Source organism: Neofelis nebulosa, chromosome 6 (genome assembly GCF_028018385.1).
Source record: "Neofelis nebulosa isolate mNeoNeb1 chromosome 6, mNeoNeb1.pri, whole genome shotgun sequence".
In the NCBI taxonomy this organism is placed as follows: domain Eukaryota; kingdom Metazoa; phylum Chordata; class Mammalia; order Carnivora; family Felidae; genus Neofelis; species Neofelis nebulosa.
The window spans coordinates 109,123,851-109,195,939 of NC_080787.1; the positions used below are offsets into that span (position 1 = coordinate 109,123,851).

Genomic DNA, 72,089 nt, shown 5'->3' on the forward strand with positions numbered 1-72,089 from the left:
AGGCATTCAATGAGCTTGGTTTGTTTCCTTTGATTAATTCAGCTGGATAATTGCCAGATATTCATTTAGTGTCTGTAACACACACACACACACACACACACACACACACACACACACTTAGCCTGGATATTAAGTGGTCTGTATTTTTAAAAATTCAAAAAGAATTCCCAGTAATTTTCCTGAATATTTTCTTTTCTGATTATGTGATATAAATAGCAGTCTTTTTGCATACACATAGTTAATCTATGTCTGAAAGTGTCTCTATAAAGGGGGAACATTCTAAACTGTAGTATTGTAGAGCTAAGCTCCAGGCACTGAGAAAGTTCTTTGGCTTTTTAAGGCCTAGGTAGAGGAAACTGATATGCAAAGTTGTCCCTTGGTTGGGAGGTATAGCCTCCCAGGTTTGGGTGCATGAATGGGTGGGTGGCTCCAGCCTGGACCCAGCTGCTGGTGGTACCCGGTAGGGAGAAATCCTTCAACAGAAAAGTGATGCCTTTCCCAACAAGTGGTGCTAAAAACAGGGAACGTTTCAAATATATCCATAATCTTGGGTGCTTAAGCAGGTTAATGCTCTTAGATCATATTATTCCTCTCTATAATTCACCCTTCAGCCATGGGACCTTGAGTCCCATTTTGGTTTTTCTAAGTTAAATTTTGATGTAATGTAGTTCAATATTAAATTCGGGTTAAGGGGTGATTTCTCTTTCGAATGCTCCACAAGAAGATGACAGGTTGTTGGCTGTGGCGAGGCAGTGTGAACCAAAACAGCTTACTTGCTTTTTCTGGGGAGCACTAGGCATAGAGTAAGCACAGCACATATTTGTCGCAAGAAGAGAAATGGAAAGAATGGAAGATTCTGTGGCAGTCAGGCAACACACACCCCCAACTCTCTCCTGACTTCTTAAAGAGAGCACAAGTTACCTTTTCTTCCACCCCACATGACTCTCTTGCCATTTTAGATTGGAAATGAAATGTGGCGGCTTCATTTTTCATCACAGCAACGTCCACTGCACTACCCGTAGGTACAATAGGTGAGGAATTGTCAGGGATGCTTTTAAGTCACAAAATATTGCAGGGAACAATTGAATCGTTTCCTCCATGCTGAAGGTTAGATCCTCGAAAGAGGCGAGGCTTGGGATCAGAACCCTCGAGGGTGCACCCTCCAGCAGGGAAGTCTGGACACGTGTGTGATGCGATGGCGTCCGTCCCCGTCACTGGGAAGAGAGCCTTCCCCAACCCCTGAGATTAATCCGAGAATCAATAAACCCGGCCCAGGTTGTGCAAAGACTGAGTGGTGCTCTGGCCTCGCAGATTCAAGGCTGCGGGGCCAGTGCGTCCTTTAAGTCTGACGAGCGAGTTAGGGATGGAGACAGTTGCAGTAGCTCTTCCCTCGGGAAGAGAGTGGGGTTTTCTCAGATCTTTCCGGGAGCTCCGGGTGTGAATGTGCAAAGTGCCCTCGGGCCCAGCGCCAGACGTGAGCAAGGGCGGAGAGAAGGGGGGAGATGTGGGGAATGGGACTCGGGGGAGAGAGGCGCAGGTGAGGAAGGGAGTCCGAGCTGAGCGTCTGCCGGAACCGCGGACAGGTGGAGAAAGGCAGTCCCGCCTCGGTCCGCGCAGTCCCTGCGCAAGGCCTGCCTTCGCCGCGACGCCGCGGGGCTCGGGAGCCTGCCGTCTCCGCCCCCGCCCCCGCGGCCGCAGGTCCCCAGCCCCGCCCCGCCCCGCCCTGGGCTCTGGGCTCCGCGGGCCGCCGGCCGTGCGGCTGGTGCCCAGGTCTCCCGCGGCCAGAGGATGGCCAAGGTCCCGGAGCTGGACGACACCTTCCTGCAGGCGCAGGCGCAGCCTTCGCCCCAAGTTTCCCCTGAGGCCCAGGAGGAGTGCTGTGGGCCGCTCCTGGGCAAGGGCTTGCTCATTTACCCCGAGGAAAGGGTGTACCTGGCGGCGGCGGCGGCGGCGGCGCAACCCGCGGGCGCGCTGGGCAGCGCGGAGAGAGGGGAAGACCCGGAGCTGCCGGCGGGAGTTAAATCGGGTGAGTGCTCTGCCCCCTCGGGGGATGTGGCTGGGAAGGGGATGAACTCTAAGAAGGGCACCCCACAGGAAAAGTAAACACACCGCAGACATAACATACGGAGAATGTTCCGTCCTGATCTTTGTATTTTCCCCAGGAAAACGCTGGTCACCTAGAAATGAACTCTAAGGGATTTGGCTTAGTTCCCGTCTCAACCCCCTGCCCACCCCCTTGGGCTACCCAGTTTGGCACCAGTTTGGTACTTTTAGAGGCTCCTTCACTGATTTTGCATTCTGATTGTCTTTACCACCCTTTCAACTTGCAATCAGAAATGCGTTTGAGCAATGGTAACGTTTCCTCGGAAGAAGAGGATGCAGACAGTCACGACAGCAAAACCAAAGCAGCCGATCTACACCTCTCTCAGAAGAAAACCGTCACGCAGATGATGAAGGATAAAAAGAAGCAGACTCAGCTCACCCTGCAGTGGTAAGTCTCCCACGGGGGATACTTTTCAGCACCCGTTGAGTTTTGAAAGTCACTATCTTCAGAATCTGCTTTTCCCAATTTGCCTCTGCCTCAAACTTTGGGGGCAAGTTTAAGATACCAAAAGAAAATGAATCTTTTTTTTTTTTTTTTTTTTTTAATGAATGTTTGGTTTGGAGACATAGTCTAGTCTAGTGTTGATGAAAAATGATCTGCAATACAAAAACCCATCACTTTATTCACTATTGACATAAACTATAATTTCATCAAATGTCAGCAATAATGAATGCTTTTTATGACTTATTTGCTTAACATGCAATCAGTTCGGTCCTTATATACTTGTTATTTGATCGTCTTTTTGTTTATAAAACATGATTCTTCAAACCACCTTAAAAGGAGGAAGGATCTTAAATATTGCCTTTATCCATATGAGGGCAAATTAACAGTTGTATACTGGTCATTAGGTGAAATGCATTTGAACTAGAAGATATTGAAAATTCAGTTAAAATATCTCTATTAAATAAATGTTCAACTATTTTTATAGCACCTGTCATATATGATTTATTATGATGAAATATCATGAATTGGATTTTATGGAAACTCTTTTCAAACCAAGAGTTTATCAGTAGGCTTTCTACATATGAAGAGCATTTTGTAATATTGATCAAAAAGGAAGAGGGATCTAAAGTAAAAACTCTAAGCTTCCCCACATAGTGTGAATAAGAGTATATATTTCCTTCCAAGTTACAAGTAACAAGCAAATAACTTAAAAGATTTATTTACTGATTAGTTGTATAATCTGTATGTATGTAAGGTATGAACTAAACCTTAGAAAAATACAATAGAAAAAAATAATGTCTAAAAATCTAGCAAAAAAAAAGAAAAAACCCTAACTTTTTTTCAGCTATTTAAACCCTGAATTACAGTTTGCATATACTAAATTTTTGTGATTATATACTTACACCTTTTCAAATATTTGAAATCTAAACCAAATATTCTTCTAAAGTTGTGGCTTAACTATTGAAGTTGATGTCACACTGACTGGTTAAAAATACACTGGGGCAGTAAATATTTGAGTTAATTATCTGGAATATTTTAGATACAGCTATTTTATTAGTATAATTGGGACAGAAGTATTGCTTAAAGATATATTGTGGAGAACTGCTGAATTATCACTTTCAGTTTTTCCCTCAAATGAGTGGATGGGAACAAACTTGTTTTTTTGTTTTATAAATATGAGTGATTGCATCATAATTAAAGAAAAACAGGTTATACCCCAAATTAGCCATATTCATGGCTGGGATTATCCAGTATTTTGAAGATAAAGACAACGCCTGCAACAACATTAAAACAGCCACATGAACAGTTGACATTTTATGCATGCCATTAAAATATAATTTTTAAATAGTTGAATGTTTTCTTAGTGATTTTCATTTTTTGAAATTTAAAATGCTATACTTTTGTTTGAACTTTCCACCCCTTTCCTATAAAAGAGTGTTACATAGAGTTTTCTAGAAACTAAGTGACTTATTTGTACTTCGAGAATTTTCCCTCATGGTTATATAGATTATTGGGGATTAAAAATTGGAGCTGAAAAGTAAAATGAAAAATCTAAGTAACTCCAGTTTTCAACTGTCAGCTAGGTTTAGTTTTGTGGATGCAAATCTGACTGGGTTTTGTTTTGTTCCTCTTCAAAGAAGTATGAACATCTGATGCTTTAAAGTCTGATGAACATCTCCTTTAGCTTTTATCTCATGCATTTAGGGAATATGCTAAATCGGAGATGTGACTAGTTTCACTCAATTTTAATCTGAACGCATGCTCAATATTGAGTTGTTCCTATATAGTAATAATTACAATTTTACTATACAGAAAATGGGTGTACATAAATTTTAGTCAATATCACCTACTGAATTGTTAGGAAAATTGGGAATACAATCTACAAGTTCTGATTTCTCGATTGCTGTTTAGATATTTATAACACTTGAGTATACATTATTACATTTATATAAATTATGTTTAATTGCAATGTAGACATTCAAATAGAATTGTGTCTAAGTTTTCAAAATTTATACAATTGTATTTGTAACAGAGTTGAATTTGTATGTCACATTTGGAGACATCTATAGAGAAGTACATTATGTTTCAAGTGCGTGGTACGTTTCAGGCAATTATGGTACTTGATCACAGCAAAAGGCATAGGGTAGAAGTAGATCAGTACCATTTCAGACTTTAGTGAAGTGAGTTTACTCTTAGCTGTTTTGCAAATAAATGCGTCATCATGCTTCCCTAACCATTTAGGGCTCAGGACTGGTTTTGGGAATGAAAGTAAGATGTTGTAGGCATTTGCCAGCCTGAAACCTGGCAGCCCATTAGGGTTGAGAATAGTCTTTTAAAAAACCATCTCCCTCACTTTTACCATTCATACATATTTGCATCGCACAGAGCAAAGCATAATGAATAGTGAGGATTTCCACAGAAATAAGACCTATTCTTTGAGATACAGACCAGAAAGGAGTGGTTTTACATTGACCAGGGTATTTTGACTCCACTAGCAGGTATTCACTGGGGTTCTTGTTCTTCTAACATTAATTCTTGTGATCTGACTTTTAATAATATGCGGAATAAAGAAGGTCTACTCATGTCTGCTCATGAACTCATTTGTATAGCGTCTGTATTCAAAACAGTCATTAAATCAATGTGAAAGGGGAAAGGAAAGGAGAAATAAAGAAAAGGTTTGACCTAATTTTCTGCCTTTTTTTTTTGTTTAGGCTTGAAGAGAATTACATTGTGTGTGAGGGAGTTTGCTTACCACGGTGCATCCTTTATGCGCACTATTTAGATTTCTGCAGGAAAGAGAAATTGGAGCCAGCCTGTGCAGCCACCTTTGGAAAGGTAAATGACACATATTGGCCATACTACTTTGCCGCTAAAGTCACGTCTGGAAGACAGTATAGAAACAAATGCATCTAAGTACATTTTTTTACAGAATATTAAGAAATTTGTTTCACAAGCATTTTATCTTGATTTTACCTACTATAGGTTTTACCTGGAACTACTATATGTTTTGAATATTAGAACCTTAGCTATCAGATGATTTAATGTGATATTAAAGGAAGCTCCATTTGGGGCGCCTGGGTGGCTCAGTCGGTTGAGCATCTGACTTCGGCTCAGGTCATGATCTCGCGGTTCGTGAGTTCGAGCCCCGCGTCGGGCTCTGTGCTGACAGCTCAGAGCCTGGAGCCTGCTTCTGATTCTGTGTCCCCCTTTCTCTACCCCCCACCCCTGCTTGTGCTCTGTCTCTCTCTGTCTTTCAAAAATGAGTAGACATTTAAAAAAAATTTAAAAAAATAATAAAGGAAGCTCCATTTGAGCAGTGACATTTCCCTTCAAAGAGGGATGCATTAAAGAGTATGGTATAGCCTGTATTGAGAAGTAAAATTAAGTGGTGGTGACAAGTATCTTGTTAATGGAACTGGTGATTGTGTTTATTATTTAGCTAGTTCAAGTATATGAGTTTTTAATAATTTTTACTTTATTTCATGAAATAGTACCCTTGATTCTCCATTTCACTCTGAGTATGTTTATACCCCAAACTCTAAAATGTTGTGACAGAATTGGTGAAGCATCGCGTATTTAAAAACATTCCTTTCTACCCAACTGTATGGTTAGGATGGGAATCTGTAGAATTGTCATTATCATATTTATGTATGTTGATGTTATTTTGAAAATCAAGATAGGATATCAATCTCTTGGGAGAGGTTTCTCCTTCGACATTCTTTTCATGCTCTGCTAAGAACTTAGGATATTCTAGAGAAACTATAGGAAGCTTAAGGCTCAAACATTGCATCCCATATAAACTGAAATCTAAATTCTAACCTGTAGAGGGACTCATTGTCCAGAAAATAATGAATACTATAGTCGAGCTTCTCAGTTTTTGAAAATCAAATAATTTATAAATTTATTTTGAAACCTCTCTGCTTATGGGAGTTAGTGTGATTTGGTGCATGGTAATCTCATTATTCAGGTTCTGGCCTAGACAGTGACAAATTTGTTGTGAAGCCTTTTGAAAAGCACTTAATTTTTTCAAAACTCCGTTCACTTATTCCCTAAAATGGGCAAGTTGCATAAGACAACTGCTAACGTCCATTTTTGCAGTGTTTTGTTCCACCTTATGGCAGTAATCTTAACTGTTTGGGGAGTGATGAAATATCTTGAGAATCTGATTAAAACTACAAAATTGGTCCCCAAGAAACTGACATATACAAAAAGTTTGCCATGGAGCCCCTTAGGAGATCATACAATTCCTGTTATATGTAGAACAGATTTTGTTCTTTAACTGGATGCTAATTTTTAGCAAATTTTAGAGAAAGGGACATAGAAAAGAAACAATTTAAAACACTGCTGTGGAGATCTGGAAGGAAGGAGAAAGTTTCCTGTGTTTTTTCAGAGTTGGAGATTGATACTTAATTTTGATAAATCTCTGGATAAAATTATTGTAAAAACACTCAAGTCTTTCCTCTAGGTACATAAGGTAGTAAGCAACATGAAGCAAAAGCAGATACTGGTATGATTCGCTTTGGAAATTGAGACGGGCAGTAAAACAATCTTATTAAAATACTATGTGGCAATGAGAAAGAATGAAATATGGCCCTTTGTAACAACATGGATGGAACTGGAGAGTGTTATGCTAAGTGAAATAAGCCATACAGAGAAAGCCAGATACCATATGGTTTTACTCTTATGTGGATCCTGAGAAACTTAACAGAAACCCATGGGGGAGGGGAAGGGAAAAAAAAAAAAAAAAGAGGTTAGAGTGGAAGAGAGCCAAAGCATAAGAGACTCTTAAAAACTGAGAACAGGGGCGCCTGGGTGGCGCAGTCGGTTAAGCGTCCGACTTCAGCCAGGTCACGATCTTGCGGTCTGTGAGTTTGAGCCCCGCGTCAGGCTCTGGGCTGATGGCTCGGAGCCTGGAGCCTGTTTCCGATTCTGTGTCTCCCTCTCTCTCTGCCCCTCCCCCATTCATGCTCTGTCTCTCTCTGTCCCAAAAATAAATAAAAAACGTTAAAAAAAAAACAAACAAACAAAAAAAAAAACAAACTGAGAACAAACTGAGGGTTGATGGGGGGTGGGAGGGAGGGGAGGGTGGGTGATGGGTATTGAGGAGGGCACCTGTTGGGATGAGCTCTGGGTGTTGTATGGAAACCAATTTGACAATAAATATCATATTAAAAAAAAAAACTACCTCCCTGCCTCTGCTGGTGTATTATTGCTTATCAATTGCTTGTCAGTATATGTAGAATATTACTTCTTCCAGACTAAATTTTACCCAAAGTTCAACATTTACTTTCTTGAATTAACTGGCCACAAGTTGCTTGCAACAGAACCACACGTTTCCTAAAAACTAAAGTAATTGATTTTCTTTTTAGACAATTCGCCAGAAATTCCCCCTCTTAACGACCCGGCGACTTGGAACAAGAGGCCATTCAAAGTAAGATATGTTAATGAGCATAGATATCAGATCTGTACATATGATACCCCGTATAGGAGGATTGACACGTGTAAAATGAGTATTGTTTTTATCAGTGAATGGAATCACGTGTTCTCTTCTTGATGAAGCAGATTTTTTACCAACTGTAAGAACTAAAAAGAAAAAAAGTAGATTTTGGAATAATGTTTAAAAAGCAAAATTTATACTGAAAAATCATAATATCTTATTTCTTCTGATAAAAAAAATCATTTTTACAATCTTAAATCCACTACTGAAGGCACTGGTGTCATGAAAGGGTAGTATCTATGGCTAAATAAGTGGCCAGATGGAACCACAGCACTCCCAAAGAGCAAGGCCAAAGTCAGGAGTTGAAGCATGATTCAGGTTCTTCCTTTGGTTTTCTTTCCCAGATAATAATTTCAATATCCTCTTCTTTTCCCTTCAAGACAAATGACCTCCACAAATGACTTCTTTGGTCATCTCTTAATGTAAACATAAAGTTAGTTCTCTTGATAATTTTAGCTTTTCTCTTGTGGCAATCTCTGTAGAGTTACATGTTACACATTCTTACTCGTCCATTATTTCCTCTGTCCACTGTGTTTTCAGTTTTTCCTTTCCTTCTGCCTGCAAACAGATTCAGATCTCTTTTATGTTGATAAAAACAGATGCATCTCAGACCTGCTGTACTCTTCACAATTGCTCTATTATTTTCCTTCTCATTGCTATTCCTCGAAAGAGTAGCTGTGCTCACTTATCTTACCATTGTTCACATGGTAACAGTCCACTTCTTTACGTAGACAAAAACCCTATGGCTCAATTTTACTGTTACTCATCCTCCTTGGCACCTGTCTAGCATGTGAACCTGCTGACAGTGCCCTCTTAAAATAAATCAATATGTAAAACTTCTCCTATGGTTTCTCTGTCACAGAACTGCCAGGCCCCCTTCCCTCTTCTCCCATTCATTTTCTAGCTCATCCAATGTCTTCTTCTGTCCCAACATCTAGTTCAGCATTGCCCAATGAAATATAATGCAGCCACATATTTAATTCAAAAATTTCTAGTAGCCACATTAAAAAAGTAAAAAGGGACAGGTGTTATTTAATTTTAGTATGTTTTATTTAGTCCAATGTATCATTTCACCATGTAATCAAAATTAAAATTATTGAGATATTTTTCATTCTTTTTCCCTACTAAGTGTTTGTGTGTTTTATTCCTACAGCACATCTCAATTCTGATTAGTCATATTTCAAGTGGTCACTACCTACATGTGGCTAGGAGCAACCTTATTGGCTAGCTCAGCTTTAGTCACTTGCCAAAAAAGAAATCTTACTTTATGAATTCTCTTGAATCAGTCTCTCTCCATTCTCACTTTCATAATCTGGCTTTCACTGTATCTTTCCAATCCTTTCAATACAGTTTTTCCAAATTGGCCTTCTAAAAGTTTTAATTCAATTGTATCTCTGTCATGCTCAAACTTTTCTCACTTTGACATTCAGGGTCCATTATGATTTAGTCCCAAATCATTTTCCTACCTTATCATCTACTCACCTCTCAGCATGGAGCCTATGCTCCCACCAAATTAGTGCCCAGCACCCTTTGTTTCACCTCCAAATGTCATTCTTTCATCTGTGCTGTCTTCTTCCCTGGAAAATGCCTTTTCCCTACAGGTATTTTGAAAGGTTATCCATTGAAAAGAAAAGAATGTTTCATAAACTTCCTCTTCTTTTGAAATTTTTCTTATTTCTTGATTTCTTATAGGCTCTTTCTTCATAGCCTCACAGTAGTTCATTGGTTCATTCTTAGTGTGTAATTACCTTATCTCTTCCCCTCAAAAGATAATATTTTGAGGATAGAGACTTTGTCTCGTTCATTTTTATATCCTTTCTGTTGTTGGCTACATAATTGATTACCAATTAATATTTCTTTAATTGACTCCTATTGGTGTTAACAGTATGTGGTGTGAGAAGGAGGAATGAAATGCCAGATTGAAAAAGAGTGAATTGGCTCTTCCCTTCTAACTTGTTTATCAGACTTGAATCACTTTAACTGGCTGATTTCTACTGAATTTGATTCCTACTGAATTGTGTGGGTAGAAGAAAGATGAGATAATGTTGGAAGTAGATAAATAGTAGAAAAAGAGGCAAAGCAATGCAGAGAAATCCCCTTCACAGGATCTACAAGAAGGCAGGCAGGCAGGCTGCTGGGAAAGTCAATTAATCCTAAAAGGAGCCTTCAGGATTAGGGATGAATCATTAACCCTGTCCATTGTGACTCTGTGAGGCTCAAGTGTTTAGGTTTATGGACCAACATGTGGTAATTTCAGGAAATTTGTTTGATATCTAAAAGCAGATGTGCCCAAGAGCAAATTATTAAAATTTGAATTTTTTTCCTTCTTTCCCAGTATGACATTTGCTTTTTATAACTTGCTTGTTATATTTTTTGATATTTTGATATCCTGGGGAAAAAATTTTCCATACATAAACAAGTATGTTGAAAGATAGGGCAAGATGGAGAGTTTGTGAATCTTGCAGTTGGCAATGGTTTGATGTAATTATTCTTTTGTTGTTGTTGTTATTTATTTATTTATTTATTTATTTATTTATTTATTGGGGGGGGAGAGAGAGAGAGAGAGAGAGAGCGCAGGTGAGGGGCAGAGAGAGAGGGAGAGAGAACCCCAATCAGGCTCCTTGCTGGCTGTCAGCGCAGAACACTATGCGGGGCTCGAACCCACGAACCATGAGATTGTGGCCTGAGCCGAAATCGAGTTGGAGGCTTAACCAACTGATCCACCTAGGCGCCCTTTAATTTTTGTCCCAAGCATTTCTTTATCTTGGTATATTATCTTCACATCCATCATTTTTAATGGCTATTTAATATTTTAAAAATGTACATGTCTATGAAAAATATTTTATGTCTATAGAAATATGAACAATCTGTGAAACAGAAAGATAAATGAAGAAAGTTAGCATATTTTGGAGAAAGAGAAATTTATAATTTCTCCAAATTTTACTATTAATTTTGCAAAACTTGTTGGAGTAGTGTTTATTCTAGTGCCTTAAACATACTATCACTAAATGTTTATTGAATTATTTGAAAAATTTAAACTAAGTATTAATTTCTTTTAAGTTCTGTGGATCATTTATTAAAATATATTGACATTATATAACTGTTTAGTGATGGTTATCTAAAAACATAAGCTCTCAATTGCTGCCAAATTCTCATAGAATAGCTAGAGTATATCCAGTCATTTCATTTGAGTCTTTCAGACAGAATTGATTTTGATCCTGATTAACTCAAAAAGTTCTTATGTATTCTGGACACAAGATAGCACCACTATTTCTAAAACCGTCCCTGGCAGCCTTTAGGGTTCATGGAACAATGTTACTTTTCGAATTTTATTCCATGTAGGAAATCCAAAAGTTTGGGAAACACTGATCTTTGTGACAAAGAGGTGATTGGTAGGATCTAAAAAAGAAGAGTGAATTTTGTGTCTATTTTCAAGGTTTTTCTCCCTAAGTTCTGTCATAACTGGTATTAAAATGATCAGTTCTCACAACTCACCTTTATGCAGGTGTTACTTTCAAGGACCTCACGAACATGAAAGATGAAAACGTGTAACTAAATAAAATGAGGCAAAATTTATTCAGCCAAAAGGAAGAGATAAAATATTTAAAACAGATATGTTAAAAGCAAAACAAAACAAAAATCCAAATGGACAGACTACCTAGGTAGATATCACAGATCACCAGATATCATGCACTGTCAAACTTAGAAACAATTAAAAATTGAAACATTTGTTTCCAGGGGCAGGTCTGACGTTCTACATAAGAAGCCAGTAGTGCCAAGAGTTCTGGAAAAAAGTCTTTAAAGGTTAACTCTTGGGGTCACAAAGCCTCATCCTAGAACACCTAACCTGAGTGTGCCCTGGGGACAAAGCCAATCAGTTTACAGGGGCATTAGCAGCTCAGCTTTCTGTCCCTTCCTTCACTGTCACCCTCCCCTCCCTGCCAAGAAGCCCCAGTGACAGATTCTGTACATTCTCAACACCCAGATAAAACTGTGTTGTCTTTGAGTTTTTTTTTTTTAATTTTTCTTCTTTTGATTTACTACCAATGCCAAAATATACACCTGTTTTTGTTTGTTTGTTTGTTTGTTTTTTCTGGGCAGTATTTTTAAATTTGGATTTTGAAAAAGTAAAAATGAAACAAAATCATATAGGCACGAAAGAGTAATGCAAAGCAATTTTTGTCTATTTTATGTTATAAATGTGTTATATCAATAATCAATCCATTCATATTTATATCAATGTACAGAGCATGGTGGTAAAGAGGTTTTAAGATGCAAATAGCAGGATAGGATATACGCTATCAAAAAACTTTCACTATTAAGCTTCATTTATTTAATAAGCATTTTACTGAGTGTGCTGGTACTTACTAGGCCCTAGGGATACAGTGATTAAGAAAAAGAGCCTGTGTCCCACCACTGCTCAGGATAGCTGATCGTTGAGACCACCAAGTAGATTTCATGTACGCAGTAGACTGTTTGATTTGAAGTTACATTTTAATTTCGTGTAGACTTTGATCAGTCAAATCTTGCTTTTCAGACATGATGGACAAAAGCTATTATCTTATTTATTAGTAGTGATTTAGTGGGTTAATAAAACTGATATGGCAGCTGCTCTTATCACAGTAAGTTATTGCAAGTCCCTGAACAGCTTAATCCCATCATTTCCTTATCGGTCATCATTCGTGTAGTGTAAACTAACATCAGGGCTACCAGCTCAGTAGGAACATATGTTTCAGGAATTCTATATAATGATTGAAATAGGAAAGAAGAACTATAGGTGCAGGTAGAAATTTATCAGCAAGTGAAGAAAAGTATTAGATGCAACGTAAATATTTTAGCAGCAAGAGTAGCAATAATTTCATTTGTCCTATTAAAAATATTTTCTATTTTATAACATGTTCACTTTAAAATGTGGACATAAAAATTAATAAATCTTCTTTATTCCTAAAATGTAAATGATCTATTATTTGATATAAGACTAAGGAACACTTGACACTAGTGAATGAACACAATTTGCTGGATAATCACAAAACTACTTATATTATGCTAACGTTTTCTTAGAGAAATGAGCTGGTCATACCCAAGATTTTAAAGCAGTTTTCACATATCATTTTTAAGCAAAATGGGTAAAAATCATACAGAGAGAAAGAACTGTGCAATGTTTGGGAATCTATTCAGAGTAACCTACAGAATAAGCATTGGGTAGTGGTATACAAATTAAAATAACTAATTAAAACTAGTTATCCCACACTTATGTAGACAGTGCTTTTTATTCAGCATGCACCAACATAGGTCTTTGTAATACTGGAGTATTTCTGGCAAATATTTTGCAGCAAACTTATTTTATGGGAATATATTAACAGTGAAATAATGCTATAAAATGTAAGGATTGAGATGAAAAATCCATGTATATTTTACATGAAATTACTCTTCCTAGTTTTATGAGGTTTACCTTTAGGAGGACAGAGCTACTCATTTATTATCTCTTCTCTGTTCTCAAAGGCATGAAATCATCACTCAAATGATAACATGTATCTGGAAGATTAAGGGGTAAAGATTTATTTTATTAGTTCCAGAAGAAACTAGATAGGAGATGTGCTAAAGCATTACAATGATCATTGGAAAATATTAAGATTTATATTCCTAGCAATCGTCTTTCTACTTAAGTATGCTAATTTCATGCCCTTTGTATATATTGTTTAGCTATACAAATTTTATTCAACCCCAATATTTTACTGGTAACCTGGGAATAAACAGTGCTACAAAGAAGTTATTGAAACTATTGGCTTTAAGAGAATTTGTGTTTTATCAGTGTCTAAATTTCTAGCAGGATACATTGATTCATCCAATAAATGAAGATTGTTCTATACAGTAATTTCTAAGGAGGAAATCAATGAAGGAAAAGATACAATTCCCTTCCTCTAAGTCTAAAGTTTAGTAGGAGAGGTAAGCCACGTATACACTCACCAATGGTATGAGATATAAACTACATGGGATAAATGACCAAGAGAGGAGTTCAAAGGGCATAGAGGCCTTAGATTCCTGAGAAACCAGGCAAGCTTCATGCATTAAAATTACAATGCCTGAGCTATGAGTAAGAAATGAGGACATGAAGGAATAAGGGCATTCCCCATGAAGAACTCAACAAAGAGCACCAAGGTGAGAAAACACGTTATTTATGAGAACAAGTAATTGTGACAGTGATAGATAAGTTCAGACTGTGTTTGTGGTAGGGTTAAAGGAGTTAGTATATTTCCTTATATCATGTTAGACAAGAAATCCTTTCATCTCTACCAAATTTAAAATTGTGCTGATATATTTAAGTATATGATACTATACGTATGCCCTTAACTGAAAAAATCCTGTTTCTAAAGTGTTCTTTATGACATATTATTATTTCTAACTTTTTCCATGTTATTTATTTATTCAACAAACGTTTACTGATTTCCTATTATAGGGAGCTTACATTCTAGAAGTCCTTGTTTACATATGGATCATCAAATAAGAAAAATCCAGATCAATGGTATAGGTCTTAATGATTCTTTTTAGTTATCAATGCTTGCTTAATATGATTTGTGCTGAGCTAGAAGAGGAAGTGTTTATACTGAGTGCAAACATATTCAAAATATTTTCACTTAAGAATTTCTAAACACAAATAAAATTGAGATACAAAATTATAAAAAAGATTTTGCTTCTCAAGTACAGAGGCAACATGACCCATTGAAACAAAGAGTGCTCAGTGCATGTCTGGGTTGATAGCAGCATTTACATCTAGCCTACTAATAAAATACATTATTTTAAAAGGATTTTCTTTTGCTGGGGGTGGGGTGGGGCCATAAGATGTAAACTCTTGACTCTAAATGTAGTTGGAAATATTATACACTTCCATTTTGAAAGATGCTTCTGCCTATTATTGGAAAGAAGAGGGCAAAATAATACAGCCATTTTAGAAAATAAGGAACAAATGAATTGTGTAATCAGAATACCCTTTCCTTAAAAGTCATAAGTAAGAAAAAATTACAAATTCATATTAGTCAGGATTCTTGAGTGCTAAAGGATGGTGCAGTTTTTACAGAACCTGATCATCAGGTGATTTTTAAAAATGAAAGTAAAATGTGCCTCAGTATTGGTCAGTGTGGTCACTGTTCCATGACTGGCAAGTGGTCGGGCTCAGGAAGCCATGAACAAGGGTATAATTTCCTGCCCTGATTTCCCATGTCTGTTTTTTCATCGTATTGACATCTAGCATAGTTGTCAGGACACAGTATGTCTTCTAATATTTGTTGAACTCCTGGTCATCCCTTTGACTTGCCCAGTGACTTTTGTCCACCACCGGGCAATGTGATTTCTTCTCAAATCTGCATGACAAACCACTTTACCATGGTATAATATTATCTACATATTGAAAAAAGATGATAGATGAGAAACAAAAGATCAACGTTCTAATAAAGGAAAATTATCAACTTTTAAAGCAATGTTTAACATATATTGCTTCAGCAAGTGGATAAAATATAGTTATTTAAACTATAGCCTCTAGAGAATAAACAGAAAACTTTGCAAGAGAAAATGAAATTACAATATATTTACATTGTAATAGATCTGCTTGTTCTCAAACATCTTTTGCTATATTTCTTCTAATAGAAAGAAATTCCCTTTGATATCTTAGTTCTATATCTTGATTAAAAATATTAATATTTATTTCAGACTCTTAGGTTCATTAACTTTTTATAATAATTATTAATTATAATACACTTGCCAAATATCCTCTAAATCTGCTCATTGTTTTCATGGGTTTTAGGTCTTTTCCTTATCTATTTCTGTTAATATAAATGCTTCTGGTAAGGTCTTTACGACTTAAATAAGCTTCCTTCTTTTAGTTTCTCACTGGAGACTTAGTCATTTCCGTATTTTGGGGTTTCCATCACTTTTGGATTTCCTCCATTTCCCCCTCTGTTTCATTATACCTTATGGGTTTTTTATTCTTCTTCTACTATAGGGTTATTTTCTGTATTGTAAAACTTGAGCAATTATAAACCTCCTCTGTTTGGGGCACCTGGGAGGCTCAGTCCACTAGGCTTCCAGCTTCAGCTCAGGTCACGATCTCACAGTTCATGAGTTCGAGACCCGCATCAGGCTCTGCGCTGACAGTGTGGAGCCTGCTTCAGGTCCTCTGTCTTCCTCTCTCTGTGTCTCCCCTTACCCCCCACCGCCTCAAAAAAACAAAACAAAACAAAAAAAACAACCCACCTCTTCTGTTTCAGGTTAACAGGCTACTTATTGCCCTTGTATTGAAAACTTATTCCCAGTGTGCAGCAATCATAAAATATCACCATTCACCTTGATCACCCCCCCATTACTGTTTCTCAAATATAATAGCTCTTTCTGAAAACATTTGTATAATATGTGTAATTTTTTGTTTTCATATTTAAAAACTCTTTTCTCTCTATCTCAAATAGCCCAGCGTCATCAGAGGTGACTTCTTTGCCCTTAGAACTTAATGGGAGAGAACCCATCTCTGGGCCTCACAGTTTAGGGGGCTCTATTCTGGCCCTCCTCCAGCTTTCCTCTTCCCCAGGAGCCTGAATAAATGTGTCCATCGAGAGACCACATCCTCCTTCCAGCCCACATTTCAGGTCCCCAGAACCCCAGAATTCTTTGTCCAAAGAGCCAAGACTTGCCTTCTCCCTCTTATGTGGGGCTCTTTCCCCCCATCCATCCTGAGAAGGGTGCTATGTTCCACCAGTATACATAGACTTGAGCCACCAGAAGGTAGCTCTTTGGCGGTGGTGGTTGGAAGGTTGGATTGATCTTGGACATGGAGGCTGTGTGTTCACAAGAGGCTCCTCACAGTGAAGAAAAGAGCAGGGGCTGTGAAGACAAGGGCTAAGGGTGGCTCTTCTCCCACCGCCATGTTCACACATGGAAGAATTGTAGATTCAAACCCACCTACCAGATCAGTATGGAGGAAAACTGTCAAGCTAGGAGGACAAGGTTATTTTATGTAGTAGTTTTTTAGCTTGATTTAGATTTGAATATTTAAGTATATGGTATGTGGGCTTTCATTTGTACTCTTGTTCTGGGCCTTGGGAATGTTTAGGGGTGGACTTGTTCTGCCAAGTCTTTTTTTTTTTAATTTTTTTTTTTTTTATTGCTAAGGTCAGAAAAGGGGCCTTGAAACTTAGATCTGCACTGTCTTGTCCACTTTAAACTCAGATGATGATGCTAAGTTATGAAATTCTAAATACGGTTACAGTGGAGTCCCCTGGCAACCCCTTTATTCACTTTTATTTCATTCCTTGCTTGATTTTAGATGAATGCAAATTGAAACAATAGGTAACCAAGTAAATGGTGCTGCTGCATGTGCTGGGCTGGGAAGGAAAGGGAAGGCAGAAGTTAGGCTTCAGCCAGCCTTACTGAATTCCCACTATTTGATTAGCTTTTGTGTAATATTATAGTGTTTGTGCCTGGGTGTGTAATAAGTCAGGAGTCTGCAGCTTAAGAGAATGAGCTACAACTTGAGAACTGATGAAATGCTATACTTGTGAGTGGCTCAGGATGCATAGACACATTTATAATAAAGTATTTGTGACGCTGTTACATTCCCTGTTTCATATTTCCATTGATTCATGGTACAGTTTTTTTTCCCCTCATTGTTGCACAAAAGTTTGAAGTGAAAATGACAGTGAATTGGGCTTCTCATTCCTCATGAGGAAAATAACGTTTGAAAGATCACATGCTTCATATATATTCCTATGCACGACATTAATATCTTCCTCCATACAATGTCATACTTTTTACTCCATCCAATAGATATACTATAAAGGAAACCTATCATTTTCTTTTTCAATTGACTAAATCAAATTGAACCGGTAATTAGCAGAATGACACTTGATATACTTGGAGCCAGTGCTGACATTTACAAGTTTAAGTGGTTACATTTAAATGTCTACATTTATAAATTTTTTTGGTTTTTGAAGCCTATATTTTAGAGGTTAGAAGGGGATTGGCTGTTCTCCTTTTTTAATCCTAGAGCCAGAAATATGACCATAAGTAGGACTAATGACCATCAAAGCGATTTAGCACATAAGATGCTACTTGAAAAAAAATCAGGCAAGGAAGGTGATCAGAGGGTTGCAGTTCTTAGCTGTTCTTTCCCTCAGCTGTACTTTTATCTCCTTCTCCCCTTCCAAAAACTCCTTCATTAACACAGAGCTGGTTCCTGTCCTTGCTCTAGGTATCATTATTATGGGATTGGCATCAAAGAGAGCAGTGCATATTACCACTCCGTTTATTCTGGAAAGGGCCTGACAAGGTAGAGTTCTACTTTCTTCAAGACAAATTCTTTGCATTTCCTGAAATATGCATAATAGCAATTGAATAAAAGACTTTCTCATTTTGCTTATTGAAATGTTTTCTTTTAGGCATCAGACCTTAATTTCAACTTTGTATGGACATTTGCAATGATATGGTCTGGATTATTGGTAATTTATGTAATTTTCAATCATTAATGAGAAATTAATAGTGAACAAGGTATACCAGAGAGATGAAAAGGAAAAATCAAGGAAGCAGAATTGTTTTTAAATTAGTATTTACTCACAAGGCTGAGTCTGTTTTCAGGCTGGAATCAGTAAAATAAGGGCAGAAAATGTATGTTTTTCTCCCAAGGAATAACCTGTTTTAAAAATCTCTGTCTTTGGGGCACCTGGCTGACTCAGTTGGTAGAGCATGAGACTCTTAGTCTCGGGGTCATGAGTTTGAGACCCACGTTGGTTATAAAGCCTCTAAAAATAATATAAAATAACATAAAAATCTCTGTGCTTCATCAGTACCTTACAAAGATGAAAAGTTTATGATAACTCATCACTAATAATACATGCTTTGAATACCAGCTTACCTTAAGTGAGATAAAGTTACTGCCCTGTTTGAGTCTCTGTGAAAGGGAATACACAAATGATCATAACACATTTCTCTAACCTGCCATTAACCATCAGGAGGAGGTCATTATTGGGGTGATATCCAATAAAACCAGTGATAATATACAATTACTATTTTTCATATACTGGAGCTCTTAGTAATTAAATCTACATCTGAGATTGCCTTATAGTATGATTTACCAAGAACTCCTCTTAGCTCTCAAAAGAATACATTTTTTTGAAAAGTAAAGTGGCATGTGTAAAAAAATAATTTTATTCACCTGAGTCATACTAAGATGAACTCAGACATGGTGAAGAACATAACGGCAGCTTATTGGCTACAACTAACTGCAACATGAAAATACAGGCTAGAATACAAATGAATTATTTAATATCAAATGTTCTTTGCAGATCCTATCAGATTTCCTTAAATATGCTTCATTTACTTTTCCTTAATAGGTTTATTTTTTAAGTAAGTTGATAAGAATGCTTGGGTCTCTTTGAAAATCAAGCAGATTTCTCCAGGTTTCTTTTGCTAATCATGATCCAAAGTTACCACTATTGTGGGTCCTCTGCATTTCCTTGATTGCTATAACTGTATATTTATATGTTAACTAATGGAGAATATACTGATTTTTAAGGTTTTCTGGAAGCAAGCTGAAGAATGAGGTAAGAATTACTTTCATTTCTATTTTATCTGCTATAATATGTACTACAAACTAAATAATACATGCTAACTGTCCTCACTGGCAAATATAGAAATAAAAGTTAATTTATTAGGAGCCCATTAAATGATTGAGAACTTCAGAGAGAGCTGTTAGATTTGGGGCTACTGATTATTCTTTACATGGACCTACTGAACAATTTCCAATTAACGTAAGAAGGGTAATTTTTCAGTTATTCTCACCTAATATCAGATACTTAAGAGATTGCAAAAAAAAAAAAAAAAAAAAAAAAAAAAAAGACCTTTACAGATCTAAGACATTTCCAGTTGAATATAAACAAAAAGTCTAAAGCTGAGGATATGGAAGGAATTGGTATTCGGAATATAGCCATTTAGACAAAACCTTTAAGAGTTATCAAGAAACCCAAATGTTATGCTGTGGTTTGTTTTAACCACTTTGTGTGAGTGTATGTGTATGTATAGTCAGTTTGCTGACCTCTTCTGCAGTGTGGAGACAGGGTGGATGGTGGAGGTGGGAGCTAGGGAGAAAGGGTACATCTCTCTAACATACACACACTCACACACTTTCTCCCTAGACACCCCTTCCACTCCCCACCCCCAACCAAAGAACAGATCAGCAAACTGACTTTATCTAAATGAGTTAGACTACCATTAGGGACTGCATGGCTAATTAGGCACACGATAAGGCCTTCATTATCCTCAAGTTATCTAATCATTAAAAAGAGGTGCCACAGAACTAAGGGCACATGACAATGTGTTGTGTGGTAAATCTGGACCTGAGGTTGTAACTCCATTAGTTTGGTGAAATGATGCAAGTATATTATCTTAAGAAATAATAGAAAGCCCCCAACCCTTTGAAATGACCAATTTCTTCCCACCAGTGCTTTTAATACAGTTAATGGCTAATTACATAATAAAATCCTCTAGATTGCTCTTTTTATCAATGAAATAATAGCTTTTTATTAGATAAACAATTGTGAAAGTGCAAAAATATTGACTTAGAAATACACTTCAGTTGACTGAAGTTTATGTCAATAGGGAATTTAAGTAATTTCTCTCAGGTGTTCTTTCTACCACTTTGATGAGGTTGGTGGTACTTAGTGAGCCATCAGCTATTACGGCATGTGTGTGGCAAGGCTCATTTTACAGAATGAAAGAAAAAATGTTTCTCCAGTGTACTGTTTCCTCCTTAGAAGAGTGCACTACAAATTCGGGTGTAGATCTTGTTAACAAATTTAAACTAAAATATTTTTGTTAGGCTGTCATCTAGCTGATATTTCCAAAGACTGCAACAACAATAAAGCATCATTATTATGATGATTATAGAAATTAGCACAAGGGCTTTCTAAAGGCTCGGAACTACTCTAAACACTTAAAAAATAATGGAATTTTGTTTAACAAAGCTGAAAGTTTATTTATTTTTTTTATTTAAAAACATCTTTTTTTAGTTTATTTACTTATTTTGAGAGAGTGAGAGAGAGAGCACAGCAGGGGAGGGGCAGAGAGAAGGAGAGACAGAATCCCAAGCAGGCTCCATGCTGTTAGCACAGAGCCTGATGCGGGGCTTGAACTCACGAACCTTGAGATCATGACCTGAGCTGAGATCAAGAGTCGGACACTTAACTGACTGAGCCACCCAGGCCCCCCTCAAAGCTGAAATTAAAAAAAAAATTATTTGGTACCTGAGTGATCAACCATCATAGTTTGCTCAGGACGTGAGACTTTCAGTGTCAACTTGCATATATTACAGTTCATTTGAACGCTACTAACTGTGAGGTAGGGAAAACTGGTGTTAGCATTACTAACTTACAGCTAAGAAAACTGAGGCTGAGAGATGTGTTTGCTTTTTTCAAATTCTGAATTAAGTTCTACTTTTTAAAACTCATGCTCAAGACATTAATCGATAGATGGAGTTACAGATACTAAGGAACAAAATAGTGAATGGATAGAATTTCTCTTTTACAGTGTAGCAGGAAAACGTATCTTTTAAAGTAATTATATGCAATTATAAGGAGTGTCATGGGTATCAACCTAGTTTAAGTGGTTAGGGACATTTTCCATGGGAAGTGACATTCAAGGAAAGAACTGAGAATAAGTGGGAATTTGGAGTGGAGTCAGGAAAAAGAGTAACAGTGATGGAATCGATGTAACATTATAGGTTAGGGTTTCTCAAACTTGGTATTACTCATGTTTTGGGCTATATAATTCTATGTTGTGAGGGATGTCCTGTGCACTGCAAGATGTTTAGCAACATCATGGTATCTCTGGCTTCTACTCACCAGATTCCACACCCTCCTCTTGTGACCAGCAGAAATGTCTCTGATGTTACCAAATGTCAACCACTGACATATGGGAAGGCAAACAAGGAGCATCATGTTATAGATTTGGGGATAAGTCTGGATGAAAGAATATCTGGACAAGGATGATAGCTCCAGAGATGGAGAGAAGCGCCTGATTTTAGCTGGGAAACATTGGTAGTGGATTGTAAGATAGTTCTATTTTTAATTTTTTGAGGAACCTCCATATTGTTTTCCACAGTGGCTGCACCAGTTTGCATTCCTACCAACAGTGCAAGAGGGTTTTTTTTTTCTTTTCTCTACATCCTCACCAATTCTGGTTGTTTCTTGTGCTTTTGATTTTTGCCATTCTGACAGGTGTGAGGTGATATCTCACCGTAGTTTTGATTTGCAGTTCCCTGAAGATGAGAAATGTTCAGAATCTTTTCATGTGTCTGTTGGTGTCTGTTCATGTCTTCTGTCCATTTTTTCATTGGATTGTTTGTTTTTTGGGTATTGAGTCGTATCAGTTGTTTATAAATTTTGGATTCTAACCCTTTATCAGATATGTTATTTGCAAATATCTTCTCCCACTCAGTAAGCTCCTTTTTAGTTTTTTTTTCATGTTTATTTTTGAGAGAGAGAGAGAGAGAGAGAGAGAGAGAGAGAGAGAACACGAGTGGGGGAGGGGCAGAGAGAGAGAGGGAGACACAGAATCCGAAGCAGGCTCTAGGCTCGGAGCTGTCAGCACAGAGCCCGATGCGGGGCTCGAACTCACAAACAGTGAGATCATGACCTGAGCTGAAGTCGGATGCTCAACCGACTGAGCCACCCAGGCGCCCCGCTTTTTAGTTTTGTTGTTTCCTTTGCTGTGCAGAAGCTTTTTATTTAAATGAAAATTTTAAATGAAAAGACATACCACATAAGTGGCTAGGTATGTTAGATATTATAAATGGGCCAATTCTTCCTAAATTAATTTAGACATTTAATACTCTAATAAAAATTTGAGTGGGTAATTGATTTTTGGAAATGATTAAAATGACTATACACTTGATGTAGAAGGATATACAGAAAGTAATAGTTAAGGAAAATGTAAATAAGAATAGTGAAAAGGGACTTGTTTGGCAGATATCAAAATATTATGACACTATGATATAAGCTCAACTAGGTAGAATAAATCCATAACAGAGATTAGATACCTGAAAAAAAGACCCTAGTATAAATAAGGATTTAATGTATGGTCAAAGAGACATTACAACCAATGAAGGAAAAAAATTTTTTTCAGTGAATTGTCTTAATTGTTTTTTGGAGGAGGATGTAGTGTCAAATAAATAAATAAAATTCTTCATAGCATGATGTTAGAAAAATTGACCATTTTGGAAAAAAATTATGCCTCATGAATTTCATATAAATTATTAAATATAAAAACAGTACTTAGAAGGGAACATTTTTATCTACTTCATTTCTGGATAAGGAATGATTTTCCCTTTTTTTGGTGCAAAAAAAGGTGATTTTATTAAAGCATGGGGACAGAACCTGTGGGCAGAAAGAGCTGCTGGGAATGATTTTCTAAGATGAAAACAATTTAAGAAGTCAAAGGAAAAATATAAAGTGGAGAAATTGAAAACTATTTTTGTATCAAAAGCATGATATATAAAATTTGAAGTCGAAAGAAAGACTGGAGAAAATATTTTCAGCAAGTATGACAATGGGATAATATTTCTATTAAGTGAAGAAATCCTATCAATTTATAGAAAACTATGAAGATGAAAATAAACAGTAAAAGACATGAATAGAAAATACACATAAGGAAGAAAAAGGCAATAAATGCATGAAAAATGGACTGCCAAATAAATAAAAAATAAATAAAATTTTGAATTCTGTAATTATCAAATATTTAGAAATTAATGTGATGATGTTGGTGAAATTCTGGTGAGATAAGCTGTTTCGTATCCCTCTGGTGAATACTGACCAAACTCCCTGGAAAAAAAGTTGTAAGATCTGTATCAAGTCTTCAAAGTGTTCATGCTTTTTCTCCCGCAGTTTCACTTTTGCATGAATCTCATATACAGAAATAACAGAAAATGCTTACAAAATATTATGCAAAAATTGTAATCGACAACTATGAAAAACTGTGTAACCTAAATTACTACCAATAAAGAAATGGTGACATCATTTTTTTAAACAATATTTTTATTTATTTTTGAGACAGAGAGAGACAGACCACAAGCAGGGGAGGGGCAGAGAGAGAGGGAGGCACAGAATCCGAAGCAGGCCCCAGGCTCTGAGAGCCTGACGCGGGGCTCGAACTCACAGACTGTGAGATCATGACCTGAGCTGAAGTCGGATGCTCAACTGACTGAGCCACCCAGGTGCCCCATGGTGACATCATTTATAGGACATTTGTGGGACTAAATATTATGCCATTTATTAAAAATCTCTTTTAATGACATGGAAAAATGTTAATTAGGAAGAAAAGAGGACACAAAAGCAAATATATGTATATGTGGCTTCAAATGTAAATAAAACTGGATATTTACATGTCATATATGAGTGACAGGATTAATATATATAGCTGTGCTGTACAATATAGTAGCTATTGGCCACATATGGCTATTAATTACCTACAATTTTGTTTCTCTGTCACACTAGCTACATTTCAGGTCGATAATAATCATATAGAGTATTGCAGTGTAGACAGAACATTTTCAGCATCACAGAAAGTTCTGTTGGGCAGCACTATTTTAGAACATGTAAAATACTCAACTCCACGATAAAAAGACAACCCAGTAGAAATATAACATGGCATATGAGCATGCAATTCATACAAGATGAAAAATAATAACTGCAAATAGTATTGGTATTCATGGCACCCCTCCTGACTGACCATAACATGGGGTCAACAAATATTTTGGATACCATTCCTGCCAAGAAACATGTGAAAAGGGCTCAACTTAATCAGAGAAGTTTTCATCGGGGAAATGCAAATTAAAACCATAACAAATGGTCATGTCACTATTTTTTGAATAACAATAGTCAAAAGTCTGAAAATAAGCGTCGTCAGACATGTGGAGCAAAGGAACGCTCGTGAACAAGAGAAGGGACAATCACGAGTAAAGCTGAAGGTGCACACGCCGTATGACTGTATTCCTAGAGAAACCTTCACACGGTGCGCAAGCAGGCACACTGCGGTATTGTTTGCAATCTCAGAATGCTGGAAAACAAATGGCCATTATGATACAGTGAGAGAATAAATGTTAATATATTTATACAAGGTAATACTATACCGCTTTGGAAGTGAATGAACTATAGCTACAAGAATTAAATTAGATTCATCTCAAAAACCTAAAGTTGAGTGAGGAAAACGTATTGAATGTAGAAGGATATATACCGTATTATACGAGTTTTAAAGCAATAGTATATGTTGCTTAAGAGTATTACATATGAGATAAATTTTTAGAGGTTTAAATAGGAATGATATAAACTAAATGAAGAGCATTATTTCTTGTGGGGAGGAAGGTAATAAGATTAGGAAAGGCTACAGAGACTGTTTTAATATTTCAAATTTGTAATGTCTCAATCTGGTTGGTTAGTACATGGATACTTATTATTCTTTATCCACCCCCTTTTTGAGCTTTAAATAGTTCATACTAGACAAGGAAACAAAATGAAAATAAGAAAAGTAAAACAAAAGGACAGGAAGAGGATGGTAAGAGTAATTATCAGCTTGTGGTATGAATTTTGATTATTTTACATTTTGATTCATAAATGTAGTGATTCAAATTTTAGAAATGTCTTAGAGAATGTTTCAGAATCCTTTCATCCTCTGGAATAAAACTAACAAAACCTACTCTCAATGCTTTGTCCTGATCAAAGAAAGCCTTTCTTTTCCTGTGAATCTTCTAGTGCGCACCAAATTTTGTTTTAACTAGCTCTAGTAATGAAGTTGCCATTATTTCTTAGGGAGCCAGCCCCTTTGATTTTATACATTTCAACCAGGAAGTCTCTCTGAGCCTGAATTTCCTTCTCCTTAACATCGACCATTCATGGCCATTTAACAACTTTGTACCAAGATAAATAACAAATCCTCCCTCCTTGGTATATGCTTTGCAAATATTTACAGACTGTTATCATGCTCTCTTTTGGTCATCACTTAGCCAAACTGTGCTGCTTAAATCCTTTAATCTTTCCTCATAAATCAGACCCTCTTGCCTTCTAATCATATGGTTTCTTTTCTGCAGGTTTCTTCTTGTTTTCTTTTGGAAATAAGACTTCATAGTTTACCCAAGAGTACTGAAGTCATTGGTTGAGGGGAACACCCCCCCCCCCACACACACACACACACACCTCCCAGACCTCTGTAACTGGCCTATGACGGGCACCAGTTTTGGTGCAATTAAAATAGCAAACATATTAGTGTAATTAAAATGATCGTGTTTTACTTTTTTCCCCAGATTATCAATTGTTGCTTTCTTTTTGTGCTGCATGTTTTGGACTGCACATTATTATTTGATTTATACCAACTTTGCACACAATTGTTAACATATCCAACAAATTTAATTTTTAAACTTTTTCCTTCGGCACTTTTGCCTCCTGTTGATTCCAAATGTTGCTGGCGTCTATTACACAAAACTACTATTTATCAAGATGAGAGTTTTAAATAAGTATTTAAATATAATAGATATACTTTGTTCCTTAATATGTGTTTCCTTAGCACTCTAACATTTAAAACAATTTTTTTTTGATGGTTATTTATTTTTGAGACAGTGAGAGAGCATGAACGGGGGAGGGTCAGAGAGAGAGGGAGACACAGAATCCAAAGCAGGCTCCAGGCTTTGAGCTGTCAGCACAGAGCCCGACGCGGGGCTCGAACTCATGGACCGTGAGATCATGACCTGAGTTGAAGTCAGACGCCCAACCGACTGAGCCACCCAGGCGCCCTTCTAACATTCTTTTTATTTGGAAATGTATTGTTCATAACACACACATACACATTTTATTTTATTTTTTTATTAAATTTTTTTTTAATGTTTATTTATCATTGAGAGAGACAGAGTGCAAGTTGGGGAGGGGTAGAGAGAGAGGGAGACACAGAATCTGAAGCAGGCTCCAGGCTCTGAGCTGTCAGCACAAGCCCAACGTGAGTCTCGAAATCATGAACTGCGAGATCATGATCAGAGCCAAAGTCGGATGCTCAATGAACTGAACCACCCAGGTGCACCCATGCATTTAAAAAATAACCTAAGATAAAAATTCAAGATCTACCCCACAGCTTAATGGAGAGAAGTCCTCTCTGTGCCCCTATCCCAATCACCTACCAAAAGATACTGCTATCCAAAATTTGGTGTTAATCACTACTGTGTTTTTCCTTAAAGTTGATCACTTATGAATATATATCTAAACAATGTGGTTATGGCTACACAACAATATGAATATACTTAATACCACTGAACCATATACTTCAAAATGATGAATCATTCTATGTATTGTTTTATTACCCCATTTATTATTGCCAGTGTATTGTTCATTATGTGCCCTACATAGAATGGATTCATTTTTTTGTAGACCTTCTGGTTTCATCCAGCATTAGATTTTGTGATTGATCAATGTTGATGTATAGGTAGCTTTAATACCCTTATTTGTACTGCTGTGTAATATTCCACTGTGAAAATATCACAGTGCATTTATTTATTCCATTGTTGGTGGACTTTTTTCTTTTCTTTTCTTTTTAAATATAATTTATTGTCAAATTGGCTAACATACAGCGTGTAAAGGGTGCTCTTGGTTTTGAGGATAGATTCCCATGGTTTATCGTTTATATACAACACCCAGTGCTCATCTCAACAGGGGTGGACTTTTTTTTTTTCTGGAAAACTAGTGCATGAACATCCTCCAGGCACACATGTGCAGAAATGGAATTCCAGGTTCTAGGATACGCTCATGCCTAACTTTACTAGTTAAGATGAAGTTGTTTTCCAAAATGGTTATATCAATTTATATCTGCCCAACCATGTGTGAGCATTCCTTTTGTTCCACATTCTCACTGATACGTGGCATTGAATGACATTTTAGTTCTTGCCAATCCAATGGATGCAAAACGGCACCTGTGATTTTCATTTGAAAATTGCTTTTAATAACTGCATCAAAAATATAAGGTTGCATTTTTTAGGGTTTTTATTGGCCAGTCCTCTTCTTTGAAATATTTCCCTAATGATTAGCAATATTGAGTATCATTTCATGTCCTTGTTGACTAATGTATATCTTCTTCAGAGAAATGTCTGTCCACATCCTTTGTCCATTTTTGAAGCAGGCTGTTTGTTTTGTTGTTGTTAAGTTTACAAGTTCTCCATATGTCCTGGATATTAATCCCTTATCAGATATATGATATGGGAATATCTTCTCCCATTCCATTGATTATCTTTTTACTCTGTTGGCAGTGTTCTTTGATGCACAGAAGTTTTTAATTTTTAGCAAGTCCAATTTGTCTGTTTTTGTTTTTGTTCTCATGTCTAAGAAATCATTGCCAAATCTAAAGTTATGATGATTTTTCCCTATCATTTCTTCTGAGAATTGCATAGTTTAGGTCTTATATTTTGAATATCTGATTCATTTTGAATTAATTTGTTACATGGTATTTGGTAAAGGCTTATCTTCATTCTTTCACCTGTGGATATCCAATTTTTCCAGCACCATTTGTTGAAAAGACTGCCCTTTCCCCATCGAACGCTATTGGTACCTTTGTCAAAAATCATGTGGCAGTTTTTGTGAGGGTTTACTTCTGAGTGTTCTGTTCCACTGTATGTTTGTCTTTGTGTCAACACTACTCTCTTTTGATTATTGTAGCTTTTTAGTAAGTTTTAAAATCAGGAATTGTGACTTCTCCAACTTAGTTTTTATTTCAAGATTGTTTTTACTATTTGGGGTTCCTAAGAGTCCATATGAATTTTAGGATGGATTTTTCTATTTCTGCAAAAACCATCATTAAGATTTTGCATTGAATCTGTGGATTGTTTTGGGTACTATTGACATCATAACAGTAAGTTTTCCAAGTCATGAACATAGGATGTCTTTCCTTTATGCTTTAATTTCTTTGAGCATTATTTCATAATTTTCATTATATGAGTCTTCTACCTCCTTGGTTAAGTTAATTCCCATGTATTTTATTCTTTTTAATACTATTGTAAGTAAAATTGTTTTCTTAATTCTTTTCATATTGTTCATTGTTATGAAAATACAACTGAGTTTTTCATGTTGACTGTATCCTGTTACTGTGCTAAATTCACTTATTTCTAACAGGGTTTTTTTTTGTGTTTGTGCAATCTCTATGGGTTCCTACATATAAGATCGTATCATCTGCAAGCAGATAATTTTACTTCTTTCTTTCCAATTTGGATGCATTTTGTTTCTTTTTCTTACCTAACTGTTCTGGCTAGGACTTCCAGTACTATGTTGAAAAGAAGCAGTGAAAATGGGCATTCTTGCCTTGTTCCTGCTCTTAAGGGAAATGCTTTTGGTCTTTCACTATTGAATATGATGTTTGCTGTGGGTTTTTGATGTGACTTTTATCATGTTGAGGTAAATTCCTAGTTTGTTAAGTATTATTATTGGGAAAGTGTGTCAAATTTTGTCAAATGCATCAATTGAAATAATCATGTGTTTTCCTCTCTTTATTCTGTTAAGGTGGTCTATTACACTGATTGATTTTTGCATCCAAGGAATAAATCTCACTTGGTCATGGTGTATAATCTTTCTAACATGTTGCTGAGTTCACTTTATTAGTATTTTGCTGAGGATTTATGCATGAATGTTCATAAGGTATATTGGCCTGTTTTGTTTTGTTTTTTTCCCTTGTGTTTTTGTCTGACTTTGGTATCAAAATAATGTTGGCCTCATAAAATGAGTTAAAAAGTGTTCCTTCCTCCTCAATTTTTGGGAAAACTTCAAGAAAGTATGGTGTTAATTCTTCTTTATATGTTTGGTACAATTCACTAGTGAAACCATAGGATCAGAGCCTTTCTTTGTCAGATTTGTGATTACTAATTCAATTTCCTTGATTATAGACTGATTCAGATACTGTATTCTCTTTCTTTGTGATTCAATCTTGGTAGAATTTGTGTTTCTAGGAATTTATCCATTTCATCTAGGTTAAACAACTTGTTGATGTACATTTGTTCATGTATTCTCTTAAAATCCTTTCTCGGTAGACTCAGGAGTTTTTCCTTTTTTTATTTTAATCATTTGAGTCTTCTCTATTCTTTCTTTTCAGTCAGTCTACCTATGAATTTGTCAATTTTGACCTTTTTAAAGAACTAACCTTTGGTTTCATTGATTTTCTTTATTGTTTGTCTATTCTCTATTTCATTTTATCTCTGTTCTCATCTTTATTATTTCCTTTCTTCTGCCCAACTTGGGTTTAGTTTGTTCTTTTCCTAGTTCCTGAAGTTGTTTACTTAGATTGTTGATTTGAGATTTTTTAATGTAAGCATTTATAGCTATAAATTTCCTTGGCACCACTTTCACTGCATCCTGTAATTTTGATGTAGTATGTTTCCATTTTCATTCATTTCTAAGAATTTTCTAATTTCCCTTATAATTTCTCCTTTGATCTACTGGAGTGCCTGGGTGGCTCAGTCGGTGAAGTGTCTGACTCTTGATCTCAGTTCTGGTCATGATCTTACGGTTTGTGAGATTGAGCCTCGTGTCAGGCTCTGTGCTGACAGTAGAGACTGCTTGGGATTCTCACTCTCTCAAAATAAATAAACTTTCAAAAAAGAGTATGTTTAATTTCCACAAATTTGTGAATTTTCCTAGTTTTCCTTCTGCTTTGATTTCTAACCTCATGCCATTTTGGCCAGATAAAATATTTTGTTTTATATCTATCTTTTTAAATCCATTGAGACTCAATTTGTGGCCTCACATATGGTGTAACCTTGAAAATGTTCTATGTGCACTTGTGAAAAATGTGTATTCTGCTGTTAGGTAGTGAATATTTTAATTCCCTTCTCATTTGCTTTGGTGTATATTATGCAACTAATTTCTTTTTGGCTACCATGGGGATTGCATTTATCATCCTAAAGTTATAGCATTCTAACTTGAATTTATACCAGCTTAACTTCAAAAATATGCATAACATTGCTCCTTTCAAGTTTGGTCCTTACCTCTTTCAGTTATTGATGTTACAGAATTACATCTTTATAAATTGTGTGTCCAAAATACACATACTAATAGTTGTTTTTAAATAATGCATTAGTCTTTAAATCATGTAGAAAAGAAAATGTGGAGTTACAAACCAAAGTTACAATAATACTAGCTTTTAGACTAATTGTTTTTTTTTTAAAGAGATATAGTGGTCTCTTAAATCATGTAGAAAACAGTGGAGTTACAGCTATTGCTATAATAATACCAGGTTTTATAATTGCCCATGTGTTTACCTTTATTGGGATCATTATTTCTTCATATGACTCCAGGTTATTGTCTAGTGTCCTTTCATTTTAACCCACAAGACTGTCTTTAATATTTCTTGCAAAACAGGTCAAATAGTAATGAACTTGCTATTTACTATTAAGTATGATATATGCTGTGGGTTTTTGATAGATTATTTTCATATTTTTTATTTTTTGATATTTTGATAGATTATTGAATGATTAAGGAAATTTTTTTCTGTTTCTAGCATAGACAGTGAGGGAGAAAGAGAAGTGAATGGTGGCTGGATTTTTTTAAATGTTGTTATTTATTTTTGAGACAGAGAGAGACAGAGCATGAGCAGGGGAGGGGCAGAGAGGAGACACAGAATCCGAAGCAGGCTCCAGGCTCTGAGCTGTCAGCACAGAGCCGGACACGGGGCTCAAACTCACGGACTGTGAGATCATGACCTGAGCTGAAGTCGGATGCTTAACTGACTGAGCCACCCAGGTGCCCCAATGGTGGCTGGATTTTTAACAAATACTTTTTTTGGATCAATTGAGATGATTACATATGGTATTCTACCCCCCACCCCGCCTTTTCTTCTGTCAATGTAGTGTGTTTAAGCCTGACTTGGTTATTATCATTCTTATTGACTGTTGGATTTGGTTTGCAAGTATTTTATTTGGTACTGTTTCAAGTATGATAATAACCAGTATTGGCCTATGATTTTTCAAGTATGATAATAACCAGTATTGGCCTATGATTTTTCAAGTATGATAATAACCAGTATTGGCCTGATTTTTCTTTCTTTTTCTGTCCTTGTCCAGTTTTGGCATAAAAGTTTTCAAATGAATTGGAAAGAGGTTCTTCTTTTCCACTGTCTGAAAAAAAAATCTTTTAAGTTTGAAATATCTGCTTTCTGAATGCTTGATAAAATTCACCTATTAAATCTTCTGAGCCTGTTTTTTTCCCTTTGTGGAAAGATTTTTGATTATTAATTATATTTGTCAATGGAAATGAGACTATCTCATATTCCTAACTTAGATTTAATACAACACATGTATTGCCATTGTTTGGTCTCTGTTTCTCTATCTCTCTTTTCCAATCTCACCGAATTACATTTTGGGATGAATAAACATGATTTTCCACCCATGAGAAAAGGCATAAGAAAACAATGTAAACTTTCCTAAAATTAGAATTTAAGTGCATTTTTGTTATGTTTATCTATCAAATGTTAGTTTCATATTCTTTGCCAATTACTTTTTCCTCCTTTTAAGATTAAAATTCTTTACTTCTCACATCCTATTATTTTCCCAATTTATTGACAATGCCACTCTTTGACTGTACAATGATGATTCATGCTCATAAATGACAAATCCAAGCATCAAAAATATTTGAAATATATCTTGAATTCTTAAGACTGATTAAGTAGAGTGGATTGGGATTAACTGTGCTAATATATCAGTTCATGATAGTTAATCATTTATATAGTAGTTCTTTATTAATTTCTTAAGAATTAGGGGCGCCTGGGTGGCTCAGTCAGTTAAGTGTCCAACTCTTGGTTTTGGCTCAGGTCATGATCTCATGGTTCATGAGTTCAAGCCCTGCATAGGGCTCTGTACTGACAGCACGGAGCCTGCTCAGCATTCTCTCTCTCCCCCTCTCTCTCTACCCTTCCCCTGTTCCCTTGCGCTCTCTCTCAAAATAAATAAACTTAATTTTTTTTTAAATCCTTAAGAATTATTTAATCAGAATAATTCTTTTCTATCCATACTTGAAAATAAAGCATAACAAGGGTGAAAACTAAAACCTAATCTGAAAGAAATAGATTTCTACTGCACTTTCAATAAAAAATTTTTGAAAGCTTATATCAAATCCGTCAATGAGAAATCAATGTTCTTAAAATACCTGCTTTGAGGACTGAAAGTCCTCCCAACTTCTTAGTGATTTAACATGTAAGTCTGTAATAGTCTACAAATGTTGGGAATGATAATACAGAGTAGGAACCTAACTTGTATAAGCAATAAATCTTCAATATGACAGAGACAAACAAAGAAATACAAAAGGTGTAGAAGAAAATACAGGAAAACTATGGGAAAGAATGAAATTTTGTCCTTGCCAGGAATACTTTCCTTCCTATTCTATAGTCACAATTTCATTCTTTGCCTAAACTTTTTATCACGATCCAGTTTGCTAAAACTTTGTTTGAGGGGCAGGAACAATTAGTTATGACCTGGGAGACGGATTTGCTGAGGCTCTGGTTCCATCACAAATATGCATTCTCTCTTTCTTTGTGGATTTTTTTGTAGGTACATCAACCCTGTGGCATTATATATTATTTGTTTTTTGTCACTTTTTCTAATTTTTGAAGACTACTGGAAGTGTGCTATTCTCCAAGGGATCAAAAGAAGAACACATATGTAAATTCAGGGTGGGGTAAGGTTGAGATGAGAAAGTCCAGAGTACCAATTTGGGAATGAGAAGACTTAAGCTCCACTCCCAAGCTATCACTAATTATTTCTGAGACTAAACAAATTAGTTAACTTCTTATCATCTTGTTTACACAATCCATAAATGGATTTGGCAATTCTTGATCCTCATATAGTTCAAATTCAACAGTTCTAAAAGTAGGTCTTTCAAAACTTATGCCATTAACAAATGTGAACTAAAATTAAATTTCTAAAAGTTGTATAAACTGACAAATGTTCAAAACTAAAATCCAAAATAATAGGGAAAATATCCTGACTATGAAATTATTTATGATTTGGAAACAACGATTCTGCTGACAGCTCTTCTTTGTTCAATTGAATGATCTGAACAGTTTACCAAAATCTCTTAATTTGTCATCGTTTGCAGGATGAAGAAGAATGATATTTTATGGGTTTCTATTTTATTAGAATGGTATTTCAGAGCCAAATAGTTGATAATGATTTATTTCTTTTCATTTTTCTAAATTATAGGGTGGCTTCACTCGTAAATATTCACTAAGTTCAAAAACTGGAACACTTCTTCCAGAATTCCCCAGTGCTCAACACCTTGTGTACCAGGGATGCATTTCTAAAGACAAGGTATCAATTAAAGATACTTCTTTATTGATTTTCTGATATGTTGGTTCCCTATCGCCATTTGCTGGGAATCTCATGGCATTTGCAGGAAGCAGTCAGAAATCTGCATAATCAAACATAATTGACTGATTTATAGGAGGGACAAATGTTTACTAACATTGATTAAACACTTTCCAATTAATTATTTACCATCTCCATGATAGTATGTAGTCATAAGTTGGCAAAATAAACCTCAAAATACTAAAGATTATTTTTTATCTAAAACTCAATTATCAAGGAAGAAAATATGAGAATGTGTCTCTCACATGAAGTTTAATTATAAGCTTTATGTTTTTGATTAGCTTCATATAATTTCAGCAGTCATCAGGCACTTGTCTAGGACAATTTGTTCCTAGCACTGAGGGGGTAATATCTAGATGAATGTCAAGGACTATACTAGAAGTTGACAAAGCTTCCTTTCCATTCTAAAATTCTGTGTTCCGTTATAGTTGCAATTTTTTTGAAAGTTAAGGAAGAAACAGTTTCATAGGATTCAGTTTATAAATAATCCTTAATGTGACTTTTCAATGCTTATATAGTAAAATCTAAGAGTAAATCCTCCTCTATTTCTGAACTTCTAAAGTCATTTGCTGAGTTCCTACTGGCTGACTAACGGCAGCATCCATTATTAAATCAGGGCATAATGATTTCTGCATTTTTTTTCAACCAAAGTTCATTTCTTATTAACATTTAAGGAAAATATCTTTTGTTTTAATTTTTTTAACATTTATTTATTTTTGAGAGAGAGAGACACACACACAGAGTGTGAGCTGGGGGAGGAGGTGGGCAGAGAGAGAGGGAGACCCAGAATGTGAAGCAGACTCCAGGCTCTGAGCTGTCAGCACAGAACCCAACGTGGGATTCGAAATCACGAGCAGTGAGATCATGACCCGAGCTGAAGTCAGATGCTCAACTGACTGAGCCACCTAGGCGCCCCAAGGAAAATATCTTTAACAGTATGTTAAGTCAGTTCGTATTCTTGAGGTACAAAGACAGAGGAATGTGATTAACTAATGTCCAGCTGACTTAGTAGTGGGTTTGTGTAGAAACTGGAAATAAAAATAATGCATTGATAAAAAGATCTATTGACAGATAAGTAGAATTGTACAGTCACTTCCAGGATTTATTCTGATGACCTACTATTCCTGTTAAGAATAGGCAAAATAGGGGCGCCTGGGTGGCGCAGTCGGTTAAGCGTCCGACTTCAGCCAGGTCACGATCTCGCGGTCCGTGAGTTCGAGCCCCGCGTCAGGCTCTGGGCCGATGGCTCGGAGCCTGGAGCCTGCTTCCGATTCTGTGTCTCCCTCTCTCTCTGCCCCTCCCCCGTTCATGCTCTGTCTCTCTCTGTCCCAAAAATAAATAAAAAACGTTGAAAAAAAAAAATTAAAAAAAAAAAAAAAAAAGAATAGGCAAAATATTGAAGATAATTCTCAGATGCTGATTCCAAGCAAGTCCCCTGAAGTATGTCCACTTTCTACCATTCTCCTCTCCCATCGTATTTCCTGAGATTATCACACCATTTTTTTTTAATCTTGTAAGGTGTGATATTATAACTTTAGACTTGGATGCCTCATGTGGCAGTCTGTGGAGAAACCTGTGGAAATCAGTGAGACTCCAGGGAACATGGTTCTTTGGAGGAGAGTATTGTTGGGTCCCTTTGTGGAAAGAATTGCTTACATGTAAGCATATCATGAAGATGTTTGCTGTGTAAGTAAATCTACCTGGTGAAAGAGAAGGGAATGGAGAGGGCAACAAAGAAAAAAAAAAAAAGAAATGAGAGCATGTTTCAATAGTTAATTTCAATTTCTCTGCTAGCTTCCAAGGAATTCCTTACCTGTCAACTTGAAACCCTGGTCTGTAGATCATTTCTCACTCAGGTATCAGGATGCTTAAATAACCCCTGGTTTCTAAGTTCATTCCCAGCGGTCCTCATGAGCACTAGGGACTAACATCCTCTTTGTCCCTCGAAAACAGTTGGATGCTGCTTTTCACCTTCTTAGCCAGTATCCCAGTTCCCCAAGTAACTTGTCAGTTTCTAGAAAGAAGGGTGGAGCTGAAGCTAAGCACTTTAAGCACCTGCTTTCTTGAGACAGAAAGGATGGGACTTCCCTGTGAAAAGTTGATCCCAGTGAGGTGGGGGTTGGCCAAAGCTGAGGGACCACTTTCTGCCTCATCATGGTGTCACTCAAGGCAGTTACCACCCTCACCACATACTAACTTTACTGGAGATAAGCCTTGCCTCTGCTCCTGCCCTCTATAAGGTGGTGTGTTACTCTCAGAAAACTGAGCAAAATTATGTTTGTAAATAATGCAATGCTACAATAAAAATTTACATAGTCCGAAGACTATGTGAATATTAAATAAGCAAATGTAGTACCAATAGTAAGATAAAAAACTTTAACTGATTTGTGTACAAAAGAATACATTTGAACACATAAGTGGAAATACTTGTGAAGAAAGAAGCTTATTTATATTTTAGGATCAAAGCTTATTTATATTTCAGGGATCAAAGGGTTAATTTTTTTTCAATATATGAAATTTATTGTCAAATTGGTTTCCATACAACACCCAGTGCTCATCCCAAAAGGTGCCCTCCTCAATACCCATCACCCACCCCCACTCCCTCCCATCCCCCATCAACCCTCAGTTTGTTCTCAGTTTTTAAGAGTCTCTTACGCTTTGGCTCTCTCCCACTCTAACCTCTTTTTTTTTTCCTTCCCCTCCCCTATGGGTTTCTGTTAAGTTTCTCAGGATCCACATAAGAGTGAAAACATATGGTATCTGTCTTTCTCTGTATGGCTTATTTCACTTAGCATCACACTCTCCAGTTCCATCCACGTTGCTACAAAGGGCCATATTTCATTCTTTCTCATGGCCACGTAGTACTCCATTGTGTATATAAACCACAATTTCTTTTTTTTTTTATTTTTATTTTTTATTTTTTTTTAAATTTTTTTTTTCAACGTTTTTTTTTTATTTATTTTTGGGACAGAGAGAGACATAGCATGAACGGGGGAGGGGCAGAGAGAGAGGGAGACACAGAATCGGAAACAGGCTCCAGGCTCTGAGCCATCAGCCCAGAGCCTGACGCGGGGCTCGAACTCACGGACCGCGAGATCGTGACCTGGCTGAAGTCGGACGCTTAACCGACTGCGCCACCCAGGCGCCCCTAAACCACAATTTCTTTATCCATTCAGTTGATGGACATTTAGGCTCTTTCCATAATTTGGCTATTGTTGAGAGTGCTGCTATAAACATTGGGGTACAAGTGCCCCTATGCATCAGCACTCCTGTATCCCTTGGGTAAATTCCTAGCAGTGCTACTGCTGGGTCATAGGGTAGGTCTATTTTTAATTTTTTGAGGAACCTCCACACTGTTTTTCAAAGGGTTAATTTTTGACAACAGTTGTGATTTCCTCTCTGTATTTCATACTGTCCTTATCCTTATTTTAAAAAATATGTCCTGGAAACCTATTTAAAAATGTAATATCATTGACTAAAATATGGACCATGTCTCAATTGCATTAATGGTGACATATTCTGCTAGAGGTGTCCTGTAGTCAGCATACCTCCTTGAAGGGATATTGGTAATTTGCATGTCATCATTTTACAGCTTTGAGCTAAATAACAAAGATGTGTGCTGTCACTAGGCTGTAGGGATAAATATTGGAGACTGGAGGGTTACAATGGGACACCCCCATTGCCATCACCACCCTAGATACTGTTGGGATAAAAGTAAATCTAATGGTCAGTCTCTCAGCATGTATTATGGGTTATTCCAACCACTTTGCATGTGTTCATTTGTTTAGTCCTCATAACAACCCTATTAGAAATGTACTGTTATTATCATCTCTATTTCCCAAATGAGAAATTTAAAACACACAAATGTTAAGTAGCTTGCTCGACATCATACAGCTAGTAAGTGGCAGGTTAGAGCTAGTATTCAAATCCAGGTAAAAACTCACACCTGTAACCTCTAAGCCATGTTCTTGTTCACACAGATTACACAACCAGTAACAGGTAGTGATATTTCTAGCTTGTAAAATACAGATATTTGACTATTATTAATCTATTAAAATATTATCTAGTTCTAATCCATTACAGATTTTAGAATACGTTTAACATGTTTTAACTATGCAATCCAAGTATCTGTGGTAACATGGAAGCAGAGACTTTTCAGAATGGGCATTAACTATTCAAATATTTTTTGGGTAAATATGAGGCATTTGATATTACTAATTTCGAGTAATATTTAGTGAGATCTTACTGTGTACCAGGCACTCTTCTATCTGCCTGATATTTTATTTAATCTTTTTAATACCATGTGGGTAATATGTTATTACTATCCTACTTAAAGAGAAAAAGCTTAGGGTTCAGAGACAAAACAACCTATGCAAAGTAGTGCAGTTGAACTGGGCACTCAGTTTAACCAATTCCAGACCCCAAACTGGAAACCGCTATGCCACACTGCCCACCACCCACTTAATAAAACGCTGTGTGGACACTTGATGTATTTTACCATTTTGTGTGTATTTCTGCAATCAGAGGTAATTCTCTTCTTAGGTAGAAAAACACAATGTTGCTTTGGCCCAAAGCTCCTTGCTCAATCAGCTTTTCATTGTTCCTATGATACTATACGGTAATTGTCTATTTGCTTGCCTTTCTCCCTTCACAAGGCATTAAGTTCCTGGAAATAAGAACTGTACGTTTGTTTTTGACTCCTTGACATTGAGCACAATGCCTGGTCCATAATAGGAGCTTAAGAAAAATGCATGCTGGACAAATGAATGCATAAACAAATGAAGGCAGTATTGAAAGGATTCTTTGGTTAAGCGTTTTCTTCCTTGAAATAGGTTGATACCCTCATAATGATGTATAAAACTCACTGCCAGTGCATCCTGGACAATGCAATTAATGGAAACTTTGAAGAGGTAAGGACGACAAAGAATGCTTTGCTGATCATATTGTGTGTACTTTCTTGTCTTGTTCTTTATGAGTTCATGTTAAGGAAGAATCTTAATGTTTATACTTTTTGCTTTATAACTAGATCCAGCATTTCTTATTACACTTTTGGCAAGGAATGCCTGATCATCTTCTTCCCCTGCTTGAAAACCCTGTTATCATTGACATTTTCTGTGTTTGTGACTCAATTCTTTATAAGGTAAGCTCTTTGGGGTGTCTTAAACACAAACCGCATGTTTTCTTTATAAGTATTCTATCTAAATTTTTGCATTGTATGTTCAATAAATTTGTTATTTCTGGCTGGAGAGACAGTATTATTTTTTTCTGATGAGAAACCAGTATTTAATAGTGCATATGTTATGGTTAAATTTACATTAAAATAAAATCAATCTGTTTACAGTTAATGATTCAAAATATGACATACTCACTAATACATTAAATTTTGTTAATTTTTATTACCTGTTTAAGGTGTTTTCAGAGTGAATAATATGATGGCTTTTTTACCGTCAGTGTTTCTGGGGGGAAAGCAGAGTTAAACACTCTTATGGGATTAACAACTTAAAAATATTGGAAATCTCTAGGTTTAATGTATTAATGTTCATTTCTGTTCTAAAACCAAATAAGAGTATTCAGATGTCTACAGAAAGATCATGAAGACATTACAAACAAAGATGAACTGGTTGGCCTTCTAGCCAAACATTTATCTGGGAAGAGGGAGAATCTAATTCCCTGACAGTTCCTTAGAGCAACAGCAAGGTGGAGGCTGAGGGAGAAAACTGTGTTGCAATCTGGGTACTTTAAAGTGAGTTTGTCTGCACTTACCTGTTCAATTGTCAGAAGGAAAACAAAACCTTTCCTTTTAAAACATAATCTGAGTTTGCAAGAAAACCCAAACTAGAACCCTGTTAAGTATTTAGAAAATAAAATCCTCCTAAATTGGTTGCTACTATTAGGTTCTCAGCAGAAGCTAGATGAACTCAGACCGGAAGCAACTTTGCACACCAAGAACTGGTAGGTAGTCTTGAGCCAGAATGGGAGAGCCCATATTTTCATCCTCTGTTAAGTTCTCCCTATCACAGGATAAGAGGATGGAGCAAGTGCAGTATATTCTCTGCCTTTAGTTCAAATTCACGTTGAAGAGAGACAAAGGAGAGTGAGGATTGTCTCATTTTTCTGGGTTGCATATGAGTATCATTATTTAGAGGGAGAAGGTTTAGTTTGCAGTAACTGATTGCAATGTTTAAGACTTGAAGAAGTAAGCAGAAAAGGGAAATAAGATGGCTCCAAGAGAGGGTATAAGAAAAGCCCCCGGGTCTCATGCATACACATTTACCATCATCAAAGTAAAGCTCTTTGGAACACTATTCAGTACCTCCAAGAAATACTCTTTTAAAAAAAATTTTCTTTTACATTTATTTATTTTTGAGAGACAGAGAGAGACAGAGTGTGAGCAGGGGAGGGGCAGAGAGAGAGGGAGACACAGAATCAGAAGCAGGCTCCAGGCCCCAAGTTGTCAGCACAGAGCCCGACATGGGGCTTGAACCCACAAACTTGAGATCATGACCTGAGCTGAAGTTGGTCGCTTAACCGACTGAGCCACCCAGGTGCCCCAAGAAATATTCTTAAAGCATATTCTTTCTTTTTTCTTTACAAATGGTCTGGTTTTTTGTTTTGTTTTGTTTTGTTTTTTTCAGTTCAACACAAAAGTCCTGAGTTTAAGTACCTTTAAATGAATTAAGTTTTTTCTCCTCATAGTGGACCCAGGGAGACACAGTAAGCATTGTAAATAGAGCAATTTACAATTCTCATTGCAGAATGAGTTTCTGGAAGATCTTCATTCCTCTCAGGAGAGTGGTTAGCTTTTAGTCCATAAAACAGTACATGATTACCAAGTCCAATTCTTGGTAACCAACATACTGGGCATATACAATACTGTCTTATACACATGGAATACCTGTACATTTTTCTGGTAGGCTACATAGGCCTTTGAAGATTAGGGTTTACCCACATTTTGAAATATCTTCTCCTCTTGGTCCTTTTCCTCAGGCTGGACCACTCAGTTTATCAGTCAGCTTAATGGATCTGCATTGCTCATATCCTATTTTGTCCCCTCTTTCTTTATTCTAGTTTTTCTTGAGCTGGGATCAGTCAACACTATCTAAATTCTTCTTTCTACTAATTCTCAGGTCCTACCCACCTCATCCATGTTTAGGGCTCAGTCTAGCCCTTTCTTTCAGTATTATTTTCTTTTTAATTTTTAATTTAAATTCAAGGTAGTTAACATACATTGTAGTATTGGTTTCAGGAGTAGAACCCAGTGATTCGTCACTTACATAGAACACCCAGTGCTCATCCCAACAAGTGCCCTTCTTAATGCCTATCACCCATTTAGCCCATCTCCCCCATCCACCACCCCTCCAGCAACCCTCAGTTTGTTCTCCATATTTAAGAGTCTCTTGTGGTTTGCCTCCCTGTCTGTTTTTATCTTATTTTTCCTTCCCTTCTCCTATGTTCATCTGTTGTGGTTCTTAAATTCCACATATGAGTGAAATCATATGGTATTTGTCTTTTTCTGACTGACTTACTTTGCTTAGCAGAATACACTCTAGTTCCATCCACGTCGTTGCAAATGGCAAGATTCCATTTTTTTTTGATCACAGAGTTAATACTCCACTGTATATAGATATATATCACATCTTCTTTATCCAGTCATCAGTCAATGGACATTTGGGCTCTTTCCATAATTTGGCTATTGTTGATAGTGCTGCTATAAACATTGGGGTGCATGTGCCCCTTCAAATCAGCATTTTTGTATCCTTTGGATAAATACCCAGTAGTGTGATTGCTGGGTCATAGGGTAGTTCTATTATTAACTTTCTGAGGAGCCTCCATACTGTTTTCCAGAGTGGCTGCACAGTTTGCATTCCCATCAGCAGTGCAGAAGTGTTGCTCTTTGCCCACATCCCTAGCAACATCTTTTGTTTCCTAAGTTGTTAACTTTAGCCATTCTGACATGTGTGAAGTGGTATCTCATTGTGGTTTTGACTTGTATTTCTCTGATGATGAGTGATGTTGACCATCTTTTCATTATTCTTTGTGTTCTGATAATTAACTCTCTGGACCCAGGATATTAGTGTTCCTAGGCTAACCTAGGATTGTAATGTTTCTAGATCCCCACCCCTCACCTTTCTTACACATGCACCTCACACATACATTCATTTTAGAGATAAAAGTATAACTTCCAGAAATGAGTTAGTATATTATTCTCTAGAAAGCTAGGAATGAAAAGTAATTGACAAATAAGTGTCTTTCTACAAAAATACTAAGTAAGGATTTATGTTAATTCTCTTTTGCTGTGATTAAGGTTCTTACAGATGTACTCATTCCTGCAACAATGCAAGAAATGCCTGAAAGGTAGGTTCAGTCAATAAAATGTGGTAGTTTCTTAATGTAGAATTTAACCCTATCCATTATATTAAAGGAAAACATTAAATAACAATTCGTTTGTTTATAAAGATTACTTTCCCGCTCCTGTCCCTTTGTATTAGTTAGAAGATGTGCCTCAATCCTTATACTCAAACCTCACTGAGCAAAATTGATAGAATAATCTTGAAATCCTTTTAATATGAGAGATGTCCAAGTGAAAAATAAATATTTAAGTGTACTGACCTTTGAAATACTGAGAAGTTCTTCAATAGAAACTGGCTACAGGAAAATAAATGGGGATAATTGATGGAAAATAAACCACAATAATAAAAATTATAAGAAAAATTATTTTATCTTTGTTATTAAAGATTACTTATTAACATTATTATTTGTTATTATTGGCCTTAACTGCAAAATCATAAAGTGGCATAATGGAATTACCATCTTCTTTTAACAAAGGAATAAGATCTTAAATAGACTGTATTCCCCATCCTGGGAACATTATACCTTTTGATCCCTTTCATCCATATTGCCCCACCAGGACCCGCATCCCCTCTGGTAACTGATGACAGATGGTAACTGGATTATGGTGGTGATGAGCTCACAATGTACACAAATGTCAAATCACTATGTTGTACACATGGAACTAATATCATGTTGTTTGTCGATTATACTTCAATAAAAAAAAATCTGAAATTGAAATGGTACCTGAAGATTTTTCACAACAACTTTCTGATGTGTGAACAATAAAAACTCAAAAATAAAAATGAAAATTTTTCTTTGTAAATAAAGTCTAATGAAAAAATGAAATTTATTTTAGTATTTGAGGCACAAATACACGTAGGATGGACATAGTTGATGCTCAATAAATACATGATGATTGACAAAACAAAGTTTATTTTTGATTTACTTTTTCCTGTAGATCGTTTTATTTATTTATATAATAGTATTGTCCAGACCAATAGTTTCTTTTAATTATCAATATGTAATCTTTAAACATCTAATCTGATCTCTGAATTAAGTACACTTAACATTTCTGTGTCACAACAGAATGGCTGTGCTTACTTAGGGGCAGGCATTATTAGTTAATAGTAATAATAGCTGACCTTTATTAACTACAACATGGGCTTTGAGACTACATAAATTATTTTACTTAATTTTACAACTGCCTGAAGCAGACTATTTATGTATTTATCTCTTAAATATGCAAGTAGTTCATTGTAGAAAATGAAGAACATGCATAAATGCATTAAAAAATAATACTCCTGATCTCTCCACATTAATGTCTTATGTTATTATCCCATAGACTGTTTTTTTCTAAGAATACCTGTAATACATTAAAAAAATGGAACAATAGTATACATACTGTAATTGCAGTATATAGTGAAAGTCTTTCATATCAACAAATATGGATCAACATTATTTTTTAAATTTTTCTTTTTTTCAATTTTTTCTTTCTTTCTTCTTTCTTTCTTTCTTTCTTTCTTTCTTTCTTTCTTTCTTTCCTTTCTTTCTTTTTATTTCTTTCTTTCTTAGAGAGAGAGAGAGGCCAGGGCACCTGTGGCTCAGTCAGTTAAGCATCAGCTTTGGTTCAGGTCATGATCTCACAGTCTGAGTTCAAGCCCCACGTCAGGCTCTGTGCTGACAGCTGGGAGCCTGGAGCCTGCTTTGGATTCTGTGTCTCCCTCTCTCTCTGCCCTCCCACACTCACACTCTGTCTCTCTTTCTCAAGTAAAATAAAAAAAAAAAAAACCATGAGAGAGAGAGAGAGAGGGAGATTGAGATTGAGTGTGAGCAGGGGAGGGGCAGAAGGAGTAGGAGAGAGAGCATCTTAGGCAGGCTTCATGCCCAGCACAGAGCCCGGCTTGATCTCCTAACTGCAAGATCATGACCTCAGCCGAAATCAGGAGTTGGACGCTTAACCAACTGAGCCACCCAGGCACCTCTCAACATTTTCTTTTTAAATGGCTGCATAGCATCTGAAAAATACTATACTTCATTTAACCAATTTCTTATCATTGAACAGTGGATTTTTTAAAAAACACAACTTGTTAGACTATTCCCCAGTAGCTGTTACAATCCCAAATCCACAAATGAGGAACCTGGCAGCAGAAAGAAGTTAATTTATTTGCCTAAAGTAAGTTAACTAGTTAAAAAACAGAGTCAGGATTTTAATTGAGCGTCTGTTTAACTCCATTTTCTATTCTTTTTCCTGTATTATGTCACTGCTTGTCAATATGTAGCACCATCCCAAATACAAATTTAGATCTTTTTTGTTGAGGTAGAATGTGTAGATTATTGACTGATTTTAAAATTTTTGTGTTTCTGTATAAATGTTTGTGCACACACACAACCAACATTTGCAAGTTTCTATATAGGGTTCTCTAGTACATTTTTGATCATGTATCCCACTATCCCGCAGTCATATTTGGATTGTAAAAATATATTACTAGACACTAATAGTAAGTACCTGAAATGACATTATGATCCCTATGCAGTATCTCTCAAGAAGTCAAGATATGCAAAATCTGGGTACTTACATTTACCCAGAAATATTTTATCAAAAATGACTGAACCATGAGTTAATATTAACAATAAGGTATTATTTATTGATTACTCTCTGCATGCCACATTTGACCAGAGAAATCTCCATGAGTTATTTTATGTAGTCCTAGTAATAATCCTGTGACATAGATACTAATCGTGTCCCCATTTAATAGATGAAGCCAGAACTTGAGGACATTATTTTGACCAAGGTGATAAATGGCAGACCTAGGCTGAATCCATCAGACTTCAAAGTCATGTTCTTGGAATCACAGAATAATAGCATACCTCCATTAAACTACATTTATTTAATGCATTTTGAACAATTTAGCATTTAATACATAAGTCTTTTTGTGTGTGTAGCTTATTAGCAGATATAAGAAATTTTGCTAAAAATTGGGAACAGTGGGTTGTTTCATCTTTGGAAAACTTGCCAGAAGCTCTAACTGACAAGAAGATACCTATCGTGCGAAGATTTGTATCTTCTCTGAAACGGCAAACATCTTTCTTACACCTTGCTCAGGTATGTTGGTATTTGAGTCACCAGATTAAAAAAAAAAAAAAACCCTCTGGTAGCAAAGAGCAAGAAATTTTCAGAGATTGAAGACTAAGTAGACAGTTAAATGTAATGTGAGACCCCAGAGTAATGCTAGAATAGAAAAAGGACATTAGTGGGAAAACTGATGGAAATTTGAATTATGTCTGTAGTCTATCTACCAGTGTTATACCAATGTTAATTTCCTGATTTGGGCAATAAACAATGGTTAGATAAGGTGATAACAATAGGAGAAGGGGGATAGGGAGAATATGGAAATATTCTGCACTATCTTTCCTCCTTTTCTGTAAATTTAATATTATTTCAAAATAAAAAGTAAAAAAATACAAAATTTCTGAGTGCAATGTAAAATGCAAAGTAGTTCTTTGCATTATGAATCCAGTTAATAAAAATTAAGGTTGTGGGGAATGAGCCCATGTAATATTTGATGTGAAACTCACAAAGAACACATTTTAAACTACTAATTTGGATCTCTTAAATAGGAAGAAAAAAAGTAATTCTTAAATTAGGATTACAGGTTTGTATATTGTTAAAAAATATATTTCCCCTCCTCTCAAATGATTGTTTGCTTTGTGGAAGTTTTTAGCCCCCTAAATTTTAAAAGACTTGATTGGGCTAGTTCCAGATAAGAAGCGTAACATTGTAAAATCCTTATTGTATGACCGTGAATTAAAAAATTCATTTTCTAGTTCCAAAAATAGTTTTTAAAGCTTTAACAGAGATGATCATGAGTCTCAGCTATTGCTTTTAGTTTTAAAATAAAACATTTGTGATACTTTTGTCTCAAGGAACTATTTCTCTAGAAGCCAAAACTTTTCTTTAGATAGACTCTTGATAATATAGTTTAGTGTCTTTTTTACTTTCTTTATGCAGATTGCCAGACCAGCTCTTTTCGACCAGCATGTTGTGAATTCTATGGTATCTGATATTGAAAAGGTTGACTTGAATAGTATTGGATCGCAGGCCCTTCTCACCATTTCTGGCAGCACAGACACTGAATCAGATATCTACACTGAACGTAAGTCTTCTTCCTGTTTAGAGCTGGGTCTGTCAACTCCTTGGCACAAGTGACATCTTGGTTTCGGCTCAGGTCATGATCGCCTGGTTCGTGAGTTTGAGCTCCACATCAGGCTCTGTGCTGACAGTGTGGAGCCTGCTTCTGCTTGGGATTGTCTCTCTCCCTCTTTTTCTGTCTCTCTATACCTCTCTCTCTCTCTCTCTCTCTGTCTGTCTCTAATAAACAAACATTAAAAAATAACCAAAAAAGTAAAAAATAAACGAAAGAAAAAAAATAACTTGGCAATAATGAACATGTTTTTGAGTGTTGTGAGCTCTCTTCCAGCTTTATATGCATACACATTTCCGTGTGTTTTACACTCTTAGCATCATATGGTATATGATGCATATCAAAATGATGTCTCAATATAATACTGTTTTTCAAAGCAGAAATTACCTGCGCAGGTTTGGACAATCTGACAGAGTTAGCAAGCTACTATGTGTGACTAGACTACCAGGTTCTATTTTCAAGGGACAGCAGTCCACTATTTCCCCATCCTCTCTCTCCAAAAAGACAAAGTGTAGCCTCCGATAGGCTTTTGCACAAGTGATAGGCTGCTCTCTGGGGTGGTCCAACATCAGCCCTGCTTTCTGTTTCCTAGTATAAAATTGTATTACCCTTTGGGGTTCAGTAAACTTCAAATTCTTTAATAAACAGTAGTTCTAAATGGCCCCTTTAACTTTATAAGATGAAAGATTATTCATGTAGGTGGCTCAGTTCCACAGTGCAGAATTTAATTTTGGCTAAAGATAAAAGTAGTTCAGAAAGCAGGAAATCAACAAGTTTAGCTTATTTCATTCATCAGCTTTCAATGAAGCTGTTGCATTTAATGAAAGCTTTGGACTCAGAATGAATAATCAACTATACTGACAACTTACTCTTCCCCAGTATATACATGCTTATATAATACATAAGCCTATATTTCAATATGTGCCAAAATACATACACTTATTATTAAAATGTTGAAGAGTAAAAACTAAGGATTTTTTTGTTCCTTGTTCTCAGGATATGAAATAATTTCTTTAACACATTTAATTTATTCTGTCTTTCCCTTTTATGCTACAAAATTCTTAAATGATTCCTAGTTTTAGGTTTTCTCTTGAGTTCAAAGTAGAGTAATATTCTGCTTTCTGTTTTCATTTTAGATGATTCTATCACAGTGTTCCAAGAACTGAAAGATCTTCTTAAGAAGAATGCCACTGTGGAGGCTTTTATTGAATGGTTGGATACCGTGGTAGAGCAGAGAGTTATTAAGGTATTTTTCAATGACAGATTCAGAAAATAAAATTTTTCTTAGTAGTAAATGCTAAACTGGTAATTCCTTGAATGGTGGGGGAGGGGTGATAGTCTGTGTGTAAAAATGCCTTGAAAAGCTCTTGAAGACTTGCAAATAAGGTGGCCCAAGTATCAAAATTCGAAACAGACCAGATTTGAGAGTGTTGGGCATAGATTCAATTCTATTCATCATTTCTTGACAAAGAACTACAAGACACTATGCATTCCCTGTCAGTCAGTACAGTTACAGCTGAGTAACGTAGGTGGTGAAAGATAAAAGCCGAAAAGATCTGGGGCGCCTGGGTGGCTCAGTCGGTTAAGTGTCCAACTTTGGCTCAGGTCATGATCTCACCGCTCATGAGTTCGAGCCCCGCATTAAGCCCCGCATTGAGCCCCGCATCGAGCCCCGCATCGAGCCCTGCATCAGGCTCTGTGCTGACCGCTCTGAGCCTGGAGCCTGCTTTGGATTCTCTGTCTCCCTCTCTCTCTCTGCCCCTCCCCTGCTCACACTTCCTCTCTCAAAAATAAGTAAACATTAAAAAAAATTTTTTTTTAAGCTGAAAAGATCTGACCCTTCTCTAAAAAGCAAATTTTCATAAATGCTGACAGAAAATGTGGTTTTAAGTATTTGCATTTTTAAATTCTGGAAGTGCAGTATTTTGTATTTTCTGTGTTTTTTCAACCCTTTCAGCTAACCTGCAAGTCAATCCATCATGAAACAAGGCAATAAGAGCAAATAGATCCATCACTAGTTGGTGTTAGCCATTCTGTATCAAGGAAACTGGTTATATTGTAGGGACTTTTCTTTTCCTCCTGGAAGGAAAACAGATTATCATTCAGGACCAGAGAAGTCAGAGTTAATCATTCACAGAAATATATAGCCCTTCTTTCACACTTCGCCTTCTGTTCTTTTTAAAGTTCTGTCAAAGGAAAATTAAGAGATGAAGTATTTTGTAAATTATTTCATTGTGTTGTCTGATTCTGCTAGGTAACAAAACCATGCAGAATAAAGATCTATCAACCTTAAAAATCACAGCAAAGACAGACTAAAATTAAAATCCCTGGACAGATCATTATATCTGATAAAATAAATTGCGTGTCATGCCATCTGTCCATTTGTCAGACAGCTTATCAACCTCTTGATTTTATGCAGGATGCATGTAGTAATGAGATGACAGATTTTATAGTTTCATTTTGTTCCTTTACTTGTAGACCAGCAAACAAAATGGAAGATCGTTAAAGAAGAGGGCTCAAGACTTTCTGCTCAAGTGGAGTTTTTTTGGTGCTCGAGTAATGCATAACCTCACCTTGAACAATGCATCCAGTTTTGGTATCCTAAGTGCTTTATAAAGCTCTTCCTATCTGAATACATAATTCACTTTCCTATCAGTTTTTAAACGTGTGGCACTGATACTGCTCAAATCTGACTGTCGAGCCATAGAGAATGGTAGGTAGGAGCCTGGGTTTTGGAGTCAGACCACATGCAGAGTTAAATCCTAACACTGCTTCTCTCTGGCTTGGGATTTTCCCCCCCCAAGTTGGTCGAAGAGGATGAATATTCCTCTTGCTGGGTTGTATTGGCACTTTAGTGAGACAATATATATAAAAACACAGTCTAGTACCCGGTGAACACTTCTAGAATGGCAGCTATTATCATTACATCCCATCAGTGCTTGGATAATTTTTTTTTTTGTTAGACAGGCAAGTAAACAGTAATTAGTACATGATTTTCCAAAGGCACCAACTGTAATATGGCAAATTTTTGCATCTTTTTCAGGAACTACATAGCTGCAGTCAAAGAGCAGCTGAGAAGACATGCTTTCATATGTTTCTGAAACCTCTTTCCTGATTGATTTGACTTGTGAAACAAACTGAGTCAAGTTAGCTCTTTTAAAAATTGAATATCTTCCTTTTTCTAAAATTTCTGGGATTCTTAGTTTGCAGCTATAATGCTGTCTTGTGGACAGTACTCCTGCATTTAGCTTTCCAAGAAATCTTTACATTATAAAATAGGTTACAGTTAACTAAGTTGTTTTTATTTAATCCTCAGTGGAATTAGATAAAATCAGTGAACTTGTATTGAAGGATGAACAAAATGTATTGAGCCTATTATTTGAAATATCTTGGTTTTGTGTGAGGTTTCTTAAAACATACCACACTGAAGCCTGACTTTATTATGAAAACAGACTTTTGCGGGAAATCTCTTCAAAGAAGTTTAAGGTTTTCCAAGACAACTTCCAAATGAAAATAACTCTCTTGGTTTTTTGAAACCAAAGGGAACTTTGTTTCAGGCTAGAAAGACATCTTACTTGATACTTTTTTCAGACCCATGGTGGCCATTGTCTAATTATTTAGTACAAAGTAAACAGAAATACAGCAGAGTAGAGCTCATTCTCCCCAGGTTAAAGCTTATCACACTCCAATGTGTGCCCTCTTAAAGCATAAAGCATGTCTCACTTTCATCCGTATTTTCCTTTGATGTAATTAGCGGCCAAAGAGCTGGCAGGACAGTATACACAGTGAGCTGGGCAGGCGGTACACAGAAAGATTAGAGACCCAAGTTAAGCATGTTGGTCTTAGCAGGTCATTTAAAGTCCAACAAGTATTTGTTTATTTCAGTTGCTCCTTGTAAAGTGTTGTGAGATGGTCACAAAGATAACTCGACTTCTCTCTTTCTCTTTCCTTCTCCTTCTCTCCCTCCTTTCATCTCACATTGTCCTCTCCCTCTTCCCATCCACAAACAAGGTTCTTTCCATTTGATCCGAATGCTTCTTGATGAATACATTCTCCTTGCCATGGAGACCCAGTTCAATAATGACAAAGAGCAGGAGTTACAGAATTTATTGGACAAGTATATGAAGAATTCAGGTAATTTAAAATGTATGCTTTGTTTTACGTATTTCTGTATTTAAACCTAAGTTCGAGAATTTGTAAGCACACGTTGTGTGGGGCTATAACAGTCTCAGAGTTTTTTCCCCCAGGCGTGTTACTACTAACACAGTATATTAACACCATTGGAGCACTATTTTTTCTCTCCACCACTTATACTTAGAGTAGTCAGAGGAATTTACTGGAAGTTCTAAAGGATATGAAATCAATTAAGGTAGATAGGTGATTAAAATAAAAAAAATAATCAGAATTAAAGACAACACCTGTGGTACACACCTTATAAATGGTGTAGAAAGAAGTTCTATGGGAGCTTAAAGAAGGAAGAGAACATGTCCATTTGGGATGTGATGACTTGCATTTTGAAGACTGTCCACTCCCGGGGCGGGGGCGGGGTGGTGGTTGGCGCCCTTCAGAACACGCCTCACACTCACAAAGGTACAGGTAGCAACAACAGCAAAAATCCAGCACCACTGCCAAGACCAGACATCTGCCAGCCTTGTTTCCCATGGCACATATTTCCTCGGAGTTTCCAGATTTATGACATGACCCTAGAGCGTTTTCAGTTCCCTTTTCTTGGGCTTATATACTAGGAATATGGGAATGACGTTAGCTTTCCTGTTAAGAAAAAAAAATCTTTCCAGATGCAAGTAAAGCTGCCTTCACTGCTTCTCCGAGTTCTTGCTTTCTGGCCAACCGTAATAAAGGGAGCACTGTTTCCAGTGACACTGTGAAGAATGAAAGCCATGTGGAAACACCCTATCTTCCTCTATCATCCAGTCATCCTGGAGGCTTACCCTCTGCTCTACACCCATTTCCTGCTGGGAATACAGACACCATGCCGCTCACAGGTACATTGGGAAACATTTGGGCTTCAGTGCATCTCACAGGAGCCTATTCCTGTGTGTTCTTCAAAACTGGTGACCTTCAGGCATTCAAAGAGTAAACAAGACTTGTCTTACCTAACTTGCATGAAAGCTTTGTACAGTTTCTGTGATTTTCAACATTTTTCATTCACATTTTTATCAATGCCATTGTTAACATAGGTACCACACTGTGACATGCTCTCTCAGTCATATCAGAAATACGAATAGTTATCTTCATTAAGTGGAAGAAAAAATTAGATTAGGTACACATAAAATGCTGAAGATGCTTTGAGAGTCAAAAAACTGGGCCTCTTATTTGTTTTTGGCTTTTGAGGAGACTATTTCTCCTCCATTAAAAAGTAGATTTGGCCATTTTAGAAAACCATTACAATAATTTTCATCTTTGGTCTAGCATCCCCTTTGTATCAATCCGAATGTTAAGTGGCTGGAACTCACTACTAGATAATATTTTACGTCTGCTTCTTGCATTACGTCTTTTCTGAAATATATAACTTCATTGGACACACAGAATTTTAAACCTGGGAGGGCCTTATAGTTCAGGGGCCCAATTCCACCAGTGGAAAATCAAACACCCTCAGAGTGGGTGGCATTCATAACTCGTTGATCAGGGGTGTTTGCGTGATGTTTTGAATTGGCTTGCTTTGAAGCCATGGGCATTTTGACACTATTGCCTTTTTCTGTTATCCTAAAAATCAAACCATTTAACATTCAGTTTGTTTTTTTAATTATGGGGAATTGTAAAGAGCAGATCCCTTGACTTTCCCAAGCTTGAGCTCTAACCATCTTCATACCCATGGAAGCATGAAACCATCGCAGACTTTTGTTCATAGTGACTAACTTCAAAACACTTCACTATTATTGCTTCTCGGCCTTTTGGCCAAGATCAAGTGTAAAACACTTCAGTATTGTGAAATATACATGCATTGTGATGGTGTCTTTTATTTATTTGTTTGTTTATTTTTTTGTGATGGTATCTTTTAAACCTAGGTTTTTAATGTTCCCCAGTTCTGTAATTTTTAGAGAGTAAGAATGAACCATTTTTTTTAAAAAAGCATATTGATAAATCTTTTGAATCATTTTTAAAGATATGCATCCATCTATTTTTATATGCCACTTGTGAAGGCTCTGGTAATTTTTTCCAGGTCAAATGGACCTTTCCCAGAACACTGGTCATCTGATGACACCACCCATTTCTCCAGCCATGGCGAGCCGAGGAAGCGTCATTAACCAGGGACCAATGGCAGGAAGACCTCAAAGTGTGGGCCCAGTCCTGTCAGCTCCACCCCACTGCTCAACATTCCCAGAGCCCATTTATCCTACTCATCCTCAAACCAGCCATGACTTTTATGGGACCAACTCTAACTATCAGACTGTGTTTAGGGCACAGCCTCACCCCCCATCAGGAGTCTATCCTCATCGCCCAGAGCATGGTCGATGCATGGCCTGGACTGAACAGCAGCTTTCTAGAGACTTCTTCAGTGGCAGCTGTGCTGGGTCTCCATATAATTCTCGACCACCTTCCAGCTACGGACCATCCTCACACAGCCAAGATTCACACAGTATGCAGTTTTTAAATACAGGAAGCTTCAATTTCCTGAGCAATGCGGGCGCTGCCAGCTGCCAAGGAGCAACATTGCCTCCTAATTCACCGAATGGTATTGAAATTTTTAAAGAATTTTTCCTGGCTTTTGAGATGGCAGTAAGACAAAATCAGACATTGAATTGAGCTCCACCTCTCTGAGTAGTATGCCATCCCACGTAAAGTTTCCAAAGATCATGGAATCTTAGATACTTGGAGCTAATTTCTTCCAGAAATTAGCTCCACCATTCTTGTGGTTTTTTTTTTAAAGTTGCCCTTTTAAATGCCACAAATGATGAAAAAAATACTATGTCAAATTGTATGTTTGAGATCTCCCTTAATAAGCCCAAAAGAAGAATGTTCTGTCCATTTTATTTGTAGTAAATAATGTTTCTTACGGAGAACTAGCAGCAGATCATACAGATTAGGACAGAAACTGTGCCCCCCATTAGTCTGATAAAACACTTAAAGTTTAGGGAGTTGGAAAGGTCTGTGGACTTCTTTCTTCAGCCACCAATGCAGGTTCTGTGTCCTCTCTTCTAGATGTAGACCAGTCCTTCTCCCAGTAACATAAATCTATAGATAAAATTGGTATTTGACAAGTAGTGTAATCTTTGTGAGAAGTTAGTAGTGTTTTTTTTCTTTATAGGAAGATCTTGTTAATTTAGATGAGGAAAATATGAGAAAGATGTAGTCTTACATCTGAAAATTAATAATAGGATAACTACTTTGTATTTTTTTAAAAACAAAAAAAACCCAGCAGAGTGAAGCATATCCTTATACAAGCACAAATCCAACTCTATAGTAAAGATGGATGTGAATGTAATATTTATAATATGGCATCTTTAGGCCCCTCCCTATTATCTTGTCCCTTTTTTCATTCCTGGAATATTCTTTGTAGTACGTTAACAATACATTCCTGACTTTTTCTGTTGTAGGATACTATGGAAGCAACATAAACTACCCAGAGTCTCACAGACTCGGATCGATGGTGAACCAACATGTTTCTGTCATCAGCAGTGTTCGCTCACTGCCTCCCTACAGTGACATCCACGATCCACTTAACATTTTAGATGACAATAGTAGAAAGCAGACCAGCTCATTTTACGCAGACACATCACCATCAGTTGCGTGTCGAACTCCAGTAGTAGGTAAATTATTTTAGTAGTTCTTGAAAACATTCTAAAAGGCTGCTGACCTCAGGTAGGTAGTCTTACTTTGGAGGGTGACTATTGAGGTAAACCTGGAGGTCATATTCCTACAAGTGATTCATCACTTTGGATCGAAAGTCATATTTTTGTGTCTGTTGGTAACAGTCTCCCCTTTCTCAGTCTGTTGGTCACTCTGCAACCCACTGCTAAATCTCTTATTCTTTCAAAAAAATAGCTGGCACTATTATGTATGCAAAACATGAATATAATCTGTCAAAGGCAGTCTAAAAGACTTTAAGTTTATTTATTTTTTTTAACGTTTATTTATTTTTGAGACAGAGAGACACAGAGCATGAACGGGGGAGGGTCAGAGAGAGAGGGAGACACAGAATCTGAAACAGGCTCCAGGCTCTGAGCTGTCAGCACAGAGCCCGACGCGGGGCTTGAACTCACGGACAGTGAGATCGTGACCTGAGCCGAAGTCGGACGCTTAACCGACTGAGCCACCCAGGTGCCCCTAAAAGACTTTAAGTTTTACGAGGGCAGTAATGATGTCTTTTTCTCACTCTCTCCTGTTCACGGTTGGACCCAGGGACAGTGCCAAGAGGTATCTCTGGACCCCATAATCTCCACTAGTACCCTAAAACCACTCCAAGTTTTAAAAAATGGTGATTTGTGATAGAGTTTGCTGTCATTTTCTCAATTGTATGTGAAATGTGATTAGACAGCTCTGTAGAAAATGCTGCTCTTTTTATTGCTCTGTTACATATAGTTTAAGTAAAAATGAGCAAAACAGTGTGTTTGCCATAAAGTCCCCTAGCATCTTTTTCCAACCAGGTTGCTGTCCCTGGGAAAATCCTGCAACTTGTATTTGTACAATTTGTACATCAACAGCACCCAGCAAAGTGTCTGTCACATGGTAGGAACTCCATACATCAGTGAGTTGAAAAAGGGGGCAAAAATATATGTATAGATTTAATTTCCAATATGGCTAATAAGGGATCACAGGGCAAGTATATATGCATGTAAGTATCAAGGCAGAGTGTTAATGTTTATATGAGATGGTTGAAATATTCCAATGGAATAGATTTCAAGCTAGCTGGAGTAAAGGCCATTGACACCCAGCTGGAGCATAAGGGAAAATAAGATAAATTCCATCTCTCCTCTCCCAGTGTGCTTTTCCAATAACTCAATAGGAAGCACTTCTTCCCTTCCCGTGACCATCACAGATGCTCCCTGAGCAGAGTCTAGCAGCCCATCTCAGGCTATCTGCAGATGGTCATTGCTTCTAGGTTACTCTAATGAAGCAGAAAATTCCACTTCAGGAAGTTTCCTCACCGTGAGACTAAAATGTACTGTGTTGCTATTGTTACTATTAGTTCTGTTTACTCGTAGAGATAGTGGAAGCTTTGATGGAACATAGCTTGGGTGTAGGATGGATTCTAAGCTTTAGTTGACAGAGCTGGCTTACAAGTAAATAGCAAAGAGGGCTTCTGAGTGAAAAAAGGGAACAGAGTAAGTGGGTAAGTAGTGCGAGGGAACTTAGGACCCACTCTATGTTTCCTTAGTTAGAAAACCTAGTTTCCAGGGACAGAGAAGATGGTAGTTAGGAAAATGAGAAAAACAGCAATGAGAAGCCAGCAACGATACATGCAGGAAATGTAGTGTCAGAGAGCCAGTTGGTCAAATTTTTGAGAACCAACTACTGTGTGCCAAACTTCATTCTAAGTTTGAGGTTATGGTGGTGATCAGACAGAGTTCTTGCCTATAAGAAGTTTACCTTCTAGGAAGGAGAGATTAAGGGATGATTATATAGACAAATGCAGAAAAAAAAAGATAGTGTCAGGTACTCTGAAGTCAGTTAAATAGGGTAAAATGACACATGGTTATGGAGAAACTGCTTTTGGTGAGATGGTTGGGTAAGGAATCCTGAGGCAGAGATATTTGAGTTGAAAGTTGAGCGATTAGGAGGCGATGACTTGAAGGTCTGATGGTGGAGTGGTGGCAGAAGAGATGACAAATGCACAGTCTCTGAAATGGGAACAAGGAAAACTGAGTGGGCAGCAAGAAGGCCAATGTGCTTTGAGCATGGCGAATGAAGACAGTAGAGTAAAATCAATCAGAAGGCAGAGACCAGTTCACAGAAGACGTTGCGAACCAGGGCAGAGAGCTTGGATTCTGTTCTAAGAGTGGGGGGAAGTCTTTGTAGAGTTTGAGAACAGCAACAATGATGTATACATCAGCAGCATTATCCTGGCTGTTCCTTGCTGAATGAGAGGGTGGGGCAAAGGTGACAGTCCTAAGACTAGTTAGGAGGCGGCTGTGTTGGTCCAGGTAAGAGAACACGGGGGTTTGAATAATTGAGGAAGTGTGGATGGAAAGAGGAAGTAGACTGGGGATATATTTTGGTGATAAAGTTGTCTGAATTTAAGTTTGAAATGGAGTTTTCTTTGTGAAATGTGTAGAAGTAAAAACAATTTCTAGGAAAATAGCATAGATATGGGTGATAAATGCAAAAATAAGTACAGGAGGCTTAAAATGAGTGGCACTTGGAAAGGAAAAAAATGTCAGTCAATATTCAACTGCTGATTACATTTTCCCTTACAGCATCCAGCTTGCAAACCCCAATTCCTTCCTCCTCATCCCAATGTATGTATGGAGCTTCCAATCAGTATCCAGCTCAAGAGACCTTGGATTCCCATGGAGCAAATGGTAGAGAAATGGTGTCCTCTTTACCACCCATCAACACTGTGTTCATGGGAACAGCAGCTGGAGGCACTTAAACCAACAATGTTGAGTGAGGATTGAAACTAAGAATCTCTACTGCTCAAATATTGTTCGTTCGGATTGCCATCAGGGTAAAGAAAATGGAATATACAGTGGCAGGACATTGTTTTCAAGTCACTGGTACAAAACTATGGACAACTCCATAATGAATGGAGATACTTGCAGACTTTGCCTTGCACGCAAATTGTTTAAAATGTGATCTCGTTATTAATTATAGTTTCAAACATTATCAAATTGAACCACTGGAGCTTTGAAGATGCAAACATTTCAGCTATGAAGATTTAATATTTTGCTTCCTAATTTATTGAAAATCTGTGTGCTGCTTCATCTTTGGTCTATAAAAAGAAAAAATTATTTAATACCTTTAAAATACCTTTAATTTATTAGGGTCTCAGAATCATTGTTTACTACCCCTTATTTGACAAAAAGTCAAGTGTGTGTGTTCTACCTCCTGTGGAAATGTTTACAAGGTCAAGACTTAATTCAATTCAGCCTAGACCAAAGTTGCTTGACTTTCAATCCTGTGCATTAGTGTGATGAGTTCTGTTACATAGCAGTATTCCAATTCTATGTAACTGAACGGAGATTATGAATGCTTTCCCTCTTTATTTAAGAAAGGTAAGAAGAAATGAAAGAAATAAAGTATGAAAATATTTTTAAATCCTTGATTGCTCTTAGAACTGTTACTGTTTCTGAAGAATGCTTAGGATTCACAGGCAAAGTTCCTTTGGATACTGAATTAAAGAGTAAAGCTGGTTGGTGAAAACATCATAATTCAAGAATATTTTCATATCCTATCCATGCATATAAATATAAGGAAATTGTGGCTTATAGACCATTTGAACTTCTAAAGATTTAGAAGCAGTCTTTAATCAAGTACTTGGCTTATAAACTAAGAATGAATGAGTGTTCAAGGATCATTTGAATGCAAAGAGAAATTCAGAAGTGAGGAATTCATTCCATACGAGTTAATAGAATTTGATACACCATCTATCTAGGTCTGTTTCCTTTTCATTTTTGTATATCTTAGCTGAAAGGTCTGTTGCAAGACTCATGGCCTGTAATGGGAAACCTCCATTAACTTCACAGGCTTTTCCTACAGTCATATGACAGGACTTATATTATTTGTATTAAGGATTGGGTTATACTATGAGCTCCGAGTACATTTTTAAAGGATTTGTAAGCCCCAAATACCCATTATACATCATGATGTCATTTGGTGAAGAGAAACTGCAGATTGTTTTCAGAAAGCAATAAACAAATTAATTGTGGACTTCTCAGAGTGTTGCTACCATTTGCTTAGTAGCATGTAGTTTATGAGCTAATGAATTGAGCAGAACATTCTGCACAGTAACAAATGATGAGAAATAGGAATAAATGTTCTATGATTTGTAGTAATACTGTAAGAATACAAAGGAGAGTGAAATTATGAAGGGCTTGGACTGAAGTGAAAAGCAAAACAGCTTTAAGAAACGTTTGGACGTAAGTCTCGAAAATTAAGAGCCAAATTTCCACCATATAGTAATTACATATATACTCAGCATCTATTTTACGTCAGGCACATTGAAAAATGCAAGTTGAAAAGATGAAAATGAAAATACGACTGTAAAAATAAAACCCTGCCAACGCCTTTGGTAAGTTCTGATATGGTGAAGAAGGGGTGATGCGATAGGGAAGTAGAAGCTCATTGAAGATTTTTGAGTAAAAAGTCATATGGGACATGATGCTTAAGGAACAGCCAGCAACAGCTGGAAAGGGAGGAGGACCAGACAGGAGAGGAACTAGCCCAAGAATGGGCTATTTGAGAGGCTATTTCTCTCATCCAGATGTCCAGCAGGTAAGCGCAGAGACTACATGGAAGCAGAGTGAAAGGAGCGGGAATAAGAAACTTCAAAGAAGCATAAGCATCATTTAGTACAATTAAAGGATTGGTGACTGGCGATATCAGGAATTAAAAAGGAACATGTTAGGGGCGCCTGGGTGGCTCAGTTGGTTGAGCATCCGGCTTCGGCTCAGGGTGTGATCTCTCAGTTTGTGAGTTCGAGTCCCAGGTCGAGCTCCGTGCTGACAGCTTGGAGCCTGCTTCAGATTCTGTGTCTCCTCCTCTCTCTGCCCCTCCCATGCTCATGCTCTGTCTCTCTCTGTCTCTCAATAATAAATAAACATGAAAAAAATTTTTAAAAAAGGAATATGTTAGTAGTGGCGCTAAAGTTTTCTTTAACCCTACTTGCAAAGCATTTCAGTGTAAATAGTTGGCCCTGGATTGATAACCACTTCATAGATGAGGGAAAATTATATGGAGCAGGGAGAAGTGCAGAAGAAAAGTAAACATTATCTCTGGGTTTCATGTACAATGACAAGGTGCTAAATTTTGACATCAGGAAGACTAACTTGCTCTTTTCCCCAAGCAGCGGGACTTGGGTTTATGTCTATTAGATGTATAATAGCGTTTCTTATTGTGGGCACTACTGGCTTCCAGGCAGGACAATTCTTTGTTTTGCAGGATCATTCTGCATATTGCACAAGATTTAGTATCCCCGGCACTCAAACACCAAAGCACTCCACTCACCCAGCCTTGCGACAACTAACAACATCTTCCATGTTTCCAAATGCCTCTGGAGAGGTGGTGCCATTCCTGCATGAATTAAAAGTGACAGCGTAATTAATTTTACTTAGAAGGAGCTTGAGACATTTAATACCTTCCTACCTTTCAGCTGCACTCATCATTCTAGAATTGCTTCCTTCATGAATCTAAAGCTTGGATGCTCAAGGCTTTTTCTGGTACTCTTTAGGTTAATTTTAATATAGTTAAAGGATCTTAGCCTAGCTTTCTAGGGTTTCTGTTTTTAAAAGTAAATCAAGTAATTTTTAGAAGTTGTGGACTATCAATTATAAAGAAGTGACCTGGGGGCGCCTGGGTGGTTCAGTCGGTTGAGTGTCCGGCTTTGGCCCAGGTCATAATCTCAGTTTGTGAGTTTGAGTCCCACATTGGGCTCTCTGCTGTCAGCACAGAGCCTACTTTGCATCCTCAATTCCTCATCCCTACTCCTTCCCCACTCATGTGCTCTCTCTCTCTCAAAAATAATAAATAAAAAAAGAGAAAAAAAAAGTGACCTGTTCAAGCTAATGCCTATGTGAAGCCCAAAATTAAGGGTAGAAATAAAAAAGGGAGAGGTTTAAATACTCCGTTCTTGGAGTACTATCTTTCAAATCCTGTGTTTTAGTGGTTACTGTAGATAAATGGCATAAGGAAAAATGAGCATTCCCAATAATTCGGTGGACTCAATACAATTCAGAAACCAAGAGCTTATTTTATAACAGCTTAAAGAAAAACTAAAACCCAGCTATGTCATTAACATAGAATTACAGATCAAAGGAGATCTGATTTATTTTCCTCTCTCCAGGTGGTGGAGAAAAGTTAGAGCTCTCCTCAGTTATATGTTCCCAAGTATGCTTTCAGATTAGAAAGGATTTTTTAAAAAATCATTTAAGCTAAATTCCAATTACAGTTGTGATGTAAAATCTTTCTCTTTGTTTCTGCTTTGAGAGAAGAAAGTCCGTGAGACTCTCGGGGTCGCCCATGTCAAGAACCCATTTTGGAAATGGGAAAGAGAATATTTTTTACTCACATGATACCTAAAGACAACCGGTGGGTGCACTGGCATTTAGTGTCAAGACCAGGGATGTGAATATCTTGCAGCGTGTGGGACAGATTTGCACAATGAAGAACTGTGGCAAGAAATAAAGTGAGTAACACTTCCATGGAGAAATGGAGTAGGCTGTGAGATGAATGTCCCCAAACTCTGACCAGTAATGGCACTCTACATTAAATAGAATCCAACTAACCCAATTAGATGATTTCTTCAGCTACTGTGACTATGAAACTCCTACACATAGCTTAGAGAAGCAAACAAGCAGAAGAGTAGGACTAGAAGCAGGGAGAAAGAGAGGGAAGGAGAGCTAGAGACCAGCTTTGTGAGAGGGGTCCAGTAGGCAGCAATGGGTGGGCCCCTGTAAGAGGACACTGAGGCCACAGGTGCCTGGACCTAGACTCTAGAACACCAGAGCTGAGACTGTGCCACCCTGACCAGTGAAGCACGATACCCCATTCTCTCCTGCTCTCCCAAATTTACCCTTGGAGCCCTTACTGACATGGTCTCCATTTAGCCATTCAGAGTACAGCTTCCCTGACTACAGTCGCCAGTCCACAGCAGCATGTTCCTCTTCTTCAGAAAAACATGATAAACATCAAATTAGATAACCAGCAAACACGATAAACAGCAAACTTCCCTGGTGATGTTTTCCAACCACTGAATTTATGCTCATAAATTTATGAGCATAAAACGCAGTCCACAAAAACAGGACAAAGAATACTGCCAGGTAGTGCATTCTCCCCCACGAACTCCCCAAAAAAGAAAAAGAAAAAAAGAGAAAGAAAGAAAAACGCTTTGAGATAAATGAATTCTGAAACCCAAACCCAAAGTTCCAATTTTTCAAAAAAGCAGGAGACAAATGAGAGTGATATGTATGAACTCCCTGGAAAGAGAGATTACAGGTACTCAGATTTCTATATAACAGGAAGCAAAATTAATTGTCCTACAAGGTTCACAATAACAGCTTTGAACTCTTATAAGGACTGGAGTAGCAAACTGTTCATACTGTATTTTGAAGGCAGATTCATAATCCCAGGTCAGTTAGAGAAATTTAAACAAAAACCTTCCAGAAAAGTAAACAATGGTGATTATGGCATACAGGACATTTTGTGCTTTGGGAAAGATAAGAAATGATGAGTTTATATAAAAGGTTATTGTACTATCTCATTCAATTATAGAATTCTAAATTAAATCCTCTAGTTTGTAAATGGCAGAGAACGCAACTTGTCTGTTCCAAAAGCACACTGCTTCAATGAAAAGAAAATAAATTTCAGTTACTCCTTGATTATAGGTGTTAGCAATGGCTGGAAATGATTGGTAGTTGCAATGAGTAATCTATTCAGTAATTTTGAGATATTTGAGTACAAAATAAGGGCTTATCTCTGTTCTGTTTGGTAAAAAGGTTTTCAATTAGTTTTCTAATATCAAAATCTTATAAATAGTGCTTAATTTTTCTTCATCTTGGCTATATGATATTATGGTAGAAATGTTTCTTCTTATAAAAATAGTCTACTTCCAGAATGACCAAAGTAATTTAGGGTTTTTTTTGTTTTGTTTTGTTTTGTTTTTTGTTTGTTTTTGTTTTTGTTTTTGTTTTGGCATCTAATCCAGTTGGAGAGATCTCTGATTTTCTTTCTTAAAATTCTCATGTAATAGGTATTACATGCAGATGTTTATGGGGATAAAATTGACCACTCATTAGATTGACTGTTTTACTTGTCATATCTAGAAGTTCTGTCATAACTAGAAAGTTCTAGTTCTCTGTTCGTTCAATAGGATGGGAAGCTTTGGACATACATATAAATGTAGAATACTTCTATTCTATTCTATTCCTGTTCCTATTAAAAACCTTATCTCATTATTTACAAATATTTCATTTAATCTCAAGACTTCTATTTATTACTTGAATATTTTAATGAAATGTCTTGGTCATGTTCTTAGCTTTGGTTAGCTTTTTGTTAAGGAGTTAACGTTGAAATTTCCAAGAGATATTCAATTTTATCCCACTTTAACAAATATGTCTGCTCACACTGATAACAAGGATAAGGTCCCACCGCCCCCCCCCCCCATGGATCTTACAGTTTATGAGGTAAGGCAGACATTAACTGTAACATCTACACAGTTGACATTGTGAAAAGAAGTGAAGGTGGCTCAGAGAAATAATAATAAGAGTTGAGCCCATGGAGATGCCTCCAGGGCAGGGATGGGGTGGGGAGAGCTGGTCAGGGAAATGTCTTGCAGGAAGTGACGTACTGAGACTAGAAGAATAAATGGAAAGCAGGTGATATTGGGGAAGGAAATGGTGGGGGGGTGGGGGAGGGCTTGGCAGGTGGGATGAGTGTTCAGGACAGGAATGCAGCCTGTAAGGAACCTAGGGTTGGCAGAAGAGATGAAAAGATAAGGAGCACAAAGAGTTAGGAAGAGCAGCCAGAATGAATCTAGAGAGAAACTCCTGAAGCTTTCAAACTTTAATGATAATCATAGTGATTTAGTGATGAAACATGAGAAACATGATTATGAAGACACACAAAGTATTAGACAAGGCTGGTAGGAATGTCAAGCTGAGATTTTTATAAACTTTGAAATGCTAAAATATTTTCAACAAACACCATTGCTTTCCTAGAATCCACTACAAAAAATAGGCTTTAAGCCCCTTTTATGTCTTCTATGACAACACAAAATTAAGGAAATTAATCTTTGGGGGTTTTTTTAATTGAGATATAATTGACATGTAACATTGTATTCGTTTTAGGTGTTGGTTTTCTTCATGAAGGTCTTAATTTGTTCTCTTTTTAAAAATGATGATTTCAGCCAATAAAATAAGGTTTAATACAATTCTCTATTCCTTTTCACAAATTGAATCCCAGACTTTCTCCCCTGAAAAAGGTATTTAAATATCAAGGAAGAAAAAATTTGTTAATGTTTTCAAATGCATTTTCCTGTATTGCTGATGTGACCCTAAAATTGAAGGGAACTAAAGGTGAAGAGAAGGTCAAAACCAAGATTCTCAGTGTGATGTGGTGACCTTCTTAAAATAGATGTCATAGGGTCTTTAAGTGAGAATTGGGTGAGGAACACATTTACGAAAGTGAAAAATTAACTACTTAATATGATACCTGCACTAAAGTAAAGAGAAACCATTGTTTTTATTAGTTAAAAACAAGGGTGTTGTTCTTACCAATCAATAGTCAGAAACAGGGTCAGGGATTTACAGCCTTCAAGCATCTTTAAACACACCGAGGCAAATATGAGCTTTGTGGGTAGTTTGTTAATCAAGATTTGTCATTTAGCTCTGTGTGCTTTAGCTTATTAATGCTCTCTGCATGATCCCTGTGGAAAATAAAACTGTTACCATATTTTATGTTACAAAATGGCAAGATTTCTTGCCTGTCAATTTGGGGGGTAATATGTATGTACTGTTTGCCATCCCTTCTCCCCACATATAGACTGTTTTTTTTACTTATTACTCATTGTCTGGGTACCTCTACCTCTTTTTGTGGTAGATATTACCACAAAATCTACAATTTATAATATCATTTCAACCCTCCACTAGAAAGTGTGCCTGAAGATAGTACCTGATGTATTTTGACAGGAAGCTGAGTATTCAGTTGCGGGAGCCTGGGGAGGGGGGAGGGGGGAGTGAGGGGGAGAGTTGTTAAGGGTACTTGGACAACAAACCAGCAAAGAAACCCCTCTGAGAGTGCATGGATCCTTTGATGAAAGATAACCCCTTGGCACATCAAGAGTTCTCTCACATCTTAATGCTCCCAGGGAATATAAGGGAAAAGTGGCCGAGAATGGACTAGCGAATTCAGGAAACCCAAAAGAATGGCCTGTCCCTGTCACAGGCTTCAGTTCTAAGTGGCTTGCCCCAGTGAAATTCCTTTTCAGCTTTTCCTGGGCTCTGCATTTGAAAAGATGAGACCATAAAAGATTCAGATAGGATGCAGTAAGGACTAAGAAGCATCAGGATGTTGAGATAGTCTTAAGTTCTAGGAAAGGCACCACCCCAAGAGCCACAGATTTGCCTTTATATAACAGCTTTGAAGTGACTTTTCAAGTTTCTGCTAAAATATGAAGACAGGATGGGGCACCTGGGTGACTCAGTTGGTTAATTGTCTGACTTCAGCCTAGGTCATGATTTTGCCGTTCTGAGTTCAAGCCCCGCATGGGGCTCTGTGCTGACAGCTCAGAGCCTGGAGCCTGTTTCAGATTGTCTCCCTCTCTCTCTCTCTGCCCTTCCCCCACTCATGCTCTGTCTCTCCCTCAAAAATAAACAAACATTAAAAAAAGTAATAATAATAAAATAAAATATGAAGACAGGATTAACATAAACTATGATTTCAAAGTAGAGACACACACAATATGTAGCAATTTAAAATGTTTAGTACTGTCAGGCAAATCTATGTTTATTTTTTTTTAATTTTTATTTTATTTTATTTTATTTTTTATTTTATTTTTTAATATATGAAATTTACTGTCAAATTGGTTTCCATACAACACCCAGTGCTCATCCCAAACAAATCTATGTTTAAAACCACATTATCTGTGTGACAAATAACTTCTCTGAGACTCATTTTCCTCATCTGTAAAATGGGCTTCATAATACTATCTACCACAAAAAGTTTTGTGAGTGTTAACGGAGCTAAGGTTTATAAAATATTCAGCAGGATCGTTTCTGTCATATTGCACAGGCTAAACAAATGGTAACTGTTTTTAATTATCACTATTCGTCAGGTCCCAATGGAATCAGTAATGTTATTGAATGCAGTGCAAACTGTTCTTGTGTGCCTTTATGTGTCATGTAGACTGCTATATTGGTAGAGTTGTCCAGCAAGATAACCTAAACTGGTGTAATTAAACAAGAATTTATTATGTAAAAGTAAAGGAAAAAAGCAAAACGTAGTAAATCATTAACCACACCAATATGGTTACAAAGAAGTGACACTCACAGGATACAATATGGTCTGATTGTTAGATATGAAAACATTATTGCAAGCAATATTTAAAAATAATTTGTGCTTATATATATTTCACTGGTTTCATACAATGATGCAAGTCCTTCCTCGATTAATCAACAATTCTGGGAGTGAGCTATCAATGTTTATTTCAGTCTGATTGTCTTTGTTTTCAGAGGCCTGTAATAAGCAGCTATAAAAATATGTGATTTTCCCGTGGAAATTTATATTAGGAAGACAGTATTTTCATTGATTAATTTTTATTCCCCTTTAAAAGTCAATTAAATTAGTATTTTTAAAAATAGAATTGGCGACATTTATAATAAAAAATTATTAAGTGTTGGACATTCCTAATGCCTTCATAACTGCCAGGTTGGGGACAAGGTGCTTTCTGTTCTCTTTATTATTACTGGAAGGAAAACCTTTACCTTAGCCAAAAGCACTCCTTCACGCCAGAAAGCTGAACGTCAGTTGATTACTGGGTGTCTCCTCCAAGATGTTTTGCAGGTACCCGAAGCTCAGCATGTGCAGACCAGGAGCCACTTGATTTATTCTCAGATTGTGTGCTCACCGTGTTTTCCCTCTTGTCATTACAGTGCTCTGGAAGCCAGAAACCAGGAAGTTTCCCTAACCTCTCCCTCCTTGCCCCCTTTTCCTTCACATTGTTCCTTCTAAGTATCTTTCTGAGCTCTCATCTCATCCTCCTCATCCTCATAGACAGCATCCAAATGCACACTCTCATCTCTTTCCAGGATGATGGTATTAGCCCCAACTCAATCCATTTCTCTATCACTTCCAGAGGGATTTTCCTTAAACCCGCTGCTCAAGACCAGCCTATGGCTTTTCTTTGACCTCAGAACAAGGCCCAGACTCATTAATACGGGCCTAGGGCATTTTCACTCTTCCTGCTTGGACCTAGTATTAATCAATATAATGCATATACTCTTTGGAATTTTGTCTGCAGATAGAAGATTCATAAGATTTTTGATGTCAAAGGTAATCACTGTGTAGGTACTGGGATTTCTTTTATGTTTTATGGTCAGAGTAAAACGTGTAGGAATATTAATGATAAATGGTCAATAGAGATAAAATGCTTATAAAAATCAATAGCTTTAATGGATCTAAAATATTTCAGGACATCAGGATTTGACACAAACAACATTGCAGGAAGCCTTATTTAATGGAAAATTTTGGCTCAATTCTGAGTCTTTCTAATGTGTGACAAAGTGATATTGAAAGACTGAGGAAATAGACCTTGCTAGACCTCAATGACGTACAGGCAGATAGAGGCTTAATTGAGGCTAAGGTTGAGATTTAAAACAAGTTAATAACACAGGAATTCAATAAACACAATAAACTCTCTTCTTTTGTCTTCTGCCTTTCCTGTGTTTGGATGATTCTTACTCAATCTCCCAGTACAGACATTGCATTGTCTAAGAAGTTCCCCTGGAAACCCCAAAGTCCAGGTTAGTGTCCCTCGTATAAGCTCCCTTGAGATCCTATACTTTTCCAACATGACACTGAACATGTTATTTTTCTCTCTTGAACTTGACTGTAAATTCTGGGGTGGCTGAGGTGATCGTTAGGCTTATTGGTGCATTCCTACAATAAACACATGTTTAATGAAAATTGCATGTAAGGAACACTTTTAAACACAGAATGAATAATCACTCTTGGGTTCATTGGTCAGGATGCTGTATACCAAATAACACAATGAAGCAAGAACCAGGGTGAATCAACAGTCACTGTTATCTAATAAGGGACTAGAACTGCACAAAGTATGAAAATTCACTGAAAATGGGCTTGCCCTGGCATAGTCAGCAATCTGAAACATTCCTTGGAGAAGAAAGCTGTGCTTTTTTGTCTTTTTTTTAAAATATGAAATTTATTGTCAAATAGGTTTCCATACAACACCCAGTGCTCATCCCAACAGGTGCCCTCCTCAATGCCCATCACTCACTTTCCCCTCCCTCCCACGCCACATCAACCCTCAGTTTATTCTCAGTTTTTAAGAGTCTCGTATGGTTTACAATAATAGTCACACTTTTTTATCTTTAGATTTGATTTTATTTTGAATCATTGAGTGGAAACGCAATTCTGTTCTTAAAAACTAAGTTCTAGTTATTTATCTTAGTAGAGTAGGCCCTCAGTGAATATTGATTAACTCACTGATTGGTTGATTGGAGAGGACTGGAAAATGCCTTTGAAGCCATAAGATCCAGATACACACCCAAAATACATGCTTGTACTTTTGCTTAAGGAGACAGATGGTTGGCTGTTAACAACACTATTTGCAACAGAAAAAAAAATTAGAATGAACTTAAATGACCATCAATAATTGGATAAGGAAAAATTCACGCAATGTAAAACTATAGACAAAATTCATGAATTAAAATTACATATATGAATAAGAATAAATTATAAGATGATCATATTGAGTGGAAAAAGAAGTTTAAAAGCGTAAGTAAAATCTAATATTTATGTAAATTAAAAAAATCATATCACAAAGTATTTATTGTTTATATATATAAATATGTGGTAAAAGTATAAATATGTGGTTGGGTGGTGTATATATTTAACCCTTGAACAACACAGGTTTGAACTGCACGGGTCACTTACGTGTGGATTTTTTTCTATAAATACAGTACGGTATTGTTAATGTATTTTCTCTTCCTTATGATTTTCTTAATAATATTTTCCTTTCTCTAACTTACTTAAGAATACAGTGTATAACACATATCACATACAAAATAATGTTAAATGACTATGTTATCAGTAAGGCTTCTGACCAAGAGTAGGCTATTTAACATTAGGCAGGTTAAGTTTTGGGGAAATCAAAGTTATTTGTAGATTTTTGATTGCATGGGAGTAGATGTTGGTCCCCCTAACCCCTGTATTGTTCAAGGTCAGCTGTATGTATCTTCATCATAATGATTACCTTGAGGAGGGAGGCAAGGTAATAATACTGAGTAAAGGTTCAATTTTATCTTACACACTTTATTTCTTAAAAAAAAAAGATATGAAATACATCTGGCAAAATGCCAGATGTGTGTGCCAGTGTGGTGATGGATTCATTGGTGTTTATAGTGTTATTCTGTATACTTTTTAATAAATTTAAATATTTCATAATTATTTCTTAGATTATAATAGAGAAAAATAAGCTATAAGAGGGAAGAGTCTATTCAGTTTAAAACATTAAAACTTTCGGGGCATCTGGCTGGCTCAGTTGGAAAAGCATGTGGCTTTTGATCTTGGGATCGTGAGTTAGAGCCCCACGTTGGGTGTAGAGATCACTTTAATAAATTTAAAAAAATATTTAAAATATTAAAACTTTATCCATAGATATTAGTTCAGCAGTGCAACAGTGAGTGGAATAAGCCATATATTATTGGGAGTTTAAGTCTCATTAGCAAATGTTCATGACTCTGGGGAGACAACTAGACACTAATAAATGGTTTTGTTAGATAAGATGGGGGAGAATATTTTTCCTTTATAGAAATCTGCATATTTTTCCTAATCTCAAAAGCAAAAGGTGCCCAGAAATGTAAAATAAAGGGGGAAAATCCACACATAATCCTACCTCTTACAAATAAAATCTATACTTTTACACACACGTACATACCTGTGTGCATATGCAACTTAAGAACATCTCTCTTGTGTATACTTAGTTTATGCTTAGTATTAGATGATGTACATTTTTTCTGTTATTTAGTTTCCCTTGACAGAAGATTTTTAATAGCTATTAGAATTTCTTCATATGGATATATTATAATTTACTTAACCAACTTTTTACAGTTGAAGATTTAGTCTAAAAAAAGATGTCTAGATCTAAAACAAAAAGGGTGGCAAGGGTGCTTGAGTGGCTCAGTCCGTTAAGTGTCTGACTCTTAATTTTAGCTCAGGTCATGATCTCACAGTTTGTGAGTTCAAGCCCTGCACTGGGCTCCGTGCTAGAGCAGAGCCTGCTTGGGAGTCTCTCACTCTCTTCCCCTGTCGCGCACATGCGCCCTGCTTTCCTCTCTCAAAATAAACTTTTAAAAAAGGGGAAAAAGGGGCGCCTGGGTGGCTCAGTCGGTTAAGCGTCAGACTTCAGCTCAGGTCATGATCTTGCAGTCCGTGAGTTTGAGCTCCGCGTCAGGCTCTGTGCTGACAGCTCAGAGCCTGGAGCCTGCTTCAGATTCTGTGTGTGTGTCTCTCTCTCTCTCTTTGCCCCTCCCCTGCTCATGCTCTGTCTCTCTCTGTCTCAAAAGTGAATAAAAACATTAAAAAAAAAATTTTTTTTAAAGGGGAAAGAGATGGCAATTTCTTTATTTTTAAAAATAAAGTTTATTCATTTTGAGAGAGAGAGCACAAACAGGTGAGGTACAGAGAGAAGGAGAGACAGAATCTCAAGCAGGCTCCTCGCTGATGACTGTTGTGGGGTTAACTCATGAACTGTGAGATCATGACCTGAGCCAAGACCAAGAGTCAGACGCTCAACCGACTGAGCCACCCAGGTGCCAAAGAGATGGAAATTTCTTGATTCACTGAAAATAATACGGCCTAGAATATTTTCTAATCTAGCGTTGTTTTCACTGAACCCCAACATGAAAACACACACACTTGATTTTTGTTTTAAACATATGAAATCATCCAGATGATGAATTAAATTTCCCAGGTACTTTTGACATGTCTGATGTCCAGGAGACCAAACTCCTGCGACACCTTAGTCAGCTATTGGCATGTCTGGGAGTTGGCATGCCTAGACTATGGATGGACACGATTTTGACCTGCTTACTTTGGAAGTGGGGCAAGGGGATGTCACCCTAAAAGTGTTTAAAATAAAAAAAAAACCTAAATATTATTTAAATATTCTTAAATGGGAGTTATTTGCAAAATATTAATAATACTAGTAGTGGATATGAACTTTTAATCGTCACGACAACCCTAAGGAATATTTTTGTTGAAGTATATTTCTAGGACCAAGATAGAGCTGCTCCTATCCAGGGCACCGTGTCAGCAAATAGAGATTTAGATAACTTCTGTGTTCCTGTAAGTGCTGTGCTTCACCAGAAATATGTGATAACCAGTCAGTGCCTAAACTCCAGGCCAAATCTGGGCTTTTTTGCTTCCTTCCTTGTTCCTTATCCTTTATCCTATAAAAGCTGCCTGCCTTCCGTCCCATTTTGCAGTTCTCTGCCTGGAGACTGTTGTTTCAGGAAGTGTTAAATAAAGCTTGTCTGTGTTACCTAAATTGTCTTCTCTAATCATTTTTTAAACAAATTACATTAACATCTATGCTGGATGTAAAAAGCAACTGTTTTATGATTCCTTTAGAATAGACCATCACAAAATAGTCTTGTCGGCCTTCACTGCCAAAAAAAGACCTTCTGACACATGAATATCCATGTTCACATATCCCTGAGGATATGACAGTAGTCTAGGTAAGAGAGGATGAACACAATGCCCAATGGAGAGCACAAGCAAGTAGAAAGGAAGCAAGGTAAATCAAGTGAAATTCGGGCACTGCGGAGATTATGATTTGATCCCCTATCAATGTCAATGTCACGATTCATTCTTTCAAGTTCAGTTAATATTGATGAGGTTATAAACACATGGCTCCCTCCCTGGAAAGTATTCATCCATGCAAACATACCTCTCAATAGCCTAGCAACTCATCTGCCTTCTGTTTTCAAGGCTGGTGTATTACAAATTCCCTTAGATAAAAGGAATGATTCAGACAAATCTTCCACACATCCCCATGAAGGAATAAAATCCAATTTTCCACCCAAGGTCAGTGCAAACAGCAACACCCAACAATCAAGGGCTTTTCCAAGTTATTTTAACAAAACTAGTTTGTGTTTGGACTGTTTTTTTGAGGCAGGTCTATGCGTTCGTGCTTATGTTGGAATACGAGTAACTCATGCGACAAAGCCCCATGTGTCATATAAAAGCTGTGCC

General features: G+C 36.8%; 1 protein-coding gene across 1 annotated transcript; it reads left to right on the forward strand.

The window, feature by feature from the left end:
- The first annotated feature begins 1,541 nt into the window (after positions 1-1,541).
- On the forward strand, positions 1,542-58,811 carry RFX6 (regulatory factor X6). Its single transcript, XM_058735070.1, has 19 exons — positions 1,542-2,026; positions 2,335-2,491; positions 5,260-5,383; positions 7,918-7,979; positions 18,280-18,357; positions 19,600-19,627; positions 34,285-34,392; positions 39,282-39,359; positions 39,476-39,589; positions 42,755-42,804; positions 45,724-45,883; positions 46,790-46,934; positions 48,119-48,228; positions 49,461-49,578; positions 50,994-51,116; positions 51,779-51,985; positions 53,164-53,676; positions 54,539-54,751; positions 57,359-58,811. Exons 1-19 carry the CDS (start codon positions 1,789-1,791, stop codon positions 57,532-57,534), a joined length of 2,802 nt encoding a protein of 933 aa, XP_058591053.1. The 5' UTR covers positions 1,542-1,788; the 3' UTR covers positions 57,535-58,811.
- Positions 58,812-72,089: the final 13,278 nt, after the last annotated feature.

Excerpts from the sequence above, each read along its gene's own strand:
- RFX6 (XM_058735070.1), top strand. The coding sequence starts at position 1,789 with ATGGCCAAGGTCCCGGAGCTGGACGACACCTTCCTGCAGGCGCAGGCG. Across the intron at positions 39,590-42,754 it reads GTGACTCAATTCTTTATAAG|GTTCTTACAGATGTACTCAT; the intron begins GTAAGCTCTTTG and ends GCTGTGATTAAG. Across the intron at positions 53,677-54,538 it reads GCCTCCTAATTCACCGAATG|GATACTATGGAAGCAACATA; the intron begins GTATTGAAATTT and ends TTTCTGTTGTAG.